At 39.7% G+C, this 72,089-nt stretch overlaps 2 protein-coding genes across 2 annotated transcripts; one reads left to right on the forward strand and one right to left on the reverse strand.

The window, feature by feature from the left end:
• Nucleotides 1–10,798: 10,798 nt before the first annotated feature.
• tpbg (trophoblast glycoprotein) lies at nucleotides 10,799–12,442 on the reverse strand. Its single transcript, XM_079626180.1, has one exon. The coding sequence runs from the start codon at nucleotides 12,294–12,296 to the stop codon at nucleotides 11,148–11,150; it is 1,149 nt and encodes a 382-aa protein (XP_079482306.1). The 5' UTR covers nucleotides 12,297–12,442; the 3' UTR covers nucleotides 10,799–11,147.
• A 3,604-nt stretch (nucleotides 12,443–16,046) lies between these two features.
• Nucleotides 16,047–59,739, forward strand: ibtk (inhibitor of Bruton agammaglobulinemia tyrosine kinase). Its single transcript, XM_079625058.1, has 28 exons — nucleotides 16,047–16,220; nucleotides 19,544–20,343; nucleotides 21,500–21,596; nucleotides 23,447–23,571; nucleotides 27,717–27,827; nucleotides 27,907–28,077; nucleotides 28,892–29,009; nucleotides 29,288–29,468; nucleotides 29,738–29,861; nucleotides 31,249–31,426; nucleotides 31,505–31,655; nucleotides 41,959–42,573; nucleotides 42,938–43,024; nucleotides 43,114–43,196; nucleotides 44,307–44,344; nucleotides 44,425–44,521; nucleotides 44,616–44,717; nucleotides 46,546–46,663; nucleotides 47,911–47,971; nucleotides 48,050–48,174; nucleotides 48,259–48,395; nucleotides 49,762–49,901; nucleotides 50,546–50,640; nucleotides 50,716–50,811; nucleotides 51,176–51,322; nucleotides 53,191–53,385; nucleotides 58,512–58,638; nucleotides 59,275–59,739. The coding sequence occupies exons 2-28, from the start codon at nucleotides 20,020–20,022 to the stop codon at nucleotides 59,398–59,400; spliced, it is 3,969 nt and encodes a 1,322-aa protein (XP_079481184.1). The 5' UTR covers nucleotides 16,047–16,220; nucleotides 19,544–20,019; the 3' UTR covers nucleotides 59,401–59,739.
• The last annotated feature ends 12,350 nt before the right edge of the window (nucleotides 59,740–72,089 follow it).

Consider the following 72,089-nt stretch of genomic DNA (forward strand, 5'->3'; position numbering starts at 1 on the left):
GTGCGATGGGCTGGGCTGGGGTTGTGCCAACAGTACAGCTCTGCTTACGGGTTAACGCTGACATGTATGCACTTAACCACCCACAAATTAGCTCACATACCCACCCACAAATTAACCACAAGATCATTCTTCAGCACAATGGTAACCACAAACATTTAACATAAGTGTTTAATGCTGTTGTGTTTAACATTTATAAAAGTTTAACAATTCTTTACTAAAAAAAAAAACATAAAATAACTTAATTTCAACATTTTCTCTCCATATCTCCTTATTTTTACCTTGCAGCCAAACACATATTTAAAGCTGCATTATTGTAATATTGACAGCTATCGGTTGAAATGGGTACTGCAGTCCAAAGTCAAAAATATAGGTGGGTTGTTTACCCCGTCCCCACTATTGACAAAGGAAGGTATGGAGACTTATATACTGTAAGTTGATGAGTTGATTTAGCCGTATTTTGGTATCCTCCCGTTCCCAGAGATTTTTAGATGGAAGCAGAGGCTTTTTAAGAAAGGTCAGGTAGAATCTGTGATCTCTGACCCAGTTTGATGCTGCGTTTTTCGCCAACTGGCAACCCGGGGGGTGTCGAAATACTATTGGGTAAATTTGGCAGTGGGCGGGATCACACAGACCCAACCTGATCTCACTGCAATTCTCCCTCGATAAATAAAGCGTAAGATAAAGCGTTGTCGGGATAATTTTGGTTTCGCGTATCTACCCCGAAGTGATACAATTCTGTATCAAAATTAAGGCCAGACAAGTAGTTTAAGGCTTGGTTTGTAGGGAATTACAAACCTGCGCACATATATTCAAATGCGCATAACTATAGAATTAATTCTTAATGCGCACGTGAGCGCCATCAGCGTTTCTCACAGGTTTGCGTTTAAAGTCGGTGTAGAGAGAACGGTGTTGTCTTAGCGGTCTCTAATTTAATAACTAATGATCGTTGCGACGGAAGTGAATCAATCAAAACTAACTTTAGCTGGAAAATATCTTTATTCAAGAACCGCTATAAACCCAAAACAATCTGTTACCTTAAATTATCCGTTTATCTCTGTAAAGCCACTTTGAAACGATCTACATTGTTAAAAGCGCTATATAAATGAAGATGACTTGACTCGTACAAATTCATTCATTTTTGCTATATCCTACATATTTTACGAGTTGCCCAATTCGTATGAATGACCTACACCTGACCCCGCCCCTAAACCTACCTATCAGGGTTTAGACAAATCGTGCGAATTAGCCACCTTTTACTCACTCACGAATTGGTCGTGAGATACAGAAGCGTTGACAAAAACAGACAATCAGACACGGAACGCAAATTTCAAAGTTAAATATCTGGCTGTAGCATTGTTTTTTTGCAAACATATGGTATTTTTATCCTTTAGTACAGTAAAAAAGAAAATACATACAGTACCTTTAAGTGGTAATAGGTCCTCTGAATTTATTTTCTGCAGGTATAAAAGACTAGAAAGTGGAAATGGTAACGACATACCACTCACTTTGACTGAAAAAGTAAGTATGCCTTCCAATTATGACCCAAACTAATTCAAATTGGAATTTCAGTTCTCTTCTGTTCACAGTAATGGCTGACCTTTCTTGGAAACTTCAAGATATTATTTTAAGGGTTGAGAACAGTGTTTTACCAGAATAAATGAAGGCCACTCTTTCCTTTCTGCAGGCACATGTCTCATTTTGTTCTCCTGTTATCCCTGTGGAGCCCAGGCATCTTGCCTCAATAAAATGACATGGCTTTGTCTTCATTTATTGTAATGGTCATTTAATTAAACTCAGCAGGGAGGGATGAGCTGGCACTGTAAAATGCATCATAACTCCATATTAAGCAGGAGGAGCTTTTCCCTTAATGCCATAATTAGAGACATGGGATCTAGAATTAGGGCTAGGGATGCTCTATTAATATTTCAGTGTATATATATGCCACTATATGCATTTGAGACTAATTAATGAAAAATTTTTTAAGGTTTTCACAATATATTTTCACTGCAGTTTAAAGAATAATCCCTGATTACACTTTATTTTGATAGTCCATTTTAGACATTCTAATAATTACACAAACTGAGTAGTAATCATAAGTAAAAAAAAAATATTATAACTTTTCAACTACATGTCAACCTACAACCTCTAGTAAGCAAAGCAAATGCAACTGTGAAGAAAATAACAATAACTCTCAAAACAAAGATGTCCATTTGATGACAATGCTTAAATTGTAAAGATAATGATTAATTTAACGTCTTTAAAGTTGAAGACGCAGGCAGTGGTCAGTAAAGGCTAGAACCAGAGTGATATTATGAAATCTATACTAGTCGTTAGTGACTAACGTCGTTTTTACACTATAAACTGTGAGTGAGTAAGAAACACAAGTTTTGCAACCGTAATGAGTGTGCCAGATTATGACTTGATAGAAGATCAAACAGTGAGAAGCTAGACTTACTAAGTGCTTTCTAAGTAGTATATTATATTTTATAATTTATTCATTTAATTTATCATTATTAATTAAGGGAGGTGAGGAGGAGGAGTACAGGAGAACAATTAATGACTTCATGGTCTGGAGCGACACACAACCATCTCCACCTTAACATCTCAAAAACGGTTGGAGATGGTTGTGGATTTTAGGAGGTACAAGAAGGGTCAAAGCCGACTTTATATCTTAAGGAGGCTGAGGTCATTCAACATCTGTCGTCCCCTACTGTGCAATGTCTACTAGGGGTGGGCAAGAGTACCCGAGTACTCGTTCGTGACAGCGACGATCGATCATTAAAACGATGATCGCCCTGAAATAAAAAAATATATTTCTCTTTTTTTCTTATTGTTTATTGCAGCATTTGGGGCGGTTCCTGAGGTCTGATTGGTTAGCGTTAGACAGCACGCCTTCCAGACCGGCGAAATACAGTGAAACTGGATTTGAAAGCGCGCACTGGAGTGACGCCTGGAATCACTTTGATCATTAAATGCAGTTAGTGCAAGATGTGTAGCGCCAATCTATCATATGCATAGCGTTATAATGAGAACACGATAGTAATATAATGTTGTAAATTCTCGGTGCTTTAGATCCCCGAGTATCAGCACTATTAGGAAAGAGCACATCCAGAGTTTCCCTTTCAAACCATTGATTGTAAAAAAAACTAGCTTGCTCAAGTTCACATGCGCATTCGCGTCCTTTTGGGCAGATGTAATGTTACGTTTATGTTGAGTATCTAGGATATCTGATTATTGATCTAATAGTAGTTAGCCTGGTTGACACCAGACCCTTCAGTTGAACTGAGAGTGGGTCTGGGGAAGGTTCATTCACAGCCCATTTACAAAGGGTTGTCACCAACGGACGTCGCTCAAATGCCTCTAGGCGCAATTGGATAGACCTAAAACCAATCAGAGCGATCGTCAGCGAGTAAAGCCCACCTCAACGTTTGTGATTGGTGCCTCGATTTGAAAAAATTGGAAATGGGCTTGAATTGGCTCTTGGCCAGACGGACTAGCAGAGCAAATCTCAAATTTGCCAGAAGTTCGTCAGAGTTTTTCCAGGCTATATAATAGTAGGATGTGTCATAGGACAGGTTTCAGTTTACTGGACATCATTTACTCTTCTCTTCAGCTTTACCTCAAGCAGCTATTCCTTTTAGATGTTTCTTTTTCGATAACATTGATGCATCATAATCTAGCAGCATTATGTTTTCTAGTCATATGTTCATGCTTTCATGTTATATTTTTATTTGTCAACATAGTTTTCGTAACAGTCTTACAATATTTTCATGACGGACACGCCGTTTAATCCGTTTTTTGAGACCTATCAATGATCAAAATGCTCTGAGAAATTGACAAAAAAAAAAAAACATCTCTAATGTCTACCAGACAGTGGTGGCCAGTGCTGTGGAGAGGATGCCCGTACGGGAGAAAGAAACAGAATCAACAAACTGATTAAGAAGGCTGGCTCTGTTGTAGAGACTGAATTCAACACGGTCCAGCAGGTGGCGGAGCGAAGAACACTCTCTAAGCGGAGATCAATAATGAACGATTCCTCACATCCACTCCAGGCCCTCGGGTGATTACCAACAGCACCTTCAGTCACACACTAATCGCACAAAAGTGCAAATCTGAGCGCAGAAAGAAGTCCTTTCTATCGGCGGCTCTCAGATAGTTTAATGTGCTATGATAACATAATTCACACATTATTATCTCAGTACGTTAGAGCTCATTTCTTATTTCTTGTTAATTTTTATATCGTAGATCAGTACAGAGTCGTAAATGTTTGTTATACTTTTTTTGTGTGTGTGTGTTGAACCTGCTGTGACAATGCAATTTCCTGTAAAGGATCAATAAAATAACAAAAACAAACAAAACAACAATTATTCATCAGAAAAAAACAGGTAGCTAATGAAGTGACGATAACATTTGGGTAATATGATCAAATTATGTGTTAAGGAGTTTAACAGCTGCATTTTGTTTATGGAGCCTGCAGGACATCGCGACAGCAATGCATCATTACAGTAAACTAGTCTTGAAGGCATGAATGCATGAACTAACTTTAGCAACAGCAAAAAAAACAGTACAATGACAAACTCGCTTAAATAGGCGCTTTGAAACCAAATCTTCCTCCATCGTCTTGTCAGTCAATAAGAGTGAGGCGAAATGGGATAAGTGAGGTGAAATCTGACTTCTGATCTGAGCTGCTCTTGTTCGGCTCACGCTGAATTAAGCAGATGCATTCAGTTTTTAACTGTAGTGTCTGTTCTCCAACTGAGCTAACTGCACATAGGTGATGGCTGAGGAGATTCCCCCTTCTATGTAAAGCGCTGTGTAAAGTGCAGAGAAAAGCTCTATATAAAAGTAATGAATTATCAATTATTATTATGATGTTATGATGAACTATATGCCTTTCTCCACTGACGTTCTGATTTGTTCAAAGCGTTTCTAATGATTGTTAGAAGGCACACTGAGATAGTGAACGTGAACATAGTTTGTATAACATTAGCAACACATTATTAGCTGTTTGATAAGCAGAAGGCATGAAGGATTTTTCACAGAAAAAAACTTTTAAATATGTCATTATGGTGATCAAAGATGAGTTTTAAAGGGCACCTATTATGACATTTAAAATGTTCCTAATGTTGTTTAGGGAGTCCCCAACAACAGTTTTAAGTGCATGCAATGACAAAAAACACTTTTGTTGTCGTATAATATGCATTTATTTTTACCTGATTTGCTCACCGACTCCCAAATGATTCGTTCAACGACTAATTTTTCTAAACCCCTCCTTTGCGCGACGCTAATCTGCGCTGATTGGTCAGATGACCCAGCAGTGTTTACAGAGATAATACCTAGAAGTAGTTGTCATTGAAGACCTAGAAGCTAAACGGTGCTTACACAACAAACAAAATAATTATTAAGCATGCTACAAAAAACATAAAAGCAACAATTATTAATAACACTTACAGGTTGTGATACGGAGGAGGAAGCTGATGCAAATACACTTGGAACTGAACCTTCCTTCAATATCAGTTGGCTCGCGAATCCAAGTTTGATTGCATTTAAGTTGGTAAAGCAATCGTCTTCAAAATGGCGCGAACAAAGCACAAGGCTCGGACTATACTTCTGTGGTATAGTTGTATATATGAATTGTTGCCACTTAGTCTTCAAATGCTCCTCCTTGGGCAGATGAAAAAAGTTGGCTTTTGAGTCGCACTTCAGAACACAGCGTCTCGTCGCCATGATGTTTTCCCTGGTCTTGGAGCGCAATAAGTGGGCGTATCGTATTCAAATAACTTGACAAGTTGACGTCATCTAGTCAGAGAAAAAGCTTCGGTCTTCTAACGATTCATAAAAATGACTCCGAGTCGACTCTTACTTTTGAAAGACAATAACTTTATATACGGTGCACTCTCATATTTCAAACTTTGCAGGATGTTTTTGTTCACTTAGATCTATGTTACACACTACATGAAAGGTAAATTTCAAAATTCCAATATAGGTGCCCTTTAAGGGATATAATTATTGACTACAGGGGGACTTAAGTGTACTGCTAAGTGTTTTTCAAACTTACTTCCGGTCACGTGAACACGTGTGGGTATTTGGACAGGCCCAGACTTTCCCTATCTTCCAGTGGGCGTGAATAAGCTGCACTATGGGCCAGACTCTGTGCCATGTCCCGCTTTGCGAGCCTAGGCAAGCCCTAGAAAGAAATAATAAAAGGGAATGTGAATCACGTGCAAGAGGCTATGTTTTCCTGGTTAAACATTCAAACTAAACGGACAGTAAACGCATAGATTGGAAAACAGATGACAACACAGTGAGGACAAAAGTAGTGGGGAGTGATGGGAAGAGAAACAGATTCTACTTCTACAGTGTCAAAAGGCAAAGTAGGGGGAAAAACGCTGAAATATGCAATGATACTTTCATCTATTTGGAGTACAGGTTTACTATGCACACGGGGTTATTAAGAGGATAGCAAAGTGAAAGCCCCCCCCCCCCCACCCCCTCCTTTAAAGGTTCTCTTGTACTCCAGCTTTAATGGCGCCATCCAAATTACGCCTGCTCTACCAAGCATGTCTGAGCTACGTAACTCAAACTCGTTATTAAAAGTCTGCCGAGAGTCACCTGCCGCACAGAGAGTGCATAAGTTCGAGATTGTCACCGTGGAAACGTGAGATAGCAAGCACCTGTTCCTTCCCTGGAGAGGGGCGACCAAGCCCTTTCCTCCAGGGAAAGAGAGACGAATCCTTGGAGTGTCATCACCTGCCAGATTAAACTGAACACAAAGAGCCACATTTGATACACCGCCATCAAGCTCTTGCTCAGATAAACGATGTCAACAATCCATCAAACAGTTGGAAAGTTGTATGGTGTTGTTATTAATGCTACACTAGGCCACAAACATACTATGCAAACATGTGGATGCTTGGCCAACACATTGGAAGCACATGATGCTGTTTGTTTTAGTTTGGTGGTAATATACTTTCAGTTATTTTCAAATGTGGCATTGAAACAGATGAACTTTACCTTACTCTGGAAGATGTTTGCCTGCATGGTCAAATGGCAATTGCAATGCCAAGGTCAATAGTGCAATTGCCAGGTAACACGCATACTGATACACTGCATTCCTTGAATGCTAAATGTGTAATGGACGGTTAACATCATGGACCTGATCACGACATCCAAACCAGGAATATGGTTAACATTCAAATCACTATAAAACTAGACAAAACAAGGACTCATTAAATATTTCATGTTATTGAACACAAACTCATATTTTTGTGGCAAGCTACATCACAGTGACATTTTTTCTCTCCCATCATTCAAAGATAATTGAGAGCAGAGAATTGTTTGGGTAAAATAAAACCAACTTCCGGTTTCCAAATAGCCGGTAAAGGACGCGCGTGTTCAAGTCTTTCCAGCGTCTCAAATGAAGTTTGGTTAAATAAGACACGTTCTCATATGCAATTATCTCGTTTTAATCTGACTCCATGAATTAAAAAAGGTTCAATGTGCAATAAGGTTATGTTTACACTTAAAATAGTTACAACATGTAATGATAATTTAAACCATTTGTACCCAGCATAAATGTAAAATGTTACCTGAGAGAGAGAGAAATAGAGATAGAGAGAGAGAGAGAAATAGAGAGACAAAGGCAGAGCCTCTGTCTCAGTTCAGCATCCAAAGCAAAGAGACAGAAGAACATTTGCAATCAAGTTTTGTCATCTCCTCTGACCATGTGACTAACACCTAGGTGTGAGATATTCAAACCGACCAATCAGACCATCACCATCTCCCCCATTGTCCAAAAGCTTTGGCCTAATAGGCCCACATCAGTCTTAGCATTGCTGTACTGGAAATGTCTGAGAGAAAAGCAAGTGTCTTTGTTGCGTTGAAATAATCTTGGATTATTTCCAACCTTACAATGATGAATGGGAATAAAATGTATGTTTTTGCTGTTGTTTGTGTGGGCCACACAAGTAGCTGATATAGCACTCAGTGTTATCGACTGAAATCACACCGTCTGTAACATTATAGGCTAGTTCTGTTTAGTTTCAGTTGTATTTTTGTATTTCAAACATTAATGCATCACATACTTTAGCATATTTTCTTATTGTTTAATAACAAACCACTGCCGGCATGTTATGGACAGAAAAGCCAATGATTCCTACATATGAGAGCATAGCTTGTGTCTTAAGTCAATGTGCAATGCTGTTTTTAGTTCTGTGGTCCAACATATTAGCAAATTCAACAATTTAAAATGATTGTGTTAAATACTGGAATGAGGTGGTTTCTGGTTTCGAGGGAAGGGACATGACGGTAAACAAATGAGATGGGAGGAAAAATTATATTTCAATGACTTTGGGTTCTTTTGCACAACTTTTATGTTCTGAGAAACATTCGACCACGAAATGTTCCCCTTTTCCCCCCCGAGAAAAGCAGAGGAATGAAAAACAATTTCAGTGCTTTTGCGAGTGAACGCACGCAAAGATTCTCGGGGAACCCAAAAAGCATTGAAATATATATATGTTGTTGTTTTTTTACATCACCATGTCCCCCTAAGGGGCTTCATAGTTGTGTGATGTCAGCTGAATAAAAATTAGTTTCAGAGAAAAAACATACTTTTTTTCCCCCAAAGTAACATGCCCAACAAGACCAGGGTATGTGCATTAAGAAGAAGTCCATTTTAATTTCATGCTAACTCATGTGCAGTGCTTCACAAGCATAAACATCACAAATAACAAGCTAATAAATGCTGGCTATTAGTTCTGTTCCAGGAAATGATCAGGCATGATTACGTTGCATGTCTATGTTTGTCATTTTAATATTATGCGAGGATCCGCAGGCCTCTCACAAACAGATGTTTTTGATTGTTATGCAAATCTTCAGCTTCAGCACCTTGAGTAGATGTAAGGTCCTGTTTTACTGCGGTCTATCCTCACGGCCTGAAGGATAATAAACAGCTTTGCGAATACTTTAATACAGTCTTCAATGTGAAACTGGGTATATGTGATAGACCTATAATCAGTTTACCACAATGTAATCTAGTAGCAGTTATGAAGTGTCATTAGCGTTACGCACCTCTCTAAACCTAAAAATCACTGGACTTGGAGAAAAAAAGATCAGTGCAAGACCTTTAATTCAACAGGGCATCCCGAGAAAAAAAGTTAATCTATGTCCAGTCAACAAAATGTAAATATAAAACCAAATAACTCATCATAAAAAAGTGGATATTGCCAAAATTTTACATCAATGAAAAAAATACTTAAATACATGCATGGCAGTATTTTTTATGCAGAAGAAATTAATTAAGCTATAAAAATAACATTAAAGGGGTGGTTCAGGATTTTGGACATCGGACCTCATTTTCAAGTTAGCCTGGTTGTTATTCATCAGTGGAGACAGTTTTCAAAAAATTTCATCCAGTCCTTCCAGTTGCATAGTTCGCCGATGCTAGGCTAGCGCGAGTCAACGGTATAAGCTAGCCTGCCATTAAAAACAGTTTTACCCACTCCAAAGTACACCAAAAGCAAATAAATTATAACGGCAGACTGTCGATGTAAATGTCTGTTGAGAGAATAATGTTAGAAATCAAACTACCCTTTCATTGCATTGCAATAGTTACACTTTGTTCCCTGTATTTATTAGCCCAGTCTACAGCAGCGGCGGAGTGATATTAAGTTACCTAGGCAACCGAGAGAGTCTCCACATGACGCAAGTGTATTTACCTGCCGCTGACACTCATCACTACAGAAGCAGAGTATATTTCACTAAGAAATCAACATAGGACTATGGCCACGTTTGAAAGCCATGCCAATGTTTCAGACTTTGGAGACGAGGAATGTGTTTTATTCAACGAACCGTACATGTATGAGCCGGAATACACAGACGAAGAACTAATCGAGATAGATACTAAAAGGGCAGAAATTGAACTGTAACGTTATCTCCACTAACGCTGTCATTTTCATTCTATAAGTTATGAAAAGGGACTAGCTTAATAGATAGCTATAGTAGCCTAACAAAAGTTATTACCTGTTCATCTGCTGTTGGTGCATATGGAAAGACGGCTGGAACTGCATTCCTTGTCAGTGACTTATGAACGTTTCGATTATGGGGTTTTTCAAAGTCGTCTGGTCTAAAATAATCACTACAAATTCGCAACTTTAATAGTCTCTGCCGGTGTCTCGTTGTCCAAGCCAGCAGAAAGAAGCCACAGTTGGTTCCTTTCTGGATCTCTCAATGGAAATTTGTGGAAACTTTTTGCATGACCATCTATTTGGTTTATTTTTACAATTTCGAAATGCACAACGAATCACCATGTTGCCAATTCCTTAGTTTATAATCGAATGTTTTTCAATATCGTTGTTCAAGGCTACTACTAGCTAGCTAGACGTCCCGTCTGTAGTGCGCGCGCTTCTGTTCTGTGTTTACTTTTCGGCGCAGTACTACTAACCGGAGCAAAGTAAAATTCCGCCGCTGCTGAGAAACTAGTTCCTGTAAATGTAATGTGATCATTGAGATGTAAGAGTACCGGACCGGTACTTTGATTTCTAACATTATTCTCTCAATAGACATTTACATCGACAGTCTGGCGTTATAATTTATTTGCTTTTGGTGTACTTTGGAGTGGGTAAAACTGCTTTTAATGGCAGGCTAGCACAGATACCGTTGACTCGCGCTAGCCTAGCATCGGCAAACTATGCAACTGGAAGGACTGGATGATTTTTTTTGAAAACTGTCTCCACTGATGAATAACAACCAGGCTAACTTGAAAATGAGGTCCGATGTCCAAAATCCTGAACCACCCCTTTAAACAATTACAGTTTGTTCAGACATTATGCCGGTTACTCTGTAATCAGAATTTCGGATTTCATCAGAAAAAAGACAAACCCATCCACAGTCCCATCCATTGTATAAAAAAAGGGAAATATGAGTTGTAAATGTTCTTGATTCATGCATCACTGGACAACATTATAGCAACACACCAGCATATATGATTGAGCTGAAGGCGAGCATAACAGTGTTGATCCTTGCAGAATCCAGTCACTGTCCTATCTGACAGAAAAGAATGCATGTCACAGCAAACCTCTACAGTTATATATGTATTCATGCAAAGCTAGAGTCAGATCATTGCGTGCCAGTTTTCCAAGAATGTCTCGTCACACATCGGAGTTGAGGCTCAGGTTGGCTAGCCGTGGGTCTGAGTTGATCTCGTATCTGTAATGGTATCCCTCCATATGATCTCTGCACGCGTCTCGGATATTGTAAATCCACTTCTTGATCCCTTTCCTGTTTAGGTAAAGGACCAGGAGGAAAATGACCCCAATGAGGGCCAGAACCATCCCCAAAAACACATACGAGGGCTCCAGAGCACGATCCACATCTCCATTGTTGCTCCAGCACGGGAGATGTGGTTGTTCTAGGTGTAAAAGTGGTGCATTTTTCAGTTCTTTTGGGAAAGAACAGGTCAAGTTTAATTTGTCCACCACAAAGTCATGTCTCTCTAACCAAATCAACATGTCCTCGATATCGCAATCACAGCGCCAGGGGTTTCCTGCGAGACTGACGCGCAAATCAGGGATCAAACTGAGCTCCGCCAGGGTCACGTTTGACAGGACTTTTAACGCGTTGTCTCTTAAGTCCAACTCTTTAAGTGTAGGATTCACAAATGTATCATTCCCAAATGAAACAAGGGTGTTGTTCCTCAAATCCAAAACCGTTAAGTCCGACAAATCAGTGAATATGCCCTCCGGAAGGAACACCAGGTCATTATTGGACAAATCAAGATGGGAAACTTTAGATAGGCTGCGTTTGAAAAGATTTGCAAACACACCCATGTAGGAGTGATTGTATAAGGATGTGCTGAGGTTTAAAACCTCAATCTTGTTGTCTTGAGGTAAAGCCTCAACGTTAAACTCTGAAATCCTGTTGTTGCTGAGGTCAAGTAAACGCAGACTTGGCAAGTTTTTAAACACCATAGAGTCCAATTGCTCCATTTGGCTCCCAGACACATAAAGGTGTGTTAAATGCTCCAAAGGCTTGGGGAAAGATTCATTGTTCAGAATCCTTATATTGTTTCCACTGAGGTTAAGTGTGGTGATGTTTTCTGGAAGGGGTTGTGGGATGGAGCTCAAGTTTTGGCTAACACAGTTCACCACTGTGCTTTCGCACGAGCAATGGGCAGGACATAAAGATAAAGATGAGCAGGAACACGTCAGGATGAGTAAAACACAGAGAGTCAGGTTACACATATTCTTTTGTTTCCTCTGAAGTTGAAGCAAACGCAATAATAATCCAACATTGGACATTTTGAAGCGATATAAATCAAACTGCGTGAAAGCAATTCTCTCCACAGAGATGAAAGGAACACGCGCACGCGCTTCTCAAACGACCGTTTAACGTAAAGTCTCACATTTTTCTTTGTTCTTTCATTCGGGATGAGCTTCCTTACCTCCTCAGTTCCAGTGCAAAGCAAAAGAGATGCGATGGGTTTAGTCCGTGTGCGTCAAAACCGCACGTTTCTTCAAGTTTCAAATATGTTTCTCTTCTTTTCATGAGTTCCATCAAAAGTAGTGCCCAATCCTACGAGCGATTCCTGTCCAAAACAATGCAGATGTGTTATTAAGGGTCTTGATATGTTAAAAAGGGCACAGTAGATCCACAAACCTATAAACGTGTTTTCGCCGCGTTTGTTGAGTTATTCTCGGGGCTCGTCATCTCAGCGTCCCGCAACGCTCGCGCTGCTCGCGGTAAATGATTCTCCCCCGCCGCTCCCTGGATCCACACTGAACGCTATTCACCGGACTGTACCATTACACGCGTACGGGGGGCGTCGAGGACCACACACGTTACCAGCAGCAGAGTTGTGAAGTTTTCCAGCCAGGTGGTACATTCTTTTAGGGGGAATGTAGACTACAAGTAAATAAAAACGTTCTTGGCATAAAACACTATAAACACGCCACGGAGTACATAAATTTAAATACCTAAATATAGATATGATATAACAAATAGACATTGTAATCATAACGGGCTGCGGGCAATGTGCTATGTATTTAAAGTCCCCATGAAATAAAAAAAGTTTAATTCATGAAAATAACTTTTTTTCTTAAAAAGTTTAAAACTTAAAAAGTTTTTTTGGCGTTTAGTGTGATTATGTTAGCATTATGTTATCTATGAACGAGTGTGCTCTACTAAAACAATGACAAAATTCACTTTTTTTTCTTTTCTTTTTTGCAAGATGACATTCTTTTATTGCAGTTGTGAGCAGTAAAATAATATATATTACCTACACGATTACAACGAACGACAGTTTTATATATATATATATATATATATATATATATATATATATATATATTATTATTATTATTATTTTAAATTTTTTTTGCTGATGAACAATCAAATAACAAATAAGGAAAAAAAATTAACAATTACAACAATGAAATGGCATTGGATGACAAAAGGAGGAAGACAGTAAATACACTTTAAGTATTAAGGACAATGGAAAAATAAAAGAGGTATTAAATCAAATTACATTTGACTCAACACAATATCATACAATTTCAAAAGTTTGACCCTTTTTTTGTTGTTAATTCTTTTCAGTGTCTTAATTAAGTAGTTGAAGTCACACAGAAAATTATTTAATTTATGAATACAATATTTTGCCAATAAAATAAATATGTTTCCAATATATTCACAAAATTCACATTTATGGAATGGACCAACGATTTTGATGACACCACTCTGCATTTCAGCTTCTCATCAGATTTTCTGTCCAATCAAATGCTCTCTAGAATTGAAGCTCCGCCCCCTACATTATAAATAGACACCGAAGCTGCAGCTGAAATCGATCACTCGCTCACTTCACACATTTACTATAATATGCAATATGTAAATATGCTTTCCATTGGGGCGAATGAAGTCTGGTGGTTTCATGTTAGAGTCGCGTGAACCACCGCAGCGCACACACAGTCAGCTCCGGTCCAGAGACACGACAGCACTGAGCGGATCAAATGCGCGAGTCGGGGCAGATCAGCAAATATATCGGATTTGAATTCTGCACAGGATGCTATATTTTTAAATCGATATGGTGGAGATTAGGAAGAGAAACGGTTAGAGATTATGAGGACACTGTGGCTTTATTGAGCTCAATGGCTCTGGCAGTGGCCGAGCTATGACATAAATGAAACACTATTGGCTATTTAAAAAAAGGGGAGGAGCTGTTCGATATGTCCCGCCCTGTCTTCCTGTTTCACTGGAAATTACGTCACCAAATTGAATAATGCTGCGCGTTTCAAGGCGCTTCAGTGGGCCTTTAATAAGTCTGTACGCTATACGCTTGTTTTTAATAATATAATTTAAAAAAACTTAATAAAATAAAAAAGTATAAGAATAATGATGTTGTAGATTGGGTAACTAAACTAATAGAAACACATTTTGATGTAAAACCTTATAAACACGAGTACTTCTTTTTTTACATAAATTATTTGACAAATAGACATTGTAATCATAACAGGCAATGTGCTATGTATTTAAAGTCCCCATGAAATGAAAAAAAGTTTATTTCATGAAAATAAACTTTTTTTCTTAAAAAGTTTAAAACTTAAAAAGTGTTTTGGCTTGTTGTAGTGTGATTATGTTAACATTACTGTTATCTATGAACTAGTGTGCTCTAAGGCTATGTTTACACGGAAACGATCTGAAGTGAAAACGCAAAAGTGGCGTTGCGTTATCACATTTTATTCTGCGTTTAGACGAGCGTTATGGGGGGGGGGGGGATCTGAGTGCATATGGTGACGCAAAAGTGTGTGAAATTCGATGTAGTGTGCACTCCAGGCGGCTAGGTGGCGATGTGAAGCTGCTGCTTTAACCCTCGGTGTGGTTCGCGTGTCGCTCAAAAATGACAGATTATTATTTTTTTATGTTTTTGTCATTGAAATTAATACTATATTTTAGTTTGATAATGTTTTGTTATTTTCCTGTACTGGCGCATGCCTGTGATGTAAACGCGTACGCGACGCCTTCACTGTCTAGCAGACTTTTGCGTTTTTACCCTTTAGACGGGAACGCGACGGTGGAGCGTTTTTAAGATTTCCACTCTGGAGGGTGGTTTCACTTTTTTGCGTTTTTAAGCCCCAAAAACGCAGTCGCCGTGTAAACGAAAGGCACATCTGATAAAATATTTTTACGTTTTCAACCGCGAGCGATCTCGTGTAAACAGGGCCTAAAACAATGACAAAATTCACATTTATGGAATGGATCAACGATTTTGATGACATCACTCTGCATTTCAGCTTCTCGTCAGATTTTCGGTCCAATCAAATGCTCTCTAGAATTGAAGCTCCGCCTCTTACATTATAAATAGACACTGAAGCTGCAGCTGAAATCGATCACTCGTTCACTTCACACATTTACTATAATATAAATATGCAATATGTAAATATGCTTTCCATTGGGGCGAATGAAGTCTGGGTTCATGTTAGAGTCGTGTGAACCACCGCGCACAGTCAGCTCCGGTCTATATATATATATATATTAAATAAGTCAGTACTGAAGAGGTACTATAAACTCTTCAGTTTCAATGATAGCCTAATAAAAACATAATAAAAGAAAAAATAATTGTAAAAGAAAAAAATATATATGAGAATGGTTTCATTTTAATAATTTTTCATTCTAATCACCACTATTAATACACAATTATTCGTGCAAGAAAGAATTAAAGCAATTGAAAGATTTCCTTTTAAAAAAAGCATAGCAATTATCTGGTTGACGTGATAGTCATGTGACTCGTGTGGAAGGTGTGCCCCTAAGCCCCGCCCACAGCGCCTACGCAAGAGAGGGGACTCCCTTGCCAACTCGCTAGTCCGTCTACAAGCCATGGATGCATATCATACATTTCTTGAGTGCCTCCATAAAATTGTGTTCCACAAGTGCAAGACCGGTTATATACTTCTAAGTCTTTTACATGTCGATTTGTCCTATCACAAATGACAATACAAGGCTGCAAGGAGAATTGTCCAATGAAATGAAAGGATACATGACTAATGGGCCAATCAGAATTCGTTTTACTCCTGTGTGCCTCCGCCTCTAGATCTTACTTAATCGAGTAGTATCTTCTCCTGCTGCAACATATTTATTACCGCAAAACACCAATCTTTCCTTTAAAGATGTTTCTCTGGATCTGTCGCATAGGGAAAAACACTAACATGGCCTTTTCTTTCATCTAGCGTCAGGTGAGTGAGAGATATATCAGCGCGTTGTCTTTTAAACGGGCTGTCTTTCAATACATAGTTCAGCCCAATATGGTTCATAAAAATTATGATGATGTGTCAGTGACTCAGAACCGAGACTTCGTCACACATCTCATATGTCCTGTTATTGATATTCACGAACTGTCCGTGCTGTAATGAGTTAAATATTTTCTCCACATATTAAAGCTTGATGAGTGTGTAGCTTGATTGTCCCTGACTGACAGTGACATTACATGACAGGTTTGCAGTCTGCAAATGTAAACAAACGCTTTACATACAGACTTATTTTCTCAAATATGTGATTTTAATAGTTTAAAGTATTGAATTTTGGATTTAGGGTCACAAAGTTATTAAATATCCAGAAACTGATGCAAGACTGAAGCCATATTTAGCTGATGGAGGTATTTTTGAAGGTGTCAAACTACTGCTCTGCCAAGTGTGGCATGCTGGGCTGTTTCTTCAACTATGTGCACTTTTTATTATTTGCATTAATTAGTTCACATATTTTACTTTTTTTTTTTTTTTTGGTGGTGGTGGTGGTTTGTAACGGTCACATGGAAAGTTATAGAAACGTTGCATTATTTGTCATTGTTTATTAATTTATTTATTTTACTACTTTTCTAATGCCTATTTTGTATAGATTTAATATTTTTATATATATATATAAAACCAGATCTAATCTTAAAAGCATGACCAATAAAATTAATAATCATTTGTACATACTATGATTATTGCAACAGGGTCCACTGTTGAATATTGTTTGTGGACAAGCTAGCGTGATTAAAAAGTGTTTAAAAAAAATCTACATGGCCAAAAGTGTTAATAATTGAAGAAACACACATTTATGTTATGTACAATTTTACTTTATTAAATCAGATAAATTAGTATTTTAAAAAACATTTTCAAATGGTGTTGTTTATTCACAAATAAAGGCACAACAGAAGTGCTTTAGTATGATGTAGGGGTTGCACAGACTTGTTGACTTTAAAGGTGCAATTTCTGACAAACTGTTGATATTTGAAATCACCAAAACAAACTTGCGCCTACCCAACAGGATCACACCCCGTTCTTGATAGCTCCTCCCCCAAGTTCACAAGTACGCTATGGCTGCATCTGAAATCGCATACTCTCTTGAGTAGGTGCTTATTTTGAATAAATTGCTTCACAACCATTAAAACAATATGTTCTGTTTAGAACGAGTGTGTGTAGTATGAATGTAATCTGGACTACATTCACCGTGATGTCATTATCATGTGACCTACCAGCACCAGTTACTTCGCTTCACTGCCATTCACAAATCCTCTCCCGTGGCCTCATAGGATAGTAAAGTCCATCATGTACACACTTCAGAAGAAGTCAGTCATCCGGGCACTTTTTGCCTACTCTTTTATGAGTACAGTACATTCAGACATACTACTTTTGCCACATACTGTCTTTCGCCTGTTATATAGTAGGGGAAGTATGTGATTTTGAATGCATTATGATGCAACACAGGCACCTCCCACCTCATGAGTGGACACGCCCCTTACTGCTATTTGACTACAAGTGTGTTTTCGTACTCTGTCCGATCCACTTTCAACAGCGTTTCTCAGAATACTCTTGCTTTGCCGTGATGCTTTAAGCTTGACATTGATTAGTCGCTGATCATGTGATGTTTGACATTAACAACATGGCCGCCTTGCAGAAGACTACTGGCAAAAGACATTCAGACTGTTCTGACTTAGTGTGCCATATCTCAACTGATCGGACTTACAGTTTTCGTATAAATTACAATCAAAATGCCAAAAAATCTCATAGATTTGCATTGGCTGTAATACTAATGATGTCCGCAGGACATAAGAAATATTTAAAGTCCATTTTTACGCTCCATTTCCATCAGTTGAAATATGAAAAAGAATAGAAAGGAAAACACTATAATCTCTTATTTACTGTAATCATTCAGCAAATATGGATTTTTATCATTTAAACAAATCTTTAAATATATCTAATAAAATGTAATCTTAGACCCCTTGCAGTCACGCATGATCAACAAACTTTAAACTCTTGGTTTCAAACTATGGTGCACTATATCTATGTCATAGCCTATTCATTTCTTTTTCACCGTATGTTAAATTAGTGTAACTTTGTCTTAGTTATTTGAAAAAAATATATGATTCCCAGTGTGCTCAGACTTACTGGATTACTGTTCACTTCATTTTTTTATTATTATTTTTTTAAAACAATTTCTTTATTTGTGAAAAATAGTTTAATAGGATTACAGAATCAAGAAGTTGGCATCTAAAGCATGAGTCTCAAAGTCTGTTTAGATTTTACAAATTTGTTTTTTAAATCTTAAATTTTCTAATTATTTATTTCTAATTTATTAAATATTAAATAAATATATATAGCCATATTTATCAGCCATCTGGCACCCTGCTCTTTAAGATATCCACGTCGGCCATAAAAAACCCCCAATATCAGTCCAACACTAGTTAAAATGACAAATAAATGCATACTCCGCTCCACAAGTTATGTTTTAATACCATCTCAATGCTCAATATCGGGCGAATGCATGTTTTAAACAGTTTATTGTTTAGGTAAGATCTAAACTAATGTGCATTGTAACGCACACACATAGACACAGTAGCTCGCACATCATGTATAGATCGTGCGAAACAGAAACATTCAGTAACGCAGAAACTTACTATCAATGTTGTCCCGTTATTTATCAAAAAATAGCTTAAAAATCAAAGTTCTGTCATATATTTCTGTTTTTAAAGTACCTAAAACCCACAGCTTTACTATTATACGAGAGACACTGCACAGACAGATAGATTAGGCTAATATACGCACGCAAGTGTTCTCATCTCCTCTCACTAATGCATTCAAATAAATGTAATCTTACTTGGTGCTACTTTATATGCATCTCATTTAGGACGAGCAGAAATCTGTAAGAAATGTAAAGACCCATATACGAAGTAACTGATAAAAATAAGCTGTTATGTAAGAGCAATAGCACTGTGGGCATCGTTCTGTCATATGCACAAGCTCGTATCTCAGCTCGAGGTTCATGCTTCTCGAGCCAGCATCAAACTTTAGCCTCTAGTTGCAAACTGTGGGATGTTGCAAAGCGTTCCCATCTCTTGTGTGTTTATTATAAACGTCATTAGCGATTAGTCAACGTCAACTTGACTTTAATCACATGCCTATCGACTTCAGAAAAATCTGAGGTCGTTCAACCCCTTGGGTGATGTGCAGCTTAACTTGAATTTTGGTGGGATTGTTGTTGTGGATATTATTAATATTAAGACGTTTTCTCTTTTCAGGCTCCTTTTGCAATTATGGAGGCTTAAATGGTGGAGAGTTTTGGGGGGAAGGAGTCTTTCCCCTCAAAGTTGGTGGACTTTTTGGCTGGACAGTACCAAGAACTGAAGGATTTGCCTTTTGTAAAATACGATACACACACTACAGGTTAACTTATTTTTGAGTCGACTGGAATATATTTGTATGCTTTTGTACAGATTTTTTCTTTTTTTTTCTTTGATGCAAATGATTGTTCCAAAGGTTTTGTCGGCTGTGTTGCTGAGATGGTGGACTGAGATGAGGTAGATCTTCTCTCCGGGGCCGCTAGGGTGCCGTGGAACCTCAACACACGCACAAGTCTAGCGCCCTGAAATTCACAGCAAGGCTAAACATATTCCCTGTTTTTTCATTCTGTTTTCCTTAATTTATTGCTAGAAAGTGTGAGAAATCTCAAGCTTGTGGGTGTTTTGGATAGCTCTGGTGTTGTAACTCCGCTAAAATGAGTCTGGGGAGCCCAGACTGCACACCGAAGTGCCGTTCTGAAAGGCACGCTGATGAAGTGATCGCCGCTTTGACCAGCGGTTCGGAGGGGCGTCTGCGCGGCTTTCTCTCTGTCCACTGTCACAACGCAGCCACCCTGCGGGATGAGTTTGGGCGCACGGCTCTGCACCTCGCTGCCTCTCTGGGGAAACGGGACCTGCTTCAGTGGCTCCTGGACCGTAAGCATGCTGACCTGATGGCGAAGGACAAGGAGTCTGGGTGGACCGCTCTGCACCGCAGCGCCTTCTATGGGCAAATTCACTGCCTTATGACACTCATCAAGGTGAGAACTGGTTCATTAACCAATGGCAATATTAGAGAGATGGGTGACCAATGGCCAGTATAATGTCAATATACAGGTGAAACTCGAAAAATCTGATTATCATGCAAAAGTTTATTTATTTCAGTAATTCAACTTAAAAAGTGAAACTAATATATTATATAGACTCATTACATGCAAAGTGAGATATTTCGAGTCTTTATTTGTTATAATTGTGATGATTATGTCTTACAGATTATGAAAACTAAAAATTAAAAATTAAAAATTTGAGTATTGTGAAAAGGTTTTCATAAGCTGTAAGACATAATCATCAATATTATAACAAATAAAGGCTTGTAATATCTCACTTTGCATGTAATGAGTCTATATAATATATTAGTTTCACCTTTTAAGTTGAATTAAGTTCATGCTTTTAAGTTTTGCACGATATTCAAATTTTTCGAGTTTCACCTGTATATTTTAAAGGAATTTAATGAAGTTAAAAGGATAGTTCACCCAAAAATGAGAATTGTCACCATTGCTCACCCTCATGTTGTTCCAAACCTGTATGAGTTTCTTCTGTTCAACACTAAAGATATTTAAAAAATGTTGGTAATCAAGCAGTTGATGACACCCATTGACTTCCATGGTATTTTGTTTTTTTCCTACTATGGAAGTCAATGGCTACCGTCAACTGTTTGATTACCAACATTTTTTTTTTATATCTTCGTTTGTATTGAACAGAAGAAATAAACTCATACAGGTTTGGAACAATATGAGGCTGTTTGTTAAGGATGACAAAATATACATTTTTGGGTGAACTATACATCTAAATGATGCAGAAAATTGCTAAATTAAATAGCAGTTGCACACTTCAACTTTTAAAATAGGAAAAACAAAAATGCGCATTTTCATCCAAAGCTGGTCAGTTCTGGAACTGTCACACGAGTAATATAACACTTCCGTTAATTTAGCCAAGTGGGTATTATTGCTTCATGCCAATAATCTCAAAAATGAGCAAATAATGCCTAATTAATTGGCCTGGGTGATATATTTGTCAATCACAGTTAAAACTCCTGCAGATTTTGAAACCCAGTGGACTGAGAGTCACCGGAAGTGCTTTATTTTTTCCTCCCAATTCTATTAGTCTTTCATTGGTCTATGTATCTTTGTGTTCCAGCATGGTGGAGGACTGTCCATCCAGGACAAGGAGGGTCTTTCTGTCCTAGACCTCACCATGAAGGACCGCCCAGCTCATGTTGTGTTCCGAAACTCTGGTAATTAAAATGGGTTAAAGGATTAGTTCACTTTCAAAAAAATGTTTTGCTGATAATTTACTTACCCCGCTGTCATTCAAGATATCCATGTCTTTCTTTCTTCAGTCGAAAAGAAATTTAGGTTTTTGAGGAAAACATTCCAGGCTTTTTCTACACAGAATGGACTTCAATGGCAACCATCTATCCCAATGTTCAAAGAAGGTCTCAATGCAGCTTCAAAGTCTCTACACGATCCCAGTCGAGATATAAGGGTCTTATCTAGCGAAACGATCGATTATAAAAAATTAAATAAAATGTATATACTTTTTAACCACACATGCCCGTCTTGTACCATCTCTGAGATGCGCCACATATTACGTCATCAAGTTGGAAAGGTCACGAAAAAATAATAATTTAAAAGAAAGATGTCGGACGATTTTGAAGTTGGAGGAGAAAATGTGATGGAGTTTTTCGGCCTTCCCAACCTTTTTGAACCGGAGTACACAGACAAATAACTTAGATGACGTGACGCGTGACCTTTCCAACGTGATGACGCAATGCGTGGCGCATCTCAGAGATGGTACACGACGGGCATTTGTGGTTAAAAAGTATATAATTTATTTATTTTTTGTGTGAAAATAACCGATGGTTTTGCTGGATAAGACCCTTATTTCTCGACTGGGATTGTGTCGAGCATTTGAAGCTGCACTGAGACGGACATATGAACCTTCACGAACATTGGAATATTTGGTTGCCATTGAAGTCCATTAAATGGAGAAAAATCCTGGAATGTTTTCCTCAAATACCTTAATTTCTTTTCGACTGAAGAAAGAAAGACATGGATATCTTGGATGACATCGGGGTGAGTAAATTATCAGGAAACACTTTTTTGAAAGTGAACTAATCCTTTAATGTCCTTCTTAATATTTAGTGTATCAGTGTTAATCTAGTATTTATAACAATAAAACCTCAAAATTAAAATTTATTGTTCTCAAATTGTTCCAAACCTGCATGATTCTTTTTTATTTATTTTTTATCAAAGTCAGAACTTTTGAGAAATATGATGCGTTTAAATATTGTTATGCAGTAAAAGCATACAGTAAACTGTGTTTGTCATGCTCCAAAAATGACAAATGACAAAACACCACAACAGTATCTGACGCATGGCATCCTGTTATGAGACCTGTCAGAACCAATGGTGTTTGGTTTCATTGATGTCAAAACTGGTGTTTTGCGTCATTCAAACTTGCAGCATAAAAAGTGTAAGTGGGAATGATATTTAACAATCTCCTAGTACTCTTTTGGGACGCTTGACGGTCCCTGGTCACTGACTACTTGTATTCAGTGGGGGGAAAAAACAGCAAGAATATTATTCAAAATGAAATATAGGGAACATTTTCAAATGCTGGTTTGGAATGACATGAGGAGAGAGAGTTTAAAATGAGAGAGTTTACTTTTGGCTTAAACCTTAAATCAATAAACCAAAACTTGTCACATTTCCGGGTCCAACACTCTATCAGTTCCCAAAAGCAAATGACAAATGGTACTAATATACACACTAATATACTACAGAAATCGCATTATCCTAACTTTTATCTCTATACTGAAAACTCAGTTGGCCAGGCAGTGATACATCTCTTTATGAATGGTTAAAATATTGGCGTCTGGGATGTCGTGAGCATAAAGATTGTTGTGTACACCATGATTTTTAAAAGTTTAGCTTAAATGTGTGATAGGAATGAATAATGTTCATAAACCACTGTTGAGATGGTATTCCCAGTTGAAATGGATTGGAGGCTTGGCCCTAGAAACGGTATTCAATGCATTAAAACAAGTGGATAACTTGTGTCCTTGTTCTGATCTCATTTCAGACCCTACTGAAGTGTACACTTGGGGAAACAACACAAATTTTAGTCTCGGACATGGAAACCAGGAGAGCAGACACCATCCTGAGATCGTGGACCTGTTTTCAAGGTCTGGGATCTATGTGAAGCAGGTAAATGTCTTTTTTTTTTTTTTTAGGTTAAACTTTATTTTGATAGTCGACTGGAGTCCATAAACATAATGATAAATAAAATCATAGATTTAACAGTTTTGTTCATAGTGTGTAGACCGAGATTCCATCACAAACAGCCAGAGTCCCGACTGTGAACACAGGAAATATACAATCTCTCACGATCAAACGTGGCTTTAGAGTAAACAAACATGGTGGACGACGGGAAAGAAGAAATGGCGATAATAGTGTTTGAACTGGTTTTTACTGAAAATTCAAGGAGAAATAGAAAAAGTTTATGATGAAGTCGTGTTTTGCTTCCGTCTCCCATCAGCTTGCTTTCTGATTGGGTATTGTTTCGTTCCACGTGACAATCTACTGTATAGAGTGCATGCGCGTTTGTCCTCTGGGTTTCTCCCACACAACAGGATCTCTGATCGTAAAAAATCAACTTGTTGGATATTACAATTTGATATCGGTGAGGCCTTAATGTTCTTCTGAGCAGATTCAATCACTCTTAACACACCTCATTAAAATAATCTGTAGAGCCATCAAGATAATCGGGACTTTAGAGAGTTACTTACCATGTAACGGTAGTTGCAAAGTTTCTTATAATTAGTAGAATGTCTAAAGTTAACCATCTAAATAAAGTGTTACCTTTTTTTTTAGGGCTGTCAAAAGATTAATCGCGATTAATCGCATCCAAAATAAAAGTTTATGTTTACATAATATATGTGTGTGTACTGTGTATAATTATTTATATATATAAAAACACACACAATCATGTATATATTTAAGAAAAATTGGTTATATTTATATATAATATAAATGTATATACAGTATATAAATGCAATTATTCCTTAAATATATATATGAATGTGTGTGTATTTATACATAATAATTCTACACAGTATACACACATATATTATGTAAACATAAACTTTTATTTTGGGTGTGATTAATCACGATTAATCTTTTGACAGCCCTACTTTTTTTTTTCTTTTTTTTTTTTTACTATTTAAAAAAAATAATATTGGTTTTCTTCTTCAAAAGGTTTCATTAAAGTCGTCATGAAACACAAGTTGCGATAGAATTTTCTTCCCAACTGCGACGTATATACGAGTGAAAACGGCTTCTGCAACAAGACAAAATGTAGGCTTGAAACTTATTTTTGTCCATTGGAATTGATTTTTGTGGTTTGCTATTGGTGGATCTCATGTGAGTGACAGGTTGCCCCGCCCTCACGCCAGTAATCACATCATCAGAGAAGAGATGTCGCTGCAAGAGGGAGTTATTTTGATTAAAGATATGAGGAGCGTGAATTTAAGAAGAAGAAAAATTATAATGTGCACTGATATATAACTAATTATAAATTCTGCAATAAAAATAAAATATTTTGATCTCTTGGTGACTTTAGTCATAATATTTACGATGTGGCCACTCAAACTTCTCTTCATCTTATTACTTCTATTTACAGTAGATGCATTTTTGCTGATGAGGCACATAATGCTATGAAATCCTCAGGGTTTATGCAAACCGGGTCTAAAGATCCCCAGGGTTATGTGACAACAGAGGACGGTAAAAACAGAGGACCTGCTAGTGTTGCCTTGATACCGGGCTTTCTCAACAGGGAACTCCTTCATAACAAAGATCTCCAAGAGTCCTTGCAAACCATCTGAGGAGACTTAGACCTCTTTGTTTCTCTGTAAATTGTTCTTGAAAAAGCCCTCGAGGATGAACACTATGTTCCTGCTGATGGAGAGAAGCTCTTTGTGTTTGAACTCGGGCGTTTAGCAGATGTGCATGAGCACTTAGGTGATTGTCACCGCTTTGGCATACTTGACCCTGACAGCTCAACTCATGCCAACATCATGCTTTGAACGGTGTATAAGTTTCCCTTTTTTCCGTGGTCATAGCGGGGACTCATTTGCATTTTGGATGGACAACCAACATGTGCTCATATGTGGATGGGAAATGTGATCCAGTAGTGTTGCATGATCCCATTGTCAGCCTTTCATTTGGTATTTGGGCATTTTTGAAAGGAGAAGAACAAGGTTAAGGGTGCGATCAAAATGAATTTAGTAAGCCAGATCTGTCAATCATTTAGGATGATGGGACACTTCCAGAGATGCTTCTGATCTATGTAAAGACACTTCAGCAACTCCTTTCATTTTTCATTGTTTAGTCTGTTGTGTGTGATTAATTTCTGAAGTGCAGGGCAGTCCTTTAATTTTACAGTGCTCATTGTGATGGCGGATCTTGTTTCCCGACCCTTTCATCAGCTCTCCAATGCCCCCCGAAGCACATTGTGACCTGCCACGCTGTTCTGCAGATGCTTTCAGTTAAATATTAAAATATTCATTCAGGGATAACAGCAGCAGATTAAATAAGCGCTGTGAATGCGTGCGTACGGCAGCGAGGGAGAGCGGGTGCCAGTCAGTTCTTTAGGCGCAGAGTTTGGACACTTTACAGAACATCTCTTGCTTCTGTTTTGGCCTTGAGGAGTGTGTTAAATTAATGATGATGTTGACCCTGGCACCCCTGCCCCGCTGTAGTCGACTCCAAGCCAATCCAGAGCTGGCACGCTCTGTAGAGAAAGGGCAGAGCTGTCATGGCTAAAAGTCAAGCCCTTATGATGAGCAGAACGCAGCAGGTTCGTTCATTCTGTAGGCTTCCTATCTCGTTTCTTAATCGACCAATAATCTCACCACTGGGAATTTGTCTATCGTGTTTACAGTGGCATCAAAAGTGTATGGTACACTTGGCTAAAAAGATGTCTAAATGTCATTGCATAAATAGCTCAGAAATAGTTCTGAGAAAAAAAGGCCTTTTTTTTTTTTTTGCAGTTGCACTTGCTTTGATATTTTTGCAGTGACATTTAACCAGCTTGTCTCAATGGTTGTCTAAAACTGAAGCTACCAAATGAGTCAGTGACTTTGCAGAAAGTGTGTTTGTGAATGAATTTACCTCTTAAGTAACTGACTGACTACCATATCACCATAGCATCTTCATAATAGCAAATTAATACTTTTATTAAGTTGGTGTGATGCATTAAATTGATCAAAAGTGACTGTAAAGACATTTATAATGTTACAAAAGATTTCTATTTCAAACAAACAATGTTTTTATTCAACTTTTTATTCATCAAAGAATCCTGAAATAAAAAGGATATCACTGTGGAAATATGAAGCAGCACAACAGTTTTCAACACTGACAATAATAATAAATGTTTCTTGAGCATAATATACTGATTTCTGAAGGATCATGTGACACTGAAGACTGGAGTAATGATGCTGAAACTTCAGCTTTGATCACTGGAATAAATTACATTTTAAAATATATTACAATAGAAAGCAGTTATTTAAACTAATAATTTCACTATATTACTGTTTTTACTGTATTTTTAATTTAAAAAATGAGTCTCAGTGAGCATATAAGATGTCTTCTAAAAACATATTCTTACCAACCCCAAACTTTTGAACTGTAGTGTATTCTGGTTTTAAATTGATCAGATGAAGGCATATTAGTGTACAGGATGTTACACAAATGTTACCTTCTACACTCTTACTAAAAAAATCAACCAAGGTAATAAAATGAAAATGACTGAAGAGAACGGTATTGGCCCAAACCCCAGATCTCTGGACTTACTGAGCCAAAAAAATAAAAAAAATAAGCTAATTGTCAGGTTGTTTGTTAATTCAATTCAATTCTCCTTTATTTGTATAGTGCTTTTCACAAAACATATTGTTTCAAAGCAGCTTTACAGAAAATGTGTGTCTACATTACAATTTAGAGTGATCTGTTGTCATTGGTGACTGTGTCCAAAGTTATGTATTTCAGAAATGTACATATACAAATCACACATTTAGCTAATAATGTATTAATTTAAACCATGTATTAATTTAAGGCATAAACAGTGAGCTTATTGAAGTAATACATGTTTGTTAACAAATTAAATTCATTTTAAATTTAAATTTACTACATTAACTTCTTATTTTACGAAGTTCTATTTTTTATCTTTTGCTGGAAAAAAAAAAAACAGGCGTGTGGCGTATGAGTTATATCCGAAAGCGGATCATGGCTGCCTGTGCAAACGTGATCTCGAATGATGATGATGGCAACATTGTTGTGTTTCTGTGTCTTTTGAGGTGGTGTTGTGCAAGTTCCACTCGGTCTTCCTGTCCCAGAAGGGTCAGGTGTACACATGTGGACACGGACAGGGCGGACGACTTGGACATGGTGATGAACAGACATATCTGGTAAGATGTTTTGGTGTGGGGCAACGCATATATTTCTGCATCTGCTTTCTAAGACTTGCTGTCCATGTTCACATCAAAGGTTCCCCGAATGGTGGAGGGTCTTTTGTCCCATCACTGCTCACAGATTGCAGCGGCCCGAGATCACACTGTGGTTCTGACAGAGGAGGGGTACGTCTACACTTTTGGGCTCAACACCCACCATCAGCTGGGTCTGGCACCTCCTCCTGCTTCCAGCCAAGTTCCCAAACAGGTCGGTCAGCCTGGGGCCAGATTTGCAAAACATTCTTATGAATAAAAATCTTCTTAACTGATATTTTCTTCTCATTTTCTTACTTAAGAGAAAAACACAAGAATATTTAGTACTCCCCAAAAAACTTAAGAACATTCGCAGGAAAAAAAGATAAGATCTTAAGACAACTTAAGAATTCACTTTCTTGAAAGTAATTATCTCATTATATAAATTGTACATTTTAACCAAAAAAAGTTACATAGTGTACCATTAAAGGTAGGGTAGGTCAGAATTGTCTAAAAAAAACTTTTATTCAAATTTGTTTAAACTGTCTTTATATACCAATGCATAATTAAAATGCAAGTACTCTGAAATAGAGAGTATAAAAAAACGAGTGGCTCTAGTGTATTTAATCTTCAATAAACACAGCTCATTAATTCCATTCACTCCCACCTAAAAACGGGTGCGCGACTGCGCGCACGTGGGCAGAGCCAGTAATAGCGGCGGTAGTCATGGCGACGGAGAGTGACAGTCGCGCAAGCCAATCCTGTGATTCGTCCCGAATGGAAATAATGAGCTGTGTTTAATGAAGATTAAACGGTCTAGAGTCACTCGATTTTTATACTCTTTTTATCAGAGTACTTACATTTTAATTATGCATTGATATATATAGAAAGTTTAATCAAATTTGGTAAAAAGTTTTTATATAAATCCTACCTACCCTACCTTTAAGAAGATTTTTGTGGATATGCACGACACACTGTATCATAAATTTAATAAACTCTAGGTTATTCCATAAATTGCATTTTTTTACGTTATTTACGATTGACCGCAGGTCACATCTAAGTCCCTGAAAGGGAGGTCCGTGATTGGTGTTGCAGCCGGCCGGTTCCACACTGTTCTTTGGACCCGAGATGCGGTTTATACCGTAGGATTAAATGGTGGCCAACTTGGTAAGAGGCTCAAGTACCCAGATATATTTATCACAGAAAATAATCAGGGCTGCGTTTCTCAAAAGCATTGTGAGCTAAGTTGACCGTAGAGACTATTGGTGGCAATGGTTATATGATCTGCTTACGATGCTTTTGGGAAACGCAGCCCAGATTGTTTAACTGATCTAACATCTCTCAGGTGTATAGCAAATCCTCTGCGTGCAATTTCACCAGAGCATCTGCTTCATTTGCCTCTTCCCATATGAAAAGTTGTGGTCTTACCATTGTGATACATCCAGGTTACCTGCAGGAGCCCAACGGAGAGAAGTGCGTGACTGTTCCTCGACAGGTGTCCGCTCTGCACCACAAGGATTTGACCATCACTATGGCGGCTGCGAGCAATGGGGCCACTGTGTGTGTGACCGAAAGGGGAGATGTGTACCTGCTGGCAGATTATCAGTGCAAGAAACTGGCCTCCAAGTGAGTGGAGTTCAGAGACCAGAGTTTGACAATTATGTTGCCTTAGCAATACAGATTTTGTACAGTTTTTAGATCTTGAAATGTAATTTGCAACAGGCACTTATCACAAGCTAGGTTTCCATCCACATATTTTTATGCAAATTTTGAGGTACTAAATTAAAATGATGCAGATGGAAATGGTGATCTTTGTTTGGAAATGTATTATGCAATATTCCAATTCAAAGTTCAGTTGGATGGAAGTTCAACACTGTCCTTGTGTTGTTCTCCAGACAAATGAACCTGAAAAAAGTGCTAGTGAGCGGAGGTAGTTTGGATCATCGTATTGATTCTCAGCTTCTGCATGATGGTGGAGGAGAGAAGCTGGTGATTCTGGCTCTAGATGAAACTGGAAGGGTGAGTGATATACGACACTGAACTGAACTTCAATATGCACATCAGAGATGCTAACAGGATCAAAATATTACTCAATAATTACTTGTAGAAGTTTAAGATGAGATTGGGTTAAAACTTTGGGTATTGGGTTAAAGCCTTAAAAAAAAATCTGATGTGTTATTATCATACAAAAATTCCTGCCTACAAATTTTGTCCAAAGGACTTCCGTTAATCAGAATTTGGCAAATGGAAATATCTTGACATACATTTTTTGCATCCACCAACATGGAAAATTTGTATCTGATCTGGAAGAAGAATAGATATTTTTGTGGTCTACATAACAGTGACCGCTAATGCTCTGTTTCCTAAAATTATCACCTCAAGTGCAAGAACAACAAAGGTCCTAAGACCAAGCCTTGTGGCACACCATATTTTGCAATAGGTCAGGCAGATTTTCATGTACACAAATCGGTGGCAAAAATCGGACAGGTAAGACCTAAACCAAGCTAGTGACTGTACATATTTGCCTACACGATTCCCTAGCCCGTGTAAAATAATTTTTTGATCTATAGTATCAAAATCAGCACTTTGTTCCAAGGTACTAGCATCAGATGACATAAGTTAGTAGTTTGTCCCCTCCCTCCCTATAATGTCTGCTTAACCAAGATGTTCATTCTTGTGGGCCAATATGTGCCTGATAAAAGACTTATCAGCTGCACCAGGCCAGTTAATGGAATGGGATCCAAGTTTTTAGTAATGTTTTCTTATCTATATGTTTTTATATATATATAAAAAAAACTTAATCTTATATATAAATAATAAAAGCTTAATCTTATGTCGTCAGTTGGTTTGCCTTGCATGTATGCCTAATGCCTAATTGTCTGGTTATATGCCAGATTTTTATGCTTTTATATCTTAACAGCTTGTCACTCCATCAGTTTATTTAATGGCGTATCCCTGTAATCATGTGGCTTGTTACTTTGAGGAGAGATGCATTACTACTTTTCTGAGTAGTCTGACTTAAGATTACCGTATGTAGGGCCCTTTGATTTCCGTGATGCTGAAAACATGGACTGAACCGCATACTCCTGTCATAAAAAAAATGACAGGAATGTAAAAATTTAATGGAAAATGTAATGGTTGAACTTTTACGAAATTGTTGTTAAAACTGTATGTTTTATGATTTCAGTTAATTATATATGCTTTTTGGTTACTAAAGTTTTATTTAAAACTGAAAAAGTAAAAAAATGATTTTGAGAAAGTAAAACCGATTTCATAAGGCCCTTGTTATTTTCTTGGGCTCACTTGACTTGAGCCAGTAAGACACCTTTCAACCACTTTAACAACCATTTAGCTGGTATTGTATTAATTCTATTAATTTTCAGTTTATTCTCTGATGTTCTTGCAGGTGTTATGCTGGCGCTCCACGGGCACGTCAGTGAGGCAGTGTCGCTGGGCTTATGGACGACAGGTCTTCATGTCAGACATCGCCCTGAGTAAGAACAGCATGATGTTTGTAACTCAGGATGGAGAGGGCTTCAGTGGACAGTGGCTGGGACAGTACAAGAAAGCTGTAGACAAAAAAGGTACTGGGAGCATCAGTTTAACTAAATGTGTTTTAAATAAAATGGAAATTTTAAACTAGATATGCTCTGTTGTGTCAGATAACATGGAGGTGTCCGGCCACTCAGACGGAGGAGTTGTCTATGAACGAATCCGACTGGAGAAGCTTCATTACGTCCACAGAGCCGTCAGCATCACCATGGATTCTAACGGACGAAACTTCGGAGTATTGCAAGCCGATCCCAAAACCAGGTGCAGATAATTATGACTACGGTCACAGATGTGTATGACTAAGACATGTTTGGAATTTTTTAGTCTTTTGATGTCTCTAAATGGTTCCAGTTCCTTCTGGTCATCAAAGTTGTTTATCGTACAAAGGTAAACAAAAGTTCCTTAACCAAATTTACAGTTTTTCAAGACAAACAACACCCGAAGTATAAAACATTACACCAATAGACCGATAAATCTTTGCCTAAACACTGTATGGTTTTATTGGACACACACTTTCACTGCCTTCTATCAGCAGCAAAAGATATGAAAGCCATTCTCTCCTCCCTTTTAAAAGTTGATAAACCTGTTTATTATGTTATCTTAACTATGTGCGTATGTGGTAATTCTATGGTTACATTTTTTTTCATTAACACTTTTTGTTATTCTGGTTGAAACTCTCTTCACATCCCGATAGCAATCAAATAATAGAAGTGTTCTACATATAATTATTATTTTTTTTGTACCAGAGGTGGAAAGTCATTAATTACAAATACTTTGGTTACAGTACTTGAGTTGATTTTTTTTTTTTTCTAATTTTGAATATAATTAAGTTGTGGTACTTTTAATAAACTTGCTTGAATAAAAATAAAGTATTCAACTTCGCTACACTTATTTTTCACCCAAAGTACTTTGACAAAGGTGCCGATGGAGCAACAGCGGCTTTCAAACCACGCTTTGACATTCAATCACTGGCGCTCGCGTTTTGAATCCGTATCGCAGACGTTTTTAACATTTTAGTGAATGTAAGTGAGCTATGCTCATTATTGATATTTAGATATCAAGAACAATGCAATTGTCTAAAATGCATGCACACAGTTCAGTTTAATGGTAAAGCTCGCCTTCTTTAACAATGCAGTTAAACTAAATGTGCAAAGCAAACTTTGCATGGAGCTGAAATAACCTCAACATTAGCAACAACAGTGAAATAAGGTCGCATGATTTATCTGTCAATAAGATGCACATGAAAGTGTAGTTAGTTACTATAGCAACAGTGGGCTCCCGGCACATTTTTCGGTAGAAATAAAAAAGGAGCAGTTTTTTTTTTTTGTCAGTCATGTTTGAAATCACTTATGTGGTCCCATGTTGCTTCTTAACACAGAGTGAGACAGAATATATATCATTTTATAAAATTCAATACTGTGAATCGGGCTATGTCGATTAACGTTGCATTATAGATGTAAGAGCCATTTTGTCTTTATTTAAATAATATGTAAGTGTGTGTCCAGTAGGGGTCTCTCTTTGGGTAATTGGTTGCTGAATATAGGTAGGAACCTTCCTTCAGGTGACATGTGTTGCTGGAGGGAAGGTGCACACAGTTTTTTGACCGCTAAGCTATGCTATGCTACACTGAGGTATTCTAGGCCATGCTGCGCAGTAGGAAATCTGTATTGGTGAAAGACTTGGAACTGTGGATTTATTGACTGTCTGTTGGACTCTTGCTTACTGGAAATGAGGACCATTCACGGTAAAATAAATCTACAATGAAACCAGAGAACTTGGTGTGGACATTGCAGTGAATAACAACCCGAGCGAGCGCGTCCATTAACAAGCACCGTCCAGCAACCATCAGCTGCTTAAAGTAGTAGACTTGGCTGCTTACATTTAGTCAAAAAACTGTTTTTACTCAAACCAAACTGAGTTTACCTATTTTTGCATTGGAATTTCATCATCTGTTGAATAAGATTGAGTGGAATGTTGGAGGAACTTTGCATCGATTCTGTTTACATCTGAGATCAGCTGCAGCCACGACAGGAGGACATCGCATATCTGTGGATTATATGTGCGCGTCTTTGCTTTGGGTCAGGGACCATCTACCAACGTGAGGAAAGACACTGGAGCTGCTCTACAAACGTCAGCTTTGTTCAAATGGCGCCCAACGTGAAGAGGTATGTTTAGTAGCGCTACTTATTGTTGAATGGCCATTTAACTTTCTGTGCACACAACATGGGGACATAAATCCAATGCATTGGTTGTCAAAAGAGTATAACTAACTTTGCGAACTAGATTCATTGTTGCTTCGATTGTGCTTTGAAAACGGTGGATTATGGAGCCTGCTGAAACTAAGCACAGGTCTATGGAAGCGCTTCCGTTGGACAATGGTGTTTTTACTGATGTTGATGTTCAAATGGACAAACAAAAACGTGTTGTGAAATTAACTCCTAAAGCGTTTGTAGAAAAGGTTGAAAGGTTGCAGAGTGATAGAAAATCTGTGTTTACGAAAGCTACTAATTTAAGGAAAAAGATACAAGGTCTGATGCAACAAAGAAATGTAAAAGAGGTGCAATGTGCTTTTGTTGATCTTCTGGGTTTGTGTGATGAAGTAAAAGGTATTCATGGTTCTTTGATGGGTATGTTACCTGAAAGTGAGAAGGAAAAACATGACACATGGTTTAAGGCAAAAATGATTGTAAACAATGATTTTATTTCTGAAGTCAAAAAGTGGGTATCATGTAATGAAAATGATGAAATTACTACAACTGAAGTCATGACTGACAATGTTGATGGGGTCAATCCTGACAATGTTGATGGGGTCAATCCAGATGATAGTATTTCAAATGTTGGTAGTAGACGTCCAAGTAAAATGAGTACATGCAGTAGTGTTTCTTCTGCCAGAATTCTAGCCGAGGCAAACAAGGCGGCACTGCTTGCTCGTATGGCAGCTTTAAAGGAAAGACAAGACTTGGAGGAGCAAGAGCATGCGATTAAGAGGAAAAAGGAGCAACTGGAACTGAAAGCAATGCTATTAGAATCCAATGCAAAACTTGCAGTTCTAAAGGCCTCTGAAAGTCGCAGTGTTTCAAATGCCTCTCATGTTGTGAAGTCTCAATTGGAAAAGGAAGAAGGGAAAGCATCTGCAACTATCTTAAATCCAATGGCGGAGGAGTTTGAACTAGTTGGCTATAGCAAAACTGCAGATAAAGTACCAGCAGTGGATCCCTTTTTGATGTCTTCTGTGCCGTATCAGGAAATTTGTCAGCAGCCTTGGCAGGAATGTATGGACTCAGAAAGGCGGAATTCCCAGCATGCACTTGGAGACACATCAGTTCAACCTCGTAGACCTTTGGCATCTGAAATGATTTCTCGACCCACATCAGTTCAACATGGACAACAAGCATCTGAAATGATTCCTCGACCACAAATGCAGAGTCAATATGTTGACATTGGCAATATAATGCAAAAGCAAAATGAAATAACATCAGCTCTTGTCCAACAGCAACGTTGTTCATCTTTACCAGCCAGAGATATACCTTTATTTGACGGAGATCCTTTTCAGTATGTTTCGTTTATCAGAGCATTTGAAAAGGGAGTGGAGGAGAAGACAAGCTCTAGTGATTGTTTATATTACTTGGAACAGTTCACTAGGGGGCAGCCACAAGAGTTGGTACGTAGTTGCCTACACATGACCCCTGACCTTGGCTATGCTAAGGCAAAGCAGCTATTGCAGGAACATTTTGGCAATAAGTACAAGATTGCCACTGCTTATCTGGAAAGAGCCTTGTCTTGGCCCGCAATAAAATGGGAGAATGTCAATGCTTTGCAATCGTATGCCCTTTTTCTGCGTGGTTGTTGCAATGTCACTGAGGAATTGCTATACCTTCAGGAGTTAGATATGCCAAGCAATATGAGAGCTATTATGTGTAAATTGCCTTTCAAGCTCAGAGAGCGGTGGAGAACTGTCGCACATAACATTCTGGAAAATACTCAGTGTAGAGCTTTGTTCAAAGATCTTGTGAATTTTCTTGAAAGACAGGTTGGCATCCTAATGGATCCCTTGTTTGGTGATATTAGGGATTTGCCAACTATCACAAGACCTGTTAATCGACCAAGGCTATCTCCAGAAGGCAGAGTTAAGGGAAACATCTTTGCCACTAACATTGCACCAGTGGAATCTGGGGAAACCTCTAAGAATATGAGGACAGAATTGCCACCAAACAATTCTAAACTGATTCCATTATGTGTGTGGTGTGCTAAGCATCATGTATTGGAGTACTGTCAACTATTCAAAAGGAAGAAGCAAAGGGAAAAGATGGACTTTCTAAAAGAGAAAGAGCTTTGCTTTGGTTGCTTAAGTGCTGGGCACATGAGTCGTAATTGTGGCAAGCGGTTGACTTGTAGGATATGTGGTCGGCACCATCCCACTGTGCTTCATGTTGACAGATATACGGCCAATTCAGAGGAGGCGGAGGCATGCAAGTTCGTAGGCTCTGCCGAAACCTGTGGTCATACAGGGGCCGGAAAGGATCGCTGTCTGCTTTCTATCTTACCAGTTCAAGTCAAGGCCAGTAAAGGAGATCAGATAATCCAGACGTATGCATTCCTGGATCCTGGCAGTTCTGCGACTTTTTGTACTGAAAGTCTTATGCAGCGGCTTAATCTCTCTGGTAGAGGAACTCAGTTTCTGTTACAAACTATGGGACAGGAAAGAGTTGTATCAGCATACGCACTCTCTGGGTTGGAAGTGTCTGGTATTGATGGTAACATCTTCTATCAGCTTCCACAAACGCTCACACAGAAACAAATGCCTGTAAGTTCTGACAACATTGTGTCTAAAGGAGATTTGTCTAAGTGGCCTTACCTGGCAAAGGTTAAAGTTCCCCGCATAATGGCTAACGTTGATTTGTTGATTGGAAACAACGCTCCTAAGATGTTGGAGCCTTGGGAAGTCATAAACAGCCATGGGGATGGTCCTTATGCTATGAGAACGGCATTAGGTTGGGTCATCAATGGTCCTTTGCATGCAGGTAGCTTTGAGGCTGAAGACTGTTCTGCAGTGGTTAACAGGATTTCTGTGTGTAGATTGGAAGAGATGTTGTTTAAACAATACAACCATGACTTCAATGAAAGAGCTGCAGAAGAGCAAGGATTGTCAAGAGAGGATATTAGATTTTTGGAGATTGCAGAGAGTTCTGCCAAGCTTCAGGACAATCATTATACCTTAAAGTTGCCATTTAAAAAAGAAAATGTGTATCTGCCCAACAATTTCTCTCTGGCAAAACAGCGGATACTTGGATTGAAGAGGAGATTCCAGAGAGATGATCAGTTTTATCAGGAGTATGTATCATTTGTAAATGAAATGCTCGCAAAGGGATATGCAGAGGAAGTGCCCACTCATCAGCTTAAACGTGAGAGCGGCAAGGTGTGGTACATTCCTCACCATGGTGTACGTCATCCCAAGAAGAGAAACTTGCGGGTGGTTTTTGATTGTGGTGCGGCATTCAATGGAACATCTTTGAATCAAGTCCTTTTACAAGGTCCCAATTTCACAAGCACATTGATTGGAGTCCTCTTGAGGTTTAGGCAGGAGTCTGTAGCGGTCATGGGTGACATACAATCAATGTTTCATCAGGTTCGGGTGGCAGAAGAGGACCGGGACTTCATCCGTTTTTTATGGTGGCAGAATGGAGATTTTACAAAAGAAGTGGCAGTGTTTCGCATGAATGTCCATCTCTTCGGGGCTGTCTCCTCTCCGAGTTGTGCTGCCTTTGCTTTGAGAAAAACAGCAGATGATCATCAATCTGAGTTCCGAGAAGAGGTGGTTCAAACTCTCAAAGAAAACTTCTATGTAGATGATTGCCTTAAGAGTGTGGCATCTGAAGATGAAGCAGTTTGTTTAGTCAATGATCTTTCCATTCTTTGTCAGCGAGGAGGTTTCACTCTGACAAAATGGAGTAGCAACAAGCGCACTGTCCTGCAAACCATTCCCGAGGAGCATCGAGCCAAAGAGTGGAAGGAGCTGGATCTGGACAGGGACAGCCTGCCTCTTGAGAGAGCACTTGGATTGCTGTGGTGTGCGGAAACTGACTCATTTAAGTTCAAAATGGAGGTCCAGGAGAAATCTTGCACAAGACGTGGGATGTTGTCAGTTTCCAGCTCAGTATATGATCCACTTGGGTTTTTGGCACCAGTTGTGCTACCTGCTAAGATCATGCTACAGGAGTTATGTCGGAGGAATGTCGGTTGGGATGAGACTGTGCCCTACGACATTTTGCGTGACTGGACAAGGTGGTTGAAGGAGCTGAATGCACTGTCTGAGTTCAAAGTTGAGAGATGCCTTAAGCCCACAAGCTGTGGGTCTTGCATAAATGCCCAGCTTCATCATTTTTCAGACGCAAGCGAACAAGGGTATGGCACGGTCACTTACCTTAGAATCAAGAATAGCAACAGTGACATTCATGTTGCCTTCCTCATGGGCAAGGCCAGAGTAACACCTTTAAAGGTCATCACAGTTCCCCGTTTGGAGTTAACTGCTGCTGTGCTTGCTGTTCGTGTTGACCTGATGTTAAAGAAAGAGCTGAGGCTCCAGTTGCAAGAATCTGTCTTTTGGACAGACAGCACATCTGTGCTCAAGTACATCATGAATGAGGACAAGCGTTTTCATACTTTTGTGGCAAACAGAGTCTCTATTATCAGAGAAGGCACAAAGACATCACAGTGGCGATATGTTGGCTCAAAGGAGAATCCAGCTGATGATGCATCCAGAGGAAGGAGCGCTGGAGATTTTATTAAGAAAAACCGATGGATAGAAGGTCCCAAGTTTCTTTACAAATCAGAAGAGGATTGGCCCAAAAATCTTGTGCACACTGCAGTAGGGGTTGACGACCTTGAGGTCAAGAAAGAAGTTGTTGTAAATGTGGTAAATACTCAAGGTTCACTGAAGGGTACAGATTGGCTGATGGCCTACTTTTCAGATTGGAGGAAACTTCGAGTAGCAGTTGCCTGGTTGCTTAGGTTGAAGAGGATATTATTGTTGAGAAGAACTCGCAAGAGGATGGAGTTGAATATTGCTGATGCTAACAAGCAGAGTGCCTTGGTGCAAGAGAGTCGGGTAGTTAAAGGTGCAACAGAAGGACAAACCTTGTCAGCAGAAGATCTTATGGAAGCTGAGCTGGCCATAATCTGCTACTGCCAACAGCAAAGATTCCCTGAGGAGATCGCTGCTTTGTCTTCTGGAAAGGATATAGTAAGCAAACGGAGTACCATCTATAAGCTGGACCCATGGTTGGATGATGGGCTTTTGCGGGTCGGAGGGCGGCTGACACAGGGCTCCTTGCCAGAAGAGACAAAATATCCACTACTCCTCACTAAAGATCAGCATGTGGCTGCCCTCATACTGAAGGATTTACATCAACAGCTTGGCCATAGTGGGCGTAACCACATGTTGTCTACATTAAGAAGGAGGTATTGGATCACAGGTGCCACCTCAGCTGTGAGAAAGATCATAGCAGAATGTTGTTTCTGTAAAAGATATAATGGCCGGATGATGGGGCAGAAGATGGCTGACCTACCCAAGGAGAGGATTCTGCCAGACCATCCACCATTTACCAACACGGGTGTTGACTATTTTGGACCAATAGTGGTGAAGAAGGGAAGAGGCACAGCTAAGCGTTATGGTGTCATCTTCACCTGCATGGCCAGCAGAGCAGTTCACCTTGAATTGGCCACTTCTCTTGACACGGATGCCTGTATTAATGCTCTGCGCCGATTTATCAGTAGAAGAGGGCAAGTGGAGCATCTTCTATCAGATAATGGTACAAATTTCATCGGGGCAAAGAGAGAACTTAGGGAGGCACTTTCATCATTGAATCAGGCTAACATTCAAGGAGTTTTATGCCAGAAGGGTATAAAGTGGAGTTTCAATCCTCCTGCTGGGTCGCATTATGGTGGGGTTTGGGAGCGGGTCATCCGCATGTTGAGGAAAATCCTCACTGCAGTTCTCCAACAGCAGATGCTCGATGACGATGGTTTCCATACAGTCTTGTGTGAAGTTGAGGCCATCTTGAATGATCGACCAATCACCAAATTGTCTGATGATCCAATGGATCTTGAAGCTCTGACCCCTAATCATATCCTGTTGCTGAAAGGAAAACCGACAGTATCTCCTGGATTGTTTGATGCACATGATTTGTACATAAAAAGAAGGTGGAGACAGGTCCAGTACATTTCAGATCTCTTTTGGAAGAGATGGGTGAGAGAATACTTACCTTTGCTTCAGGAAAGACAGAAATGGAATAGAACTAAGAATAGCCTCAAGCCTGGGGACATTGTGACCATCATGGATCCAACGGCGCCTCGAGGCTCCTGGCCACTCGGAAGAGTCTTGGAAACATTTCCTGACAAAAAGGGGCTGGTTCGCTCTGTCCGTTTACAAACTAAGACCAGTGTTATAGACAGGCCTGTAGCAAAGCTTTGTTTTTTACACGAGTCTATGGGCTAAGGTGTTTTGTTATAAGCATCATGTGTGTTTATTGTTCTCACTATTTGTATTTATGTGTGGCTCTTTGTTTATGTGTTGGGAATTGGTATGTTTGATTCATCCCAATTAGGGGCCGGTATGTAAGAGCCATTTTGTCTTTATTTAAATAATATGTAAGTGTGTGTCCAGTAGGGGTCTCTCTTTGGGTAATTGGTTGCTGAATATAGGTAGGAACCTTCCTTCAGGTGACATGTGTTGCTGGAGGGAAGGTGCACACAGTTTTTTGACCGCTAAGCTATGCTATGCTACACTGAGGTATTCTAGGCCATGCTGCGCAGTAGGAAATCTGTATTGGTGAAAGACTTGGAACTGTGGATTTATTGACTGTCTGTTGGACTCTTGCTTACTGGAAATGAGGACCATTCACGGTAAAATAAATCTACAATGAAACCAGAGAACTTGGTGTGGACATTGCAGTGAATAACAACCCGAGCGAGCGCGTCCATTAACAAGCACCGTCCAGCAACCATCAGCTGCTTAAAGTAGTAGACTTGGCTGCTTACAATAGACATCATTCTTATGAAAATACAGCTCGAGATGGCTTGAAGAACAAAGATAAATCGATATATCATCGCAATCGTGTGTTTATTGTCTTCATGTTTCATCAGTCAAAACGTCTCTATCTGCATGTTATTCATGGTATAAAGCCATATCTGATTTCCATCTAAGGGATTTCCTGGAATGTCATAAGTTAAAGCAACACTAAGGAAGATTTTTTTACTTTAAAATAATGTTTCCAAAATCGTATCAGTGGTTCAAGTCGTAACAGGGAGAAAGGCACTTCTGCCTCCGCTTTGCAGCCCTATATCTGCTATAACCACACTATGTAAGATTGCCGGATCGGGTCGGTTTTCTGTAGTTCTAATGAGACATAAGAAAACTACAAATTTGACTTGCTTTACGTCAAGCGTTACAATAGTCATTATTTAGTTTTTCTTCGTTTCTGATGTCGCAATACATCATACTTTCATGAAATCATGGATCGTACTCTAACTTGTCTGTGGACATCGTTCATTCCAAAGCTGGTGCTGGATAAACAGCGAGTGTGTGTGCGACAGTAGTGGCGGGAGGCTAAATTATTTACGACAGCGGTAATGGACAATTCCGCTTCCAACCTGTAGGGCGACCGCAGAGAAAAAGTTCCTTGGTGTTGCGTTAAATACTTCTATGAATCTAACTTGTGGATTTTCTGCACGAGTGCGCCCTCCGGCTTCCAGTATGAATTAAACCGAAATTGCATCAGAGTGTTTAGCGCTCCATACTGTCTGCTAACATTACCTCATTTTGTATAAAAAATAGAAAAATAATACTAAAGAACTTAGTAACTTGAGTAGTTTTTCGTCAAACTACTTATTTACTCTTACTTGAGTCATTGCAAAGATGAGTTGCTTGTAAAGTGGTGCAGTAAACTGTACAAAAAAAAACTTTTTTATATGTCTACACCAGTGTAAGAATGCAAACTCAAGAACCATTAATGGAACCAAATTTTATGAAAATCATTCAGTCCCTGTATTTTGTTCTGAATCTTAATAATGTCTCGTTATACATTTCACCTAGTGCTGCACGAATAGGGTGAATAAATGTAATTACGATTAAAAAAAAATTTTTTTTAATTGCAATTTTAAAAATGCGATTGAATAATAATTATTAAATATAAAAATTACTAAATAAAAACAAAATAAGAAAGATTACTAATGTGATTTCACTGTGAAATAAAGAAAAATAACATAATCATTTATTTTACAATACAAATTCAAATTTGCAATACTAATATTTATCTTAATTTTCAAACATTAAACCATCATTTTGATGGAAAACCGCAGGGAGTCCTGCAGATGTAGATGACGGCGGATCTACTCGCGTGTAAATGAACACAGTGCCGCACTTCACTCTTAAACACACAACGCTTATATTTATTTAATTAAATCACACCCTTTGTGATTTAATAACTGCACTAAGCCATATTGCGATATTGCTTTTATTTAGTTTAATCATGCAGCCCTACATTCACTTTTCTTCTCCCTTCTTCAGCTTGTATGAAGTTCCCACCACTTCTGGGTCCACATTCTCCCAGCACTTCCAGCGCCTCCTGTCCGAGGCCGATGAGACCGACAGCATCCATGACGTGACCCTGCAGGCTGGCGATCGCACCTTTGCAGCGCACAAATACATTCTGTCCATGCGCTCGGACTTCTTCCGGAAACTTCTCCTCCCCGAGGGCTGCAAAGAGGGAGATGGAGAGGTGAAGAAAGGGGAAGATGCAGTGGGCTGTGATCTGCTGGTTCTGGAGAAGGTTCCTCCTGAGATGCTGGAGCACGCGCTGCACTTCATCTACACAGACTCCTGTGAGATGCTGGTGCATGGGACCCGGCCCATCATGCCCCGCTCCAGCCCGAGCTCCGATCCCGAACCGCAGCAGCAGCTCATCCACAGTCTCCAGGCTTTGGGTCTGGAGAACCGTTCTGCTCTGGAGGTGTACCGCTCTCTGCCTGCGCAGACTTGTGAGGAAGCAGACAAGCCCAAGGGTAAAAGCACTAAGTCTGGGAAAAAAGCCAAGAACGGAAATATTGGTCCACCTGGACAAAACCCTGTGAAGATGCTGCAGGGAGTCGCCAAAAAACTGGGCTTGGGGAGTCTCTCCGCACGGTGAGACACTTTTTGTAGTGTATTTTTAGCGTAAAGGTCACCTACAATGTCAATCAAGGTGTCTTGCTCCAAAAATAGTCATAATTTGCTTTAACAAGGCAGATAGTCAGCCTATATGCAAACTATATGAAGGATTGGTGCAATGCTGCCTTATAAATTGTTCAAAACAAGGTATCTTAAGTGGAAGCATGTTTAAGTTGTATATCACTGCTGCATATACATTTACAGTATATACTGTATGTATATATATATATATTAGGACTAAAATTATTAATGCATTTAAAATAATTTGATGCAAAAACATTACTGAAACATGCGAAATTGCTATTGCTGTAATCAATAACTGTATTTTATGTTTGACTAGGCTTGACGGAGTGAAGTTTGAAAATGGGAAGATCAGTGTGGCGCAGAAGAAGACGGGTAACAAGCTACGACTCAGCCAGAAAAAATGGTGTGTGTTGTTCCTTTGAGAAACATCAGTCGATGTCATACACTCTCTGGTTGGCTGTGAATACAGATCTTCTCATTATGTGTCCTCAGCTTGTGTTTCTGTGATGTCACACTGCGCTCTGAAGATGGGAAAGAGTTTCCCTGTCACAAATGCGTGTTGTGCGCTCGGCTGGGTGAGACCAAATGTTTTATTTCACACTTGTGTCCACTGCCGTAGACTTTATTCAAAACTGATTCAGATGCCATATTAAATCTGACTCAAATGAAAATGAAGCTGTGAGTGTTGGAAGGTGAAGAAGTCTCTGACATTACGTGCATGATTACTAACCGTTTAGCTGATTAGCATTGAAAATGTGTCTTTAAATCATTTTTTATCATTGGACAGGAAAATCATAAACTTAGCTAAATATGTCTGACCTACACTGCCTCATTTAAATTTTTGTCAAATAAATACACTACCGTTTAAAAGCTTGGAAATTAATACTTCATTTATAACATAATGTTGCAAAATAATTATATTTCAAATAGTCATTGCTATTCATCAAAGAATCTTGAAAAAAAAATCACGGTTTCCACAAAAATATGAAGCAGCACAACTGTTTTCTACATTGATAATAATAATCAGAAAAGTTTCTTGAGCTGCAAATTAGCATATTAGAATAATATCTGAAGGCTCATATGACACTGATGCTTAGTAATGATGACAGGAATAACTTATATTTGACAATATTCACACAGAAAACTTTACAATTTTACTTTATTATTTATTAAGTAAATGCAGCCTTGGTGAGCAGAAGAGACTTCTTTAAAAAATATGTATATTTTTAAACTTACCAATCCCACACTTTTGAATGGTAGTGCATATCTGTGTACTCTTGACTAAACTCAAGTGACATTTATATATGATTTCTGGCGTTTCACATTAAAATTCTGTCATCATTAACATGGTTTTAATGACTCTTGTGGAAGCAAAGAGATTTAAGCTGATAGTTAAACTGATAGTGGAGAGGAACTGGAACAGTTGAGCTCTAAAAATGACTAGCAAACAGAAAACTTCCTCGTTACTCGTTTATTTTTTTGGTGGAATTTAAGTTACTTGCTGAAGATCCTTAATTTTATGGTTGAAAATCCACATTCGTGTTCATTCAGCAGCTTAGACATTATTATTTAAGTTTATACATGTTTGAAACAACATGAACATAACTAAATGCTTTATTTCCAGGTGAACTATTCCTGTCCTGTGGTTATCATATTTTAATATAGATGCACTATTTAATTTTCAGAGTACTTCAACAGTATGTTGGGCAGCCCCTGGATAGAGGTACGATTGAACAACATGAAGCATCTTTAGTCTCTCTGGACTGGACATTATTATAATGTAATCTCTTCTGCCCTCTTCAGGCCACCAGCTGCACTGCGCTCGAAATGCCCACCACCTCTGATGTCCTGCAGGTCATTCTGGAGTACATCTACACAGACGAGTCTCCCACCGTCAGAGGTTTCAGCCCAGACGTTGTGCTTTGCTGTCATATATCCTGCTGTGTCTTCCTCTCCCCTGTGTAATCCGCATCTCGTCTCTCTGTGCATCTCAGAGTCTGTGAACGTGGAGTTCGTGTGTAACGTGCTTGTGGTGGCTGATCAGCTGTTGATCACTCGGCTGAAGGAGATCTGCGAGGTCGCCATCACTGAGAACTGTAAGTCTCTCTTTCAGTGTTGGGGAAAGTTGTTCATCTTCAGATGTTTTGTTGTAAATCTAAAAGTAATGCATTACTGTTGTAGCCAGGGTCCGAAATTAACTTTTTGGCTCACCTGCCACGGGGACTGGTAGATGAAAAAATCTACCAGCCAAGCATATTTTTTACCGGCCAAAATAATAAACAGCCTTTTTGTGTCACATATACATTAATTTCAGTAGGCCTACATTTAATTGAGATAATAAGGTATTATGTTGAATACAAACATAAAAAATTGTCCAGAGCAAAATTTGAAATGTAGGCTATAATAATAATTAAAAAAAATATATATTTTACACACACACACACACACTCTCTCAATCGCTCTCGCTCTCTCTCTCTCTCTCTCTCTCTCTCTCTCTCTCTCTCTCGTTTTTATGTTGAAAGGAATGGCTACTGTCCATTTGCACACACATTTCTGTCATTTTCTATCTGAAGCTATTGCTGCAACATTGAAAACTCCGGTCTCTTGTGTTTAGCGCGAAAGCTCACGTGATTGCCGCCGGACAGTCGTGCCGTGTAGTACCAGCTGCTTTGACGCGATTATCAGTTTAACTGACTCGTAACGTGTGCAATATCTCACGACCTCCCGAGTGTCCGAACATTTTATTTTATTATTTACTCGCTAAACGGAAAATCTACCAGCATTTTTGGCGCTTGGCTGGTGTTAATTTCGGATGCTGAAGACAGCGCTTAGCTGTCTCCACTGAGAGAGAGAGAGAGAGAGAGAGAGAGAGAGAGAGAGAGAGAGAGAGAGAGAGAGAGAGAGAGAGAGAGAGAGAGAGAGAGAGAGAGAGCGCGCGCGCGCGCGACCGGGGCTCGCTCTCTCTCTCTGCTCGTTCTTCAGTTAAACATGCGCCCTGTCACACGCGCAGCAGTTCGTCTACATTCGGCTACTACCGATCAGATAAGACTATGGCGGGACAAACATTTTATTAAAAAATGTTTATTACATTACTATTTTGGTATGAATATTCACCCGCCAGTGTGGCGGATAGCCTTTTGAGATTTACTCGCCAAATGGAAAATCTACCCGCATTTGGCGCTTGGCGGGTGTTAATTTCGGACCCTGGTTGTAGCCATTTAAGTACATTTATTTGGTTTCATATTTTCGTTACATTTTTATGATATTATTTGTTTTGTTTTAATTTAATCTATTTATTAAAATGGGATGCGTCATAAAGGGCGTGGAAATGGATTGAATTCAATATGTCTGGAGAGATATGGAGTGGGTCGGAGACGATTTTTAACCATTTCATAAGTTTGTTTGAAGTTTTTTATAATTTGTACCTTAATTTCAATCTATGTTTTTTAATCAATTATCTGGATTTGAATAAATAAGAAGAAAACAAACAACGCTTGGTGGAATGAAGTGCGTAGCAAAACACAAGCCCACTATCATACTTTTCAAGTTACTTGAAGAAATTAATCAGATAATGAGATTATTAGTATGAGATTGGGCTTGTGTTATGTAAATAAAAAGTTCCATGACTAAAATACAATACCGTAGATGGAGAGAAAACATAGTTCTGGGAAAGTTTAGAGATGAAGCAATAGCTTCCAAGAACGACTGCCCCTTTCATTTTGAATAGCATGGAAATGAACTATAACTATTAAGCTTTTATCTTTCAATTGACTTGATTTTTGTTATTATTAAATCGTATATAACATACTATACTATACATGCAAAATTGACACCGAAATGAGATGTTTTCGTCCGGTAATCTTCTTGATTGCTGGACTCGTCCTGTAAATATCTGGTGTAATCTGAGTGTTGTATTGTGTGCAGTGACGCTGAAGAACGCAGCAGAGTTGCTGGAGTTCGCCACCGTGTTCAACGCTGATCAGCTCAAGCTCTCCTGTCTGCAGTTCATCGTCCTCAACATGGCGGCGATGCTGGAGTCCAAGTAAGATGGAGAATCTTAAACCCCCAGAGATGCTTTACTACGGTGACCGGCAGGGTTTAGATTTATCGGGGTCATGACATAACTTGTGGGAGTGTGAGAATATTTTTCGTGGCCACAAGATAATTTTGTCGAGGTAATGACATCCTTATCGTAAGTGAACTGAACATGTCCACTCCTGGTCACCGTACTTTACAGCTTACAGTCAAACTATCTTAAACTAATTTCCTCAAACATGATAGCTTGCAAGTATGTCCTTAGTTCACTCTTAAATTAATTTAAATTATATTTAAGCAATAAGGTACAAGAGGTCAAAATATAATATCGTCATGTCGCCCAGCACTACAATTATTCGTTTTGGGTCAGTACATTTTTTTTTTTTCATGTTTTTGAAGAAGTCTCTCATTCTCACCAGGCTGCATTTATTTGATCAAATATTGTGAAATATTATAACAACTTAAAATAATAATTTTCTGTTTGAATATATTTTAAAATGTAATTTATTTCTGTAATGCAAAGCTGAATTTTCAGCATCATTACTCCAGTCTTCAGTGTCACATGATCCTTCAGAAATCATCCTAATATGATGATTTGCTGCTCGAGTAATATTTCTCGAGTAACTATTATCAATGTTGAAAACAGCTGTGCTGCTTCATATTTTTGTGAAAACCATGATGCATTTTAATTTTCATGATTCTTTGGTAAATAGAAAGTAAAAAAAAAAAAAAGCATTTATTTGAAATATACGGTAAATCTTTTACAAGTGAAACTCGAAAAATTTGAATATCGTGAAGAAGTTCATTTATTTCAGTAATTCAACTTTAAAAGGTGAAACTATTATATAGACTCATTACATGGAAAGTGAGATATTTCAAGCCTTTATTTGTTATAATTTTGATGATTATGGCTTACAGCTTATGCAAACCCCAAATTCAAAATTCAAATATTGTGAAAAGGTTTTCATAATCTGTAAGCCATAACCATCAAAATTATAACAAATAAAGGCTTGTAATATCTCACTTTGCATGTAATGAGTCTATATAATATATTAGTTTCGCCTTTTAAGTTGAATTACTGAAATAAATTAACTTCTTCACAATATTAAATTTTTTCGAGCTTCACCAGTATAACATTATAAATGTCTTTATCTTGCTGAATGACAGAATTAATTTATTTAACAAAAAAATCATACTGACCCCAAACTTTTGAACAGTAGTGAATGAACAGATGTTCATGTGTCTGTCTCTCAGATCGCTGGATATCCTGAGCGATGACGTCCTCCGGGATCTAACATCTGCGTACAGGAGGATGGTAAGTTTTTAAATCATCGTTCTTATCGTGTTCATTAAAGCTTTGCTCAGAGATCCTGACCGCGAACTCCTTCATCAGATCCCAGCCATGCAGAGACGCCTCATTACACCGTACGCCGACGCTCCTGATCTCAGCGCCTATGAGGACGGAGACTGGGACTCTGCTGTGGACTGTAAGAGCGACTCTGAAGCCGATCACTCCAGGTGTGAAATCTGCCCTGCTCAAACTCTGTAACCTGGATATGAAGGACTGTGCATCTGTAAGACTTCTCCCTGTGTTTAACTTAGTGATATCCTGCTGAAGAAGGCCAAAATGAGGGCTAAGAGGAAACCTCGGCGCCGCTCTGACAGCTTTGGCGGATACAATCTGTCTGATGTCATTCAGAGCTCTCCTACTGACGTCACCCACAGCCCTCACACTACAGGTCAACTTGCTCACTCATAAAAGACTAATTAGTCAAGTCAGCTTCATTTACCATATTTTCCGGATCTTTTTTATAAGTCGCTCCGGAATAGAAGTTGCATCAGTCAAAAAATGTGTCATGAAGAGGAAAAAAACATATATAAATCGCACTGGACTATAAGTCGCATTTATTTAGAAATTTATTTCACAAAATCCAAGACCAAGAACAGACATTTAATCTGGAAAGGCAAGTTATTCAGATACACAACAGCACACATAACAACAGGCTGAAGGTGTCCGGTGTGTTAGCGTAACACATTAACAGTTATTCAGCGACACAATAGCATAAAGAACATATACCTGGGAGGCTGAATAGGCTAAATAACATAAGCCAGCGAGTCCTACAAGTTACCGGTAAGCAAGTTCACCAAGCTCCCGCGATCTCATTCCTCAACACTGAATCCATTGAGTTTTTGCTCGGTTTCTGAAGAACTCCGCTAACTAGAGCGCCCTCTCACGGCTGTAGACGGTAATGTTTTCTCTTGGTTCATCTCAGTCAGTATGAATTCATTTTGATATATGTCGCACCTGACTATAAGTCGCAGGACCAGTCAAACAATGAAAAAAAAGTTTGACTTATAGACCTTATGCGCCAGAGAAACGAGGGCGCAGCCATCTTTAGAATATTGTCTTTGAACTTCCGTTTTGCGGTCGCTCTGTATATTTCAATGGGATCGCTGTCCAGGAGTAACTGTAAAGTTAACGAAAGTTATCATGAGGATTGTAATGTTTGAAGCAGATGTCTTAACAAATGTCAGTAGACCGGGAAGATTTTAAAACAAGACATTCATTCATAAATACGCAAGATCTCTGTGAAAATACAGACCGGAAGTCAAGACAACGAGCGCAGCGCTGAAAAGGGGCGGGGCTACACCAAACAGTTGATGGACCCATTGACTTCCATCATAGGAAATAAACTGTTTGTTGATTCTTCAAAATATCATCTTTTGTGTTCAGCAGAAGAAAGAAATTCATACAGAAGAATATTCAGTTGTTGAATTGTTTTGAATCACAAAAATAATTGTCAATTTAGTATTTTGACTCGTTTATGGTGATAAAAATGTTTGAAAACAAGCAGCTTTATCATAATTACAGAGGAAATGTTATATAGTTTACATCAGGGGCCTCTGAATATAGTGTTGAAAAATCGAGGCCTTTAAGACAAAAAGGTTGAGAACCACTGATCTAAATGGCACTCTACATGCTGAAGATCATGTGACCACAAAGCAAATGTCAATTATTCAGTCATTTCTATCATTTCAATAGTTTTCCTGAATACAGACGCTCTTAGTTTGGACTGGATCTGGCTGACTGTTGTGTTTCCCCAGGTCTGAGCCGTTCGGTGAAGGCCAGTTCAGTGGAGTCTCTGCAGGAGCTCATCACGTCTGACTCGGAGGGCAGTTATATGGAGGTGGGCAGCCCTCGAGACCTGCCGTCCCCTGTCTTCCAGGACAGGCCTGATACACAGGTAATGGCATAACACTTTAACTTTAACACTTTAACAAATCAACTCACAATACACTATAGTATTGACACATTTCATACTTTAATATATAAAAAAAAAAAAAAATTGTTTTCAGTTACACTTGTGACGGAAAGCAATAATATTATTTATTGGGTAATATTTAACCCAAAATGATTTCCAAAAATGATAATTATTTTTGGTGTAATATATACTGTACTCTATACACTTATATACAGTTTAACAATTCCATTAGCTACATTTAAAGATATACAGTACTACTACATTCTGATAATTATGTCCGCTACATCCTTTTTAAAGCTTTTTTTGTTTTGTTATTTATATTTACTATAGTTCAACATTTTGGGGTTGGAAGTCTTTTATGCTCACTTATTTGGCTGCATTTATTTGATCAAAATACAGTACAATTGTGAGTAATATTGTGAAATATTATTACAATTTAAAATAACTGTTTTCTATGTGAATATATTGTAAAATTTACTTTATTCCTGTGAACCAAAATGTAAGTCATTTTTCTCTGAACATTTTCCTTCCCACGAGAGCTCTCATATATCATTAGGCTGAGTAAATGATGCCAGAACTTTCATCGTTGCGTGAACTCTCCATTTAAGAAAAATTGTTTTTTTTAGGAGGAGAGACGTGGACCAGTGGGACTAAAGACACCTCCTGGCCCCATTCCCACTCAATCTTCCACCCCTGAACCCATCCCGACTGTCAAAGCAAGGTGATTTAAATCTCTGGCTCCGCAAGCAGTTGATCTTCTTCATTGGTGTCGCTGTAATTCTGAATGTATGTTCAGTCTCTCCAGACCAGCTCCTGTCCTGGACCTAAGGGCCATCATGGAGATGGAGGCCAACTCACTGAACCTGGGTGCCACAGCCAAAGGTCCCAGCTCGTAAGTCATGGTAGTTCACAAAGCACACTTAAAATAATAATTCTGTCATCATTTACTCACACTTAAGTTGTTTCAAACCTGTTTGAATTTCTTTCTTCTGCTGAACCCAAAAGAAGACAGTTGATGATCCTATTGACTTCCATAGTAGGAAAAAAAATACCATGGAAGTCAATGGGGTCCATCAACTGTTTAGTTACCGACATTCTTCAAAATATATTCTTTTGTGTTCGGCAAAAGAAAGAAATTAATAAATGTTTGGAACAACTTGAAGCTGAGTAAATGATGACAGAATTTTCATTTGTAAGTCAACTAAAAAACTTTTTTTTACTCCATTCTCTACTTAATTCATTATTTTAAATACCAGATCGAGCAGTAAAGCCGTGGTCACTCCCAGTAAGATGTCTCAGAAGCAGAGGAAGATGATGGCTCTGGCCTCCAGAGAGGGAAGCATGGAGAGCATGTCTGTGAAATCACCACCAACTGTCACTCCAGTGAAACCTGTGAAGACCTGGTGAGAGCCTGAGAGAAAGCGCTCAGGAAAACTTTCTGCTCTCCATTATGTCTGAGAAATGGGTATACGGTCGGGTGACTGTGCGGCCTCTTTGGGATTTCTAAATTTGGCTTGGCTTTCCTATTGACATGCTTTCTACAGTCCTCATACATAAAATGCCAAGTGAAGTCACCTTTATTTATACAGCACTTTATACAATACAGATTGTTTCTTAGCAGCCTCACAATAATAAACAGGAGAATAACAGATTTAGTGATGCAAACTTCATCAAATATGAGACAAATTCAAATTATGCTGTAAAGTTAATGTTGCAAAATTCATCAATAATGACACTAATTTGACTCGGCTATAAGCAGCTCTTCAGAAGGCAATAGTGTCATTATTCAGTCAATGGGCTTTATGCACAGCTGCATTACTTCCTGAACTTTAGTCAGCTCCTTTGTTTCCTGTCTGCCATTATTGGCCAACCTGACCAACAACAATAATCAGACATACCTGGATTAATCAGTTTGTCCAATAATGGCAGACAGGAAACAAAGGAGCTGACTAAAGTTCAGGAAGTAATGCAGCTGTGCATAAAGCCCATTGACTGAATAATGACACTATTGCCTTCTGAAGAGCTGCTTATAGCCGAGTCAAATTAGTGTCATTATTGATGAATTTTGCAACATTAACTTTATAGCATAATTTGAATTCGTCTCATATTTGATGAAGTTTGCATCACTAAATCTGTTATTCTCCTGTTTATTATTGTCCATTCAAGTATTGATAGTATTGGTGCAGTTGAATGAATAATATTATTGAATAATTAAGTGTCTTCTAAACGCTGTACACGTGTTTGCGTTGCTTTGATCATTTTCTGACCCCATGATCTCTCGCACACTACAGTTGGTTTAATATGTACAATGCCTGCACACTATTGGTCAAATCGCTTGTCAATCATTTCCCCCTGCAAGTGTAACTGGTGTCAGTAGCAAATGAAGATGCAAACCATTTATAAAGACGCATTATAGTTCAGCAAAACATCCCTGTGACCCTGTAGAGGATAATAGCAGAAAGAATGGATGGAAATATTTTATTAAATTAAATAAAATAAATGTTAGCTAAAAGAAAGTGAGAAAGTGTGACGTAGTTATCTGGTTAATGTCATCTGGTTAATGTCTTCTTCCTTTTTTGGCTAGTAGAAGTTCTGAATGGCTGGTAACTTACAAATTTAGTAGCCAAATTGGCCGGTGGGGGAAAACAATTTCAAACCCTGCAAGTAACCATGTTTTTTTGATGGGTTTGAGTTTTAGGGTGTGTTCGAGTTTTAGGGTGTGTTCACACTTGGCATGTTTGGTTTGATTAAAACGAACTCTGGTGCGATTGCTCTGTTAGTGCAGTTCATGTGAATAAGTGTGAACGCTGCCATTTACTGCCAATGTGAACGCTAAGCGGACCAGGACTAAATGTTTTTTTTTGGTCTGGACCAAGCAAACTGAACTACAAGTGTGTTAACATCCTTAGTAAACTAATATGATACTAATCCATTTTAACATTTAACATTTTGTATAAATAGCATATTTATACCTAGATCAGTGATGCCTAATGCATTATATAGTGCCTAAACTATTGCTAACAATTTTATCTCAGTTTTTATCATTAAAAAGAACAAGACCATCAATTTTTAAAATAAAAGGTACATAAATTGACAATGTGTCACCCTGTATAAGGGGAATTAGGCAAAAGGCCCTATCCTAAGCCCCTATCCTAAGCCCAAGGATGATTTTGGCAGAGCCATTAACTTTGTCATTTGGAAACCGTGATTGTCTAATGATGTTTGTCATTGTTTTCAGTTCCTCACTCACCTTGCATCGTTGTGTTGTCAGGTCGACAGCAGTTCAGTCCCCGCCCTCTTCCTGTTCCTTCCGGGATCTTCTAGTGGAGGAGGAACAGCGTGGAAAACCCTCTCCAGTTTCCCCAGTGAAGGCCAGCAGTCCAGTGGCCACTGCAGCACCGCAGATGTGTGCCAAACGAGTGACCTTTAAATGTGCCGAGAGCAGCGACCCGGATAAACCCGCGAGGTGAGGAACATCTCATTCAGTGCACAATATACATTCTCTAAATGCTGGATGCATATGGCACGCTAAACTGGAAACAGGTTCGCTAAGTCAGAAGTCCAATGATGCTATCACACTGGTGGTTTGGCACGTTTCGCATGAAAAAGTGTGAAAAAGTGAAAGTTGAGTTCAGATGTACTGGAACTGTGGCGTGACTCTGGTGCACTCTTGTTTAGGAAGTAAAGACACCTGTGCATGCTTTTTAGCTGATGACATCATCATTAGTTCAACAAAACGCATGTAAGGTATGACAGCAGCAGAAAGACACAAACAGCAGACGCAAGTGTCGTTTCACTCAGCTGGGTATAAAAGTATGAAAATAATAAATAAACACAATAGAGATGCACAATTAATTGTTAAAAAAATTGTCTTCTCATTCCTAAATGACAACGATTCGCCTGTGTCTATTAAACCTTAGATCTGAATGTTTCGCTGTGATTTTGTCAGTGTTGGCGCTGCCGCTGACCCAGAGAGAGCAGTTGTAGGTATTAAACCGCTTCACAAACAGTCTTTTCAACCACACAGTATCGTTATCTCTGTGTTACAAATATTGGTCCCACTTTATATTAAGTGGCTTTAAGTACTATGTATTTACATTGAAATTAACAATTTAATACAATGGACTTATTGTGTACATACATGTTTTTACATTGTACTTATATTTTAAAAATACCAGCATGTAATTAAAGCGGTAATTAATTGATGTGATTACATTTGTAATTACACTGTTGACCCTACTCTTACACCTTAACCCACCCTTAAACCGACCCATACCACCACACCTGTCCCTAACCTTACCCGTATCACACCGCAATAGCAGAAAAAGTGTTTTACAATACAACCTGAATACAATAAGTACATTGTACTTATTTTTCTATGTAAGTACATAGTACTTAAAGCTTAATATAAAGTGGGACCCAAATGTTCATATCATCACAGAACAACTGTGATAAAACATTGTTTTATAGTTTGAGAAATAAACACAGATTTCTACGGTAGAGATTAACATTCGGAGAAGTTAACTGACATCAACAAATACATCAACTAATTTCTCATGTGCTTTGATGAAGAGTGTTGCGATCTTGAATGAATGATGTATGGTTGCACATGGTGTTATTGAAGGGTCATTTACCCACCCCTAAACGTGACCGTAAACAAAATAATCTGTTATTGATCGCGTTACATGCTTTACCTTCTGGCTAGGTACGCAAGATTAGTCCACACCAGACTCCTCAAACCATGTCTTAATGGCCATTCGATTTTTAGCACAAGGATATTGATCATCTGGAATAGAAACGCCACTCTTCTCAAAGAGTGTGTTCTGGGATTGCTTTCTCTGTGAAGCACACATGCAGTGCTTCCTTACAAAATGGCCAAAATAATATGTCCTTTGCTGCCTCCCTTTGAAACGGGCTTGTGGTGCACCGATGATAACTTCAATTTCAGCTTTTCTAGACACTCACCAGTTTGTGGACCAGACCTTGTGTGTGAGATTAGGTGTTATTCTGGTTCTTGTTCCATTAGATGGCGCTGTAATGCTTCTTTATAACGAGGCCTGTGAGTGATCGGTCATGTGACTGAGATGCTGGGGACTGAAGCCACATGTTACACTGCATCTATTGACATTTACGGGTGTGTTCTGTAGGTGTGACTCTAGGCTGATATTTCATTTTCTTTGTGCTGTTTTCTCGAAGTAATGGGATGTTCTTTTTCTTAGTATGATTCCCCCCCCCACGATTTCAACCGATGGAGAATGTGTTCAAATATTCATCTGGAAATTATTGAAATGGAAACCAGAGTGACTGTGTCTTGGCACTAGTTGCTTTGTCGCGATGGCATCTGGTTAGTACACTGTGTTTATTAAGCAAACCCAGTGTCGTCTGAAGTTCAGATGATTCGGACTGTAATTTAACCCTCCTTATGCATAAGAAAAATGGTACTTTTGCATTCCTGGGTCAGCTTGGACCCGGTGGACCGAAAGCTTATAAAAGTCACAACTTAATGTTTTCAAAACCATATTTGATCTGTGCATTCACTCATTAATGATAAGTTACTGATTAAAGGTTTGCATGTTACCATGTTTTTTCCATGCTATTACTCAATTTACCCCCTTTTATTAATAAAAGAAATGTAAAAAATACTTTTAATTTCTTATTTTTCAAGAATTACAGCAAAAAGTTATCAATAAAATTAAAATTATCAATATTTATATGAAATTGTTTTTGAATATATCGTTAATGACATTTTATAAGAGCATGTGATATTATAATTTCCAGTATGAGTTCCATTGACTTCAATACATTTTATTAAATTCATATGAAACTTATAACTCATGACTGCTAAAAACAGTCTAAATTTATGAAAGCTACATATTCTTCTTCTAACAAAACAACACCAATATTACTCTGAAAATGTACTCTCAAACTAAATATATTCTTTTTACTTTGATAAACTTTTATTATTTTAACATTAAGACATTATTTGAGTCATTTATTTTTCAGTATGATGTGCGTGTCAGTGTAGGAAAAAAGCTAAATGTATTACAGAAGTAATTTGAGACCGATCTACTGTTAAAAATTTCATGTGTAAAGCCACAGTGTCGAGTCAAAACGGACTTGAAAGCGAAAGGTGTAACAATTTAGTTTAAATGGTTACATCTTACTTTTTTTTTTTTTTTTTTTGTGGAGAAAAAAAAAAAGAAAAGAAAAAAGTGTATTTTGACGGTCTTCACACACTTAAAAAAAAATCTTTGTACTAAAAACTATAGCTTTTTAAAAACATTTGATGTACCTCTTCCGGGTCAAAAAGGATCTCTGGTGTTTTCTGGGATGCTCTGCTCTCCAGGACGTCCTTCATCATGTGTCAGCACTGATCTGACCTGAGCCTGCAGATGTGTGACTGAGGCCCGGCGTCTCCCGCTGGGCCCAGCGCTCCAGCAGAGGTCTGAATATTTATCAGCAGCCCGTCTGTGATTGTAATCTATATTGATAAGGGCAAACTTTGTCACAAACACACTCATCCCTGGGGCTCGACGTCACCTGTGTTTACGAGCGCGAGGAGAAGGCAGAAGCCGGTTGGACAGGCTGAAATCAGTGTGTCGCTGCTCTCAGGTGGAAATGCGTTGTTTTGCCTTTGTTGTTTTTGTGTTGTGTACAGTGTTGGGTGAGTTACAGAAGTCAATCATTACTAGCTACTAATTACATCTTAAACGGTGAAATTATTGTATTATTTACTCTCTCTAAAAAGGAATGCATTACTTCTTACTAGTGCTGTCCAATCAATGAATCACATTTAACATAAAAGTTGGTCAAATCAAACATTGTTCTGAAGACATCGTGGAAGAATGAAAATGAGCAAAAAATTTAAAAACAAGCATTAAATATTTTTAATGTTGTAGTCGAGCACATTTGTGAGTCAGCTCAAACTTTAGCATCCGTCTTTTCACATGCAATAGAAAGTCACTCTGTGTGCATCTCACAACAGTTCCTATACGAGCGATTTATAGATTACCATAGCCTGGGTTTCCCCATACTGCCTTTGCGCAGCGCGATTTTATTCACGCTGAAAGGCAGTCTGGATACCATGGACCAGATTTTCGCCTCATCTAGGGAACCAATCACAGAACGGGGAGGGAGCAGCAAGAAGATGACGACATCTATGCGACACAACTAAGCAGTTTGTTTATATCCATATATACCTTCGACCCTCATGTTTATCTTGCACAAACGGCAATAGTCGCTGAACGTCATTGTTTACACAAAAATATCTTACCCATCGTCTTCTTCCTTGTCTAATTTCTGTCGCTCTACATACGTCATCTGGTATAATGGAAACGTACAGCGTACAGGCGCTTTTGATAGACATTCTTAGCACCCAATAAACGGCGCCGGGCATTCGTAAACCACGCCTCAAATACGAGAAAATGCGCATGTGGTTCCCAGAACCAAGTCTCAACGAGAATTGGGTCTGGCGTTAGCCAGGCTAAGATTACCATGACAGAATATGCTAATTGAAGATAGTTAACTCCACATCAACAACATAAATTCATCAACTAACCATTCAGAGACTTCTACGTGTTGTCACTTCTTCTTGAGTCTCTCCATCTTTGTCTGACTCCGTTTTAATATTAAAGGCAGAACAGTTTCTGTCATTTTAGTGTGTGTATGCGTGAGGTAATCGCAGCTGCACACGCACACACGCACACGCACACACGCACACACGCACACACACACACACACACACACGAGCTCTTGAAACCCCACCCTCTGAAGCAGCTCCTTTGCATTTAAAGGGCCAGGCACAAAACGGTGTGTTTTTGCAAACCCTCAAAAAGTGACAACTTTAACATGCTTTATAAAATATCTGTGGGGTATTTTGTGCTAAAACTGCACACACACACTCTGGGGCATTTTACCACCCCTTTAATATTAATAACCAGTGTTGTGTGTGTAACTCATTACAAAGTTATTAATTACTTTCCCCTTGACAAAGGGATTACTCTTAATTTTTCTGTAATTTAATTACCGGTAGTTACTTTTGATGTAATTGCATTTAATACTGTATAGACTATAGAACAACTCTATATAAAACAGTAGTGGATTTAACATAAAAAATAATCTTATGTCAAAATGCAATATTCTTAATGTAACCATCTCCCTTTAAAAACTAGGGTCAGTTAAAATAATTTATGCAACTTTATTTATTTAAAAGAATTAAAAGTGCAGTTTGATGTCTATCCTTGTATTGTTCAACTGGTTGAGCTTGATATGGGATTTAGGAAGTAAATAGGGCTGTCAAGTCGATTAATTGCATGTATCATAATTTTTTTATATTATGTGTGTGTATTTTTATATTATGTGTATGTATACAGTGTGTGTGTGTGTGTGCATGCAATATAAGTGTCAGAGCCGTTGTTGTGACGATCCGTTTGTGCCTCAGCTTTTCCAAATACTGTTTGCTGAATCATTAAGAAACCGTGGAAACAGAAGCAGGTTAAATTTCAATTGAAGCATCCGAAGCAATTTTGTTTCGGAGGAAGTTACTCAGCATTGAACCTTGTTCTCTCTTGTGTTTTTCCCCCTTCCCATCAGCCCTTGGGTGCTGAGAGCAGTTGGAAGCCCTCCGTCCACTTCTACATTTGCCTCCATTGTGGAGGAGGAGAGAAAACAGGAGGCGGCGCTGATCCGCAGCCGCGAGAAGCCGCTAGCACTCATACAGGTCCTGAGATGTGCATGCGACTTACATACAGGAACTTTAACCTGGCAATAACATTAGTTAGTTCAGTCAAATGGTATAACTGCAAGAAAACAGCATGATATAAATAGTTCAAAAACCAAACATGTTCTACTTTTGAATGATAATGATTAAGATATGTACACTCATGTACTATAAAGGAAATATGTACGGTTTGCTTTACACACCACTTGATGTTGTATTTAAATCTCAACTTTGGATAAAATTGTTATATAATTGTAAAACTTTGAAAAAGACACTGTTGAGTGATCGTAAAGACTACATTGTTAGAAAAATATATCGATTTCAAATAAATGCTGTTCTTTTGAAGTTTCTAAAGAGTCCTGAGAAAAATGTATCTCGTTTTCTACATAAATATGAAGCAGCACAGCTGTTTTCAACATTGATGATAATAATATTAAATGTTTGTTGAGCATCAAATCATCATATTAAAATGATTCCTGAAGGTTCATGTGACACTGAAGACTGGAGTAATGATGCTGATAATTCAGCTTTGATCAGCTTCTAAGAACTTGGCAAATGAAATGTATATTACACTAGATTTTTATAAATATTTTTGTCATTGACCCTTCAATTCCGTTCTTCTCATTTTTACTGTAGATTGAAGAACGAGCTATTCAGGACCTGCTACTCTATTACAAAGCCGTTAATAACCCAGAGGAGCTGATATTGGTGGAAAGAGCACCACAAGGTCCAATCGCCACCCCCACCTGGAACAAGCGCTGATACTAACACACAGCGTTACCGTAACTCACATCACATCTCGCTTGAGTTTCAGGATGTGTTAAGCTGCATCCCAAGCCATGTTCTGTTTTCCAATGCACACTTGTTCTCTTAGACGGCTTGCTGCTTTCTTTCATTCATTCATTTAGCTGTTTTCTCTTAAGAAAAGACTGGATCGTGAAGTGTAATGTATTGTTCTCAGCTCCGAAGAGTCGCTGCATGTGCCAAAGGATGTTTGTCTCTTCTTTGTGTGTGTGTATGTGTGTGTGTGTGTGTGAGATATATATATATATATATATATATATATATATATATATATGGAGGCCAGGCACACACATAAAACTCATCCATTGTGACAAGATGAAGAAAATTTAATCAGCCGTGAAAAGCAATAAAGACTTTATTCGGCTGCTCACGAGCTCTGTTTGGAGCAGCTGGTTTAAAAGAAACGTGTGCACGACGAAAGGAGCTGAGATTTACAAATATTGCATTTTATATTTTGCTTTCTCGTGCAATCCACATTAATAACATTCTCATTTGGGGCTGGGTGTAATTATAGTTTATTATGTTTAAGTCATTATCCGAATATGATATATGATTGACACTATAGTTAAAAAAAAAACAGATTATTGTTCTTTCTTTGAATACCTCTTAGTCATTTTTGCTTAATGTTAAGAGAAGATATTTGCAGTGGCATGCAATAAAAAGGTGAATGTGAGCATCAGCGATTGTTGTTCTGTCTTCATGCGTGTCTAAAGGGATTGTTCACATGTTGAGGTCAGTGAAAGTCTCCAGATATCCACTGGTACTGTAAGTCAAACAGATTGTTACTGTACATATACGTATTACATACAATGTTACATATCCTTACAATTGTTACATATGAATCTAGGATTGGAGCTTAACATGAAAATATTCTCTGTCATTCTAGCATAACTTCTGAACTGTGGCTTGGTAAAGGCATATAATATTATTTAGTACCTTGTTTTGTTTTTTATGCACTGGTTCAGACAATCAAGTTCGCCAAACCCTTAACCTAAAAATGGCAATGAACAAATTTTGCCCTTGATTCATTGACTTCCTTTTCTTTTCTTTAGGGGTCCAAGATCCTGAACCCTATTGTATTTACTGTTTTGCCAATTATTATTTTTCTGCTCTAAAATTTCATATATCCAATATTGTTTATCCCTGTGACATTTTTTCCATTTTAAATTTTCTGAAAAACTTTCTAAATCTTCCTAGGCCATTGGTTCGATTTGCACCAAACTTGGCACGTATCATCCCAAATTCCTCAAGACAAAAAGTTACAAGAATTCTGATTCAATATTGTGTTGTGAAGACATAAGTATATTAAATGGTCTGACGTCTTTGATTTTGACTACTCGACCTGAATCTGATCAATGCAACGTCCAAACTTGATGAAACTTGATACACATTGACAAGGTGTACCAATATCTGCCATTAGGGGGGCGCTAAAACTGAAAACCTGTCATAACTTCACAAATTAAAATGAAATTTGATGTGTATTGAAAGGATAGCCCCTTGAGATGTACTGTAACATCTCATTTTTGAGCGGGTCCCAATAACACATACAAACTGCAATACAAAATACAAATATTTAAAGCAAACAAACAAATAACCAAAAAAATACAAAAAAAGTCCCTTAAACAGAAAAACATCTCACTCCCCTATTCTCCCGCCTACAGTCTCCAACTCTATTAGACAAACAGGAGCATTTACACACAAGAGGACATACATTTTAGTGCAAACATGAAAATCTAAATGTTCCTGCACCCTGAGAGAAAACAGACATAAAAAATAAATAAATAAAATGAACAGGATAAGCGTTGGTATAGAAGCACTTGATTTAAAAACATGAGCAGATGAGAACATAGATTAGTCCAATACGGACGGAAAGATGTAATTGATCTGAGACGAGAGATTGTTCCAGTCTGAACGAGCTTTGTCCTGGAATGACCCGCAGTAAAAACTCTCGGGACACAGAACAACGGATGCTGCATGTGTCGAAAGGAAAGGGATAGGAGTATGTAAACCGAACCAAAAGCTGTTTTAAATAAGAAGGGCCATTAAAATGAACGCATTTAAAAATAAACTGGAACCAGTGGTATTGCCTTCGGGATTTGGATTGGAGCCAATCAAGAGTTTGGTGCAGCGTACAATGGTGTGTTCTCAAAACATCTCCAAACAATATACATAAAGACTTGTGAATGACATTAAGAGGTTTTAAATTGGTATCTGAAGTGTTTTGGTAAATAATGTCCGCATAGTCGATAATTGGAATAATTAATTGGGAGATTTATTTTTTTTCTGACTTGAAATGAAAAGCAATGGATTGAGCGATAAAGAGAAAACAAGCAAACATACGATTTTTTGATAATAAAATCAATGTGAGGCTTAAAGGACAGTTCGGGGTCAAGCCAAAGACCAAGATATTTAAATAGATAAACTTTAGTGAGGAATGACCCATCATCAAAACTAATATTTAAATCGAAGGAATGCGAGCAATGGCATCTTTTGATAAACACTGCAAGACTACTGTTTACTGAGGACAGGTTTGTTTTTGTAAAACCAATCCTGTAATGAGTACCATTCTGACTGCAGAGAGGACTGGATGTATGAAATATCATAGTGGAAAGAGTAAATAACAGTGTCATCTGCATAAAAATGAATGAAAGATTGTGAGCCAGTTTTGGGGAAGGTCATTAATAAAGGCACAGAAGAGCAGAGGACCCAGTGTTGAGCCTTGAGGAACACCATTATCAACAACCAAATAAGTGGCGTCTGTTATGGGGATAGAAATTAAACCAGAGGAGAAGGTTTTAATCAAAGTTTATAGAGTGCAATTTATCAAGTAGAAGGTAATGGTCCACCATGACAAACGCTTTAGAGAGATCAATGGAGATTGCATGGTAAAGTTGGCCTTTATCAAAGGAAGTAAACAAATCATTGGTGATTTTCATTAAGGCTGTAGTGGTGGAAAAGTTGGGTCTAAAACCTGACTGAGATGGAGATAAAATATGAAACCGATTAATGTTTTTTGATATTTGATTGAAAATTAGTTTCTCGAAAACCTTCGCAACAGTGCTAATAATAGAAATTGGACGGTAGTTGTTCAGATCAGATGGGTCGCCACACTTAAAAAGAGCCACATTTCCATATGGAAGGCAAGTGGACAGACTTGTATTAGAATACTTATTACTTTATGTCGGTAAGAGGATACATTATCTTGTTTTGCATAACTTTCCTACATGAGGATGTGCACTATATTTGATGAGAATCGCCTACTAGGTGGCACTATAATAAGCTAATTTATGTTTTTGTTAATAACTGAAAATGTGATGGCTAGAATAAACATTCATCTTTCCTCTAAATCTTTCAGTGATCCATTTCAATTGTATCACCTAATCATCCACATGAGCCAATGCTATATACACACACACAGGTGAAACTCGAAAAATTAGATTATCGTGCAAAAGTTAATATATTTCAGTAATTCAACTTAAAAGGTGAAACTAATATATTATATAGACTCATTACATGCAAAGTGAGATATGTCACGCCTTTATTTGTTAAAATTTGGATGATTATGGCTTACAGCTTATGAAAAGCTTTTCACAATATTCTAATTTTTAATTTGGGGTTTTCATAAGCTGTAATCCATAATCATCATAATTATAACAAATAAAGGCTTGAAATATCTCACTTTGCATGTAATGAGTCTATATAATATATTAGTTTCACCTTTTAAGTTGAATTACTGAAATATATTAACGTTTGCACGATAATCAAATGTTTCACCTGTACACACACACACACACACACAAAATTACTATAATAACTATGTAAAAAGGTGTAAAAAGTTTCCAATATATTATGATGTGGGATTTTGTCCGGACAGTATAAATTAGGGGGCAGATTTACTAACAGCTCCAACACAAATTGTTTGCCGTTAAAATACTGCCAGGATTTACTAAAGACGCGCAGTGAAAAATCATCGCTGAAAAGTCGTGGACAGGGTTATTTTGCGGCTGACCTTGTTACACGTGCATTTGTAAGAGTTTCCCTTTCAAACGCAAAATGTATGGGAGGAGAACGTTTAAATGATACACGCAAGGTGATTTACTAAAGGTTTGCGCCGTTATTTACCGCCCAAAAGAAGCACCAGATGCTAACTCGAGCTGCTCCTGGTAGATGGTGTTGGTCATTATGGAAATGATCCGCTGTGTTCTTTAATTTGCATGTTGTAAGTAGATCATGTGCACAACTTTCCACTCCCATCGGTGCTTTTATGCAATTGCGCTCTTATACCAATTTACCCTGTTTAGTAAATCTGGCCCAAAGTGTGTCCGGTCGGTCTGCGCAGCGCTGCTTCAAGCCGAACACACCCGACGATTGGTTCAGCTCATGAAGATGAGTCATTAAAGGACCTCTTGTCCACCTCAGCCTGTGTTAGCAGGCGCTGTTGCTCGATGTTTTTACAGTCATCGGGGTCAGAGAACAACGTGTCTCCGGTGACGTTACTTCAGTGATGTCACCTCTCTTTCATTTGTCAAATTTGCGCTCATGCAGTCATCTCAAGCCCGTCCTAATGAATTTGATGTTTGGTGTGATCTGATTTAGGAGACGGTCCTTTCCTTACGCACAAACCTCTCTCTTTGCATGCGTTACAATCATCAGAGAATTAAAAGGCGTCCGTTAACAGAGTGCATCAGATGACCCTCCATAAATAAGAGCATGATGGTTAAGGGTCCTAATGTGCCGTAATGACTGCGACGCTTCAGTTCAAGCATCTGCCAGACGTGCAGTGAGAGGAATGATAATCACGCACTTGACTGAATTAGTCTGAGAGGAGATGTGATGCCCAGGAGATTGGAAAGAAGTGTGCAACCCTGTTTCAAAAGCTGCCTTAATACAGTGTTTTAATATGATTAACACCGTTTAAAACACAATATACATCAATTAAACTAAAATAAAAAATGCACCATACCGTTCAGTATGCTTTTTTTAAAGGGGTGGTTGAATATGATTTCACTTTTCTAACTTTAGTTAGTGTGTAGTGTTGCTGTTTGAGCATAAACAACATCTAAAAAGTTACGAAGCTCAAAGTTCAAAGCAAAGGGAGATATTTGCTTTTAAAGAAATCGCTTTTTAAGGACTACAACAAACGGCTGGTAGGGACTACACGACATTCCTCCTGGGTTAGTGACATCACCAACCCCAATATTTACATAAAACCCGCCCCCAGAACACGATTTATAGATTATCATGACTAATATGCTAATCAATGACTTGAAGATAACTACACATCAGCTACATAAATTCATAATTCAGAAATGTTGTCTGCATGTTGTCACTTCTTCTTGAGTCTCTCCATCTTTCTGACTCCGGTTTGAACATAAAAGGCTAAAAGTTCTTTAAATTTCAAGTGCATATCTGTGTGAGTGCAAACTGTTGAAGCTCCTCCCCCTGTGCCGGGAGCAGCAGCTCATTTGCATTTAAAGGGACAGACACAAAAATGGTGCGTTTTTGCTCACCCTCAAAAATGTACAACTTTAACATGCTATATAAAAATATCTGTGGGGTATTTTGAGCTAAAACGTACTCGGTTACTAACGTAACCTCGGTTCTCTCTAGGAGAGGGAACGAGTACTGCGTCGAAAGAACGCTACGGGAAAGTATTTCTTTGTCGAGATTGAAGCCTAAAAATTAATCCTTAATTTTGTAAACATGTAAAACGCTTTTCTGTAGCATACAACCTTAGGCGGAGCAATATCGCTCACCCATTGGCTGTTTCGCCAGAAAAGCACAGCCTATGCGAGGCCAGAGACGCTGACCAATGAGGACGCTTCGCGCCCATTCTGCGTCATCTCCCGCCGAAACAGGCGTGGCCTAGGCCTATAAATACGAGCATAGCTGTCTAACACACCGATTTTCGTCACGAAAGCGACGCAGTGTGGGCACGCACGGCATGAGACGCAGTACTCGTTCCCTCTCCTAGAGAGAACCGAGGTTACGTTAGTAACCGAGTACGTTCTCTTACGTAGAGTTCTCTCGTACTGCGTCGAAAGAACGCTACGGGAACCCCATGTAAAACGCCGTGCGTGCTCTTGGACCGACACAGACACCTAAGGGCGCGCGCGCCCTGGCATACAAGTGCCTACCCCAAGAAGTATAGGGAGAGCGGCTAAAATAGCATCATCCCTTTATAGTAGTGCCTCTAAGGGCATAATAACATATATATGATTAATATAAATATATATATGAGGGGTAATAGCATGCTCATGGGACACCATGTCAGTGAGTGATGCTTAAACATTGAAGTGACCTGGGCCGCAACGCGGGGCAGGAACACCAAAACATAGTCTTCTAGACCGAGAGCAGTTTAGCCTGCAGCGCAGGAACCTCTAGGTTATAGAACCGTATAAATGTAGACGGGGAGGCCCAGCCTGCCGCCATACAGATATCTTGAAGCGAGATTCCACTATACCAAGCCCACGAAGAGGCCATGCCTCTCGTAGAATGTGCTCTGATGCCCAGGGGGCATTCCAAACCTCTAGATGCGTAGGCTAGCGCAATGGCATCCACTACCCATCGAGATAGACTCTGTTTCGTCGCGGCTCGCCCTTTAGAGCGCCCACTGAACGAAACAAAGAGCTGCTCCGTCTGTCGAAAAACAGCAGAGCGGGACACATAAGCTCTTAATGCCCTGACCGGGCAAAGGGAGCTATTTCCGTCCTCCGAGGCCGGCAGGGCCGACAGGGAGATGACCTGAGCCCTGAACGGTGTGTTGAGGGACTTAGGTACGTACCCATGCTTCGGTTTCAACACGACTACAGAGTCGTTTGGCCCGAACTCCATACAAGAAGCTCTAACTGAGAGCGCTTGCAAATCCCCCACACGCTTCACTGAAGCGAGAGCCAGAAGAAACACGGTCTTGAAAGACAGGTGTTTCATGTCAACTGAGTGAATAGGCTCGAAAGGGGCCCCTTTCATAGCGTTCAACACTGTAGAAAGGTCCCAAACGGGGACTGAAGGAGGCCTTGGAGGGTTTAACCTCCTGGCTCCTCTAAGGAAACGGACCACCAGGTCGTTTCTGCCCAGTGAATGGCCAAGCGTTGGATTAACGAACGCTGATATGGCAGCCACATAGACTTTGAGGTCTGGAGCGGTGACAGACCTTGGTCTGAACACCAGCCAGAGAACACCGACCATTTGGAAGCGTAGAGCCGTCTAGTAGACGGAGCCCTAGCCTGTTCGATCGTGTCTAACACTCCCTTTGGGAGGTTAGCGGGTACCCGTTTATGGCCCATACGTGTAGGGACCAGAGCTCCGGGCGAGGATGCAAAATCGAGCCCTTGGCCTGCGAGAGGAGGTCTCTCCTCTCTGGAACCGGCCACGGGGCAGTACTCTTCAGCCGCATCAAAACTGGGAACCAGGGTTGATTCGTCCAGTATGGAGCGACTAGTAGCACCGAGCATCCGCTTTCCTTGATCCGCTCCAGCACTTGAGGCAGGAGTGAGACAGGAGGAAAAGCATAGAGCGGACGGCGGGGCCAGACACTGGCCAGCGCGTTCGTGCTCTTCGAAAAAAATTCTGGGCAGTGAGCGTTTTCCTGGCTTGCAAACAGGTCTATTTCCGCTCTGCCGAACGTTTCCCACAGCAGACGCACTGTCTGCGTGTGTAGGGACCACTCTCCTGTAGGAACGTTGTTCCGTGAGAGTCTGTCTGGGCCTACATTCAAGTGGCCTGGCACATGCGATGCTCTCAGCGAGCGCAGGTTGTGCTGGGCCCATACCAGTATGCGTTCCGCTAACCTGAATAGGTTTCGGGATCTCACGCCACCCTGGCGGTTTATGTAGGCTACTACCGACGTGTTGTCCGAACGGACCAGGACGTGGTGTCCTTTTATCCGGGGACAAAAACGCCTCAGCGCAAGGTCCACCGCCATCATTTCCAGGCAGTTTATGTGCGGTAGTTTGGTCCGTTCTGCCCACTGGCCAAAGAACGGTCTGCCGTCGAGCAGTGCTCCCCAGCCTGAGGTGGACGCGTCCGTGGACACCACCTTCAGGCTCGAGGAAGTCCCCAGGCTTACACCTGACCGGTACCAGTCTGACGCTCTCCATGGTGTCAGGGCTGAAATGCATTCCTGAGTGACCTTGAGGCGATAGCGACCGTGCAACCATGCTCGGCGCGGAACGCGCGCTTTCAACCAGAACTGCAGTGGGCGCATGCGCAGCAGGCCCAACTGCAGTACCGATGAGGCTGAGGCCATGAGGCCCAGCATTTTCTGAAATCTCTTGAGCGGCACTATATGGCCGCTGCGGAAGAATTTCGCCATTTGCAGGGTATTTTGCCTGCGCTGTGATGACAGCTGTGCTGTCATAGATAGCGAGTTCAGATCCAGTCCTAAAAAGGAGATCCTTTGACTGGGAAACAGTGAACTTTTCTCCCAATTGACTCTCAGACCTAAGCACTCGAGGTGATCGAGTATTAGTGTCCTGTGGTGAGCGAGTTCTGAAGGCGATTGAGCCAGAATCAGCCAATCGTCCAAATAGTTCAGAATTCGAACGCCTCGGAGTCTCAGGGGTGCCAGCGCCGCGTCCATGCACACTGTAAATGTACGAGGTGCTAGGGATAGGCCAAATGGCAGGACTGTGTACTAATATGCCCGGCCCTCGAAGGCGAATCTCAAAAATCGCCTGTGACGTGACGCAATTTGTATGTGAAAATACGCGTCTTTCAGATCTATCGCCATAAACCAGTCTCCTCGGGGAATCTGCGCGAGGATTTTTCTGGTCGTGAGCATTCTGAACTTTCGCTTTGTTAGCGCTTTGTTCAGACGCCTCAGATCTAAAATGGGTCTGAGACCCCCGTCCTTTTTCGGTACCAGGAAATATCTGCTGTACAGACCCCCTTCGCTCTGAGCTTGAGATAAAGGCTCTATGGCCCCTTTGCTCAATAGTTTCGCTATTTCGGCTCGAAGTAGATGTGCTACTTCTGTTTTTACCGTGGTTTCGACTTTCTCCGTGAAACGGGGTAGGCGTCGATGAAACTGCAGCGAATAGCCTCTTTTTATAGTCTCTAGCACCCATTCTGAGACCCCGGGAAGTCTTTCCCATGCATCTGCACGAGTGACTAGGGGTTGAATGTAATGTGGGCCCTGGTCGCGAAATGGCGGCGACACGAGAGCAACCGTGTGCTGTAACATGGACGCCGTGGCGTCTGAGGCGGGGGGCATGCTTAACACAGTATGCGTCCCGCGCGCGCTCTGTTCTCTGAGTTGCGAGAGAGCGCGCGGGGAGAGCCCCGTAGGGCTCGTTATGCTTGTGAATAAACGTGGGCGCTTGGTGGCGGGCACATTTATAACACCGGGGACACTGTGTTAGTGAACTGACTGACCGCTCGTTGGTTTCGTTTTTACAGAAACCGCGGAACGTGCAGTGTGTAGTGGTTGTGGGCACTGGACAGCGGGCACGCTCACTACATGTAAAGCACAATCGGCATAAGCCGATTTTATGTGTGCAAACCCTGTGTTGAACGGGGCTGTGCTTGTGTGAATGAAATGGGCACTGGGTGGGCATTGCAGTTACACACATTACACCATCGGCCTTGGCCGGAACACCAGAAAATAAACTCTTTTTTCGATTTATCTGGGTCGCCGTGAAAACGGCGTTTGTGTGCAGGCAAACGGGCTTTACGGCCGGTTTGTTGGCTGCTGAATACACTGGTACAAACACGGAACTTAGGGCTGTACAAGCGGGAATCTTGGGTGGAAGTCCGGCCGCGGCGGGACCCGAACACCGTCTTTTTCCTAGCATAGCTAGGATGGCGCCGAGGCCTCGGGCTTGAGTGTTACCTTGGGCCGAGGACCACGCGGTGGCGGGCGGCGTCCGGCGGAGCGAGACCGTGGTCTCTCTCGGGCTGTTGCTGCTGGGCCTGTGCGGCGGGCGCGGGGCCCTGCTGAGTTCGGGCAGGCGGCTGTTTAGGGCGGCCTGTTGCGGAACTGGAGCGCTTTGGCAGGAAATGTTTCATGGCCTGCGAAGTCTTCTGTACCTCGGCGAATCGGTCCGCGAAGTCCTTCACGGAAGATCCGAAGAGGCCAGTCGTCGAAACGGGAGCGTCGAGGAACGCCGAGCGCTCCGACTCCGCCATTTCGGAGAGAGTTAGCCACAGATGTCTCTCGGAAACGGTAGCTGAGGCCATAATCCTGCCGATGGCGTGTGCGGCGGACTTTGTAGCACGAAGAGCTAGGTCTGTGGCGCTACGTAAGTCCGGAACACTGATCGCGCCCGGGCCTTCCTCGTCTAGCTTGCGGAGGAGGTTGGCCTGGTGGATTTGAAGCACCGCCATGGTGTGCAGCGCCGATGCAGCTTGTCCAGCGGCGGAGTACACGCGGCCGTTCAACGCTGACGATGTGCGGCAAGCTCTGGATGGTAGGACTCCCTTAGCCCGCCGTCCAGCAGAGGGTGGGCAGAGGTGAGTCGCTACAGCTTCCTCGACCGGAGGGAGAGCGTGGTAGCCTCTGTCTCGAGCACCGTCCACTACGGAGAATGCTGGCGAGGCAGAAGTACGCACTCTGGCTGAAAATGGCGCCTTCCACGATTTCGCTACCTCTTCGTGAAGCTCAGGAAGAAATGGGGCGTGTCTGGAGGGTGGCGCAGCGCGGTCTCCAGAAAGGAAGCAGCCATCCAGACGGTTAAAAGCAGGTTGTTCGGGCGTCGACCACTCGAGGCCGAGGCTCGACACGGCCTGTGTGAGCAGACGCATCAGCTCTGCCTCAACGCTGATCTTCCCTCCTCTGCGTTCCGGAACAGCGGGGGAGGGGAGGTCCACGGAGCTCGCCCATCCCTCGCTCTCCGAAGCGAGAAGCGAGCAGCAGTCGTCATCCCCCTCAGATACAGCTTGCTGGTCATCCTCCATAACGGACATAGCGGCGGGCTGCGGCTGTTGTCCGTCGGTGAGCGACTCGAGCGAAGCGTTGAGAGGAGCTAGCGGCGGTGGCGGCGGCGAGCTCCTCGTGGAGGGAGGTTCCGGGACCCGCTGAGCGCGGCGCTTCTTACGGCGCGGCGCTACAGGGGGTGGGTGAGCAGCTTCGGCAAATGATGCAAGGCGAGTCCGCAGAGTCGCGATGGGCATCATGTCGCAGTGATGGCAGCCGCCATCACCGAGAGCGATAGCTGCATGTTCCTCGCCCAAGCAGGAAACACACAGCAGGTGGTGGTCCCCGTCGATGAGCGCGGCTCGGCAGGAGCCGCAGGAAACGCGAGACATCTTTAAAAAGACACTCGTGCTCTTTCTGTGAGAAAAAATGCGTGTCGCAGTAGGCGAACACACACACAAAACACACACAAAGCAAAAGGATATTCCACGCCGGAGAAGCGCAGCAGGGAACGGCGGCTGAAGGCGGCGAAGGCGGCGGCGACTTCAGATAAGGGCTCGTCCTGCTGAAGTGCTGTTCCAAACGGCTGTGGCGGCTCGAATCCAATTCAGCGATGCGTGCAGCTTCGTGAATTTTAGAAAATCGGTGTGTTAGACAGCTATGCTCGTATTTATAGGCCTAGGCCACGCCTGTTTCGGCGGGAGATGACGCAGAATGGGCGCGAAGCGTCCTCATTGGTCAGCGTCTCTGGCCTCGCATAGGCTGTGCTTTTCTGGCGGAGCAGCCAATGGGTGAGCGATATTGCTCCGCCTAAGGTTGTATGCTACAGAAAAGCGTTTTACATGTTTACAAAATTAAGGATTAATTTTTAGGCTTCAATCTCGACAAAGAAATACTTTCCCGTAGCGTTCTTTCGACGCAGTACGAGAGAACTCTACGTAAGAGAACTTCACACACACACTCTGGGGACATCAGAGACTTATTTTTCATCTTGTGAAAAGGGCATACCACTCCTTTAATATATACATTAAAACTTTTATTCAGGATGCATTAACTCTGGCTCAAATTTTTTTTTTTACAATTTTTCAGTGATATAATTGTACTATATTTTAGTTCGATAATGTTTTTTATTTACTATTTTGTATTTCTAGGGGATTTTATGGTACTTAATTATTTTTATGCAGTAGTTAATCATGTATTCACTTTTTGGGCATGGAACTGAAACGGTCATATATCTTGAATGCTGTGGAGAAAAGACTTAAGTTTGGTCTCTTTTTAAAGACAACACTTTTTGTCTGAAGATAATTATTGCTGAAGTGAAAAAAAGTGAACTTGAAAAAAATGATAAAATTTTACATTATGTAAAATCAAAATGCACACAAATACAATTTTCAACTTTTATTTGAAATATATATTTTCTAAAACACAATACAAGTGTGACTTTTTTCAGGACCATTTAACCTTTTCGAATCGTTTGTGTGTGTGTGTGTTCACACAGCAAGTACCAAAACTTGTACCAAATTGTGTACCATTCCGATGAAGTAAAAATATATATATATATATGCTATATTATAATAAAAAAAATTGGTCAAAAATGATTGAAGAGCACCAAAGGGTTAAATTGATCAAAGTGACAGTAAAGACATTCATAATCTTACAAAAATATTAATTTTTTTAATCTTAAAAAATATATATTTTTTAAATAAATGCTCTTATCGTGGAAAAAAAAAGGTAGGACGGTTTCTACATAAATATGAAGCTGCACGACTGTTTTCAACATTGATAATAATCA

Source organism: Phoxinus phoxinus (assembly GCF_949152265.1).
Source record: "Phoxinus phoxinus genome assembly, chromosome: 10".
NCBI classification, from domain to species: Eukaryota; Metazoa; Chordata; class Actinopteri; order Cypriniformes; family Leuciscidae; genus Phoxinus; species Phoxinus phoxinus.

Bases quoted from the DNA above. Each gene is read 5' to 3' on its own strand.
- tpbg (XM_079626180.1), bottom strand. From the start codon at position 12,296: ATGTCCAATGTTGGATTATTATTGCGTTTGCTTCAACTTCAGAGGAAA.
- ibtk (XM_079625058.1), top strand. From the start codon at position 20,020: ATGAGTCTGGGGAGCCCAGACTGCACACCGAAGTGCCGTTCTGAAAGG. The intron at 23,572-27,716 runs GTAAATGTCTTT...GTGTCTTTTGAG, and splicing joins CTGGGATCTATGTGAAGCAG to GTGGTGTTGTGCAAGTTCCA. The intron at 49,902-50,545 runs GTAATGGCATAA...TGTTTTTTTTAG, and splicing joins AGGACAGGCCTGATACACAG to GAGGAGAGACGTGGACCAGT.